The sequence below is a fragment of the Manis pentadactyla genome, chromosome 9 (genome assembly GCF_030020395.1).
Source record: "Manis pentadactyla isolate mManPen7 chromosome 9, mManPen7.hap1, whole genome shotgun sequence".
In the NCBI taxonomy this organism is placed as follows: Eukaryota; Metazoa; Chordata; class Mammalia; order Pholidota; family Manidae; genus Manis; species Manis pentadactyla.
In genome coordinates, this window is record NC_080027.1 from 46,074,002 (window position 1) to 46,146,090 (window position 72,089).

At 40.9% G+C, this 72,089-nt stretch overlaps 4 protein-coding genes and 1 pseudogene across 4 annotated transcripts; 4 read left to right on the plus strand and 1 right to left on the minus strand.

The window, feature by feature from the left end:
* The first annotated feature begins 7,267 nt into the window (after positions 1–7,267).
* LOC130684737 (olfactory receptor 56B4-like) lies at positions 7,268–8,233 on the plus strand. The gene has a single exon (XM_057506638.1). The coding sequence runs from the start codon at positions 7,268–7,270 to the stop codon at positions 8,231–8,233; it is 966 nt and encodes a 321-aa protein (XP_057362621.1).
* A 24,455-nt stretch (positions 8,234–32,688) lies between these two features.
* LOC118933024 (olfactory receptor 56B4-like) lies at positions 32,689–33,654 on the plus strand. Its single transcript, XM_036926995.2, has one exon. The coding sequence runs from the start codon at positions 32,689–32,691 to the stop codon at positions 33,652–33,654; it is 966 nt and encodes a 321-aa protein (XP_036782890.2).
* A 13,528-nt stretch (positions 33,655–47,182) lies between these two features.
* Positions 47,183–48,068, plus strand: LOC118933130 (olfactory receptor 688-like). Its single transcript, XM_036927105.1, is given in 2 exon segments — positions 47,183–47,983; positions 47,985–48,068. Coding segments are annotated over 2 exon segments (885 nt in total).
* Positions 48,069–57,351: 9,283 nt separating this feature from the next.
* LOC118933129 (olfactory receptor 688-like) lies at positions 57,352–58,332 on the plus strand. The gene has a single exon (XM_036927104.2). It carries the CDS (start codon positions 57,352–57,354, stop codon positions 58,330–58,332), a length of 981 nt encoding a protein of 326 aa, XP_036782999.2.
* Positions 58,333–68,534: 10,202 nt separating this feature from the next.
* Positions 68,535–69,354, minus strand: LOC118933110 (olfactory receptor 52B2-like; annotated as a pseudogene).
* Positions 69,355–72,089: the final 2,735 nt, after the last annotated feature.

The window sequence follows — 72,089 nt, forward strand, 5'->3', positions numbered from 1 at the left end:
ACTGCATTAACCAGTCACCCTATTTCAAGGGCCGTCTGGCACCCTTGGCAATATACCATTCCACCCAAGCACTATGGTGGCTGCTCTTTCTATACACTCAATCTGCTTTATCTACTGAAGGGTCAGTTACTTGGGCTCACATCCAAACTAGGGTATCAACTTCCTCATTGCCACAGGATGTCAGCACCTTATGAGTAGTATGGGGAAGGCAGTGAGGACTGCCTCAGGGTCTTGCAAGCAATCCAAATGTCATTCCATGTATTCTGACCCCACAAGGGCTTATTCATGATCTTCCATCCTTTGGCTTCCCAGTATCCAAGCCATAGGGTGACTCCCTTTAGAACAGCCCAACACGCAGTGCAAAGGGTTAATGGCCAGGGCTCATGAGTGCTCACCAACCAAACTGCTCCAAGTTCAGCCCACTGGCTGCTGCAGTTTGTTCTTCCTTCATTCAGATGGTGTGAGTGATGGGCTGCATAGCAACTGCACTCCATGTGCATAGACTGCCCCAACTAGATCCATCTGTATACCAGGCACCAGGGGGAATTTCCCCCATTCCCTTTCTACGGGCTGCAGAAACAGAGGTGGAAGTATTTGAGGAATCTACAGGGCCTGGTGGCATCCACATTTCGAGGGACAGTGGACTGGCAGGCAGGGTATTGCTCTGCTGCAAACAGGCATGCCACTTAATGAATATGGGAGCCTGTGCTATGGCAGAGGTGGGTTAGTAGAACATTGTCTAAACCCACCCCTTGATAGAAAGGGAGGGTCTTACCATGTATATGCTCCTCTGGGTTTGGCTCCACCTGTGTAAAAACGAGCTCTGTATATACTACCAGGAGCTATCACTCTATGGGGACATACCAGATTTTTGCCCCCTTCCAAAACTGGGATCAAATCATAGAAGTACTCTGTCCCTCTGTTGTCACTGACACAGTGTCCAACACATACCTTCTGGAGTCACAGGCACATCAATTCAAATGGTACCCCTGCTTGGGAGATGCCCGGAGCTTTAATCCCCTTCACTAGTATTTTAAAGGGCAGCTTGTGGCTCCAATCCCCACTTCCACAGGTGCTCTCTCTTCACCAAGTCCTATAAGGGAAGGCGGCACTGTGACATGTGGGGAATAAAATCAGGCCACCAACCTCCATACTGTACCGTCAAATGTCATTAGGGTTTTTGAACCCGTGAATGAAATGCCTTGCAACAATCTCTTTCAATAGAACCAAATCAATGAGTATCTTGCTGATATGCAGGCACTGAGGTACAGAGGAGTCTCAAGAATCTGCCTGGTAACTATTTCACAAGCAGGGAGGCCCTGTTTTCTACTGACTATAGCTCTTTTGCTTATAAAATCTTGGATTAAGATAAAATTATAGCCACTTTATTGTCAAATTTTCATTGTACCCTATTGAGTCTGAATGATATGGAGAAAGAGGTGCCTTCTAATCTGTAGGGATTTTAATTTTTCTTTATGATAGGACATGTAGAATGTGAGCCCAACATATAAGACTATCAGAAAACTAGGAATAGAAGCTTCCTTTGAAGATACAGTTCTCTGTGTCCCTACTACTCAAACAGGAAGATAATAGGATAAGATCTTTTTTATAAAGTCACTGTCTACCACAGTACCCTATCATTACAATTTCCTCAAGACATTATTTTACTCACCTTCGCTACTATGTGTTCTAACCTTTCCCAATGGCCTAATCCTTCCTCTTTCAGGATTTGTTCAATGATATTAATCTTCACTTTTCAATCTGCATTTGTTCTTTCAGATGATCATAACGTCTATATGCATACAAGTTTCAGTGTCTGCGTTCCAGCCTCATGAGTCAGCTATGGACCTTACAAGGAACATCCACATAAACCCACCATTTGATAAGAAAAAGAGAGTGAAGAAAAAATCAATGCATAAATTTACCTTCAAAAAAATTTTAAATGATGATATTTCGTTGGTGTCCTTCGGCCAAAATTCAATAGTGGATATCAACCAAGAAAATAATGTGGCTGAGAGGAGGATGTATGAGGTTGAACAAAAACACTGGGCACAACAAGCACTAAACAGAAAGAAAAAACATTCAGGATCCTGAAAATGGTTACCACTGAAGTTGAATTAGTAAGAGTTGACTAAAGTACTTGGACTCAATACCAGTATTTTTACTATATATTAATATATGTAATGGAGTATGGAGAGCATGGTGTTAGAAAAGCAAAGAAGAAAAAGATTCCAATGTAATATTTATTCAACATCTATTATCAGCCAACCACCCTGAGAGATACTAGAGTAAAATAATGAATAAAATAGGCACAGCCCCTGTTCTCTTTAAGCCATGGGCTTAAAGTAATGGGGAGAAGAGAAGCATAATGGCAGTTATAACTCCATCCAGTAATGGATAAAAAGGGAAGTACAAGGGGTTCTGGTAGTGCACAGGCATGGCATCTGAACACAAACTGGAAAATCAGGGAAGGCTTCTTAGGACAAGTGATACCTAGGTTGACATGAAAGAGAAGTTACCCAAATAAACATAAAGAAGATTTCATGAAAAAGTAAAACATCTCTGAAGGCCTAACGGCAAGAGTTTAAACAATATAGTTGCAGGACAAAGAGAAACACCTAAAACTTCCCGTTGGATACCAGAAAGGCTGGTGGACATGTGCATATACCACCCAGATCTTCCTTTAAGGAGGGACTTTGTCAGCAGGTAGGAGAGCAGGTGACCCCAGCTGTCACCTCTCAGGGACTCCCTCAGCTATAGTCGGCCCGAGGTCACACCTCCTATCCAGAGACAGTGTGAGCTGGGGATGTAACATCTGGGCCTTTGGGCCGCATGTGGACTGAACTCTGATGGGCACCATTCCCTCCAGAGCTCCGACGCGGTCGGCTGAGGTTTTTTCACACCTGCATCGCCATTTGACTTCCTCTTCTGCTCCATCTGTCCTCCTCCCTGCTTGTCCACAGGTTCTGATCCCTAGTTAACTGCTTGTACCCTAGACTGTCTCAGTGTCTTCTCCCACTGAATCTGACCTGCAGCATGAAAGTAACACATTTTGGTTTAGTAGGAGAATATAAGCATCAAAGTAGGATTAGAAGAGTATGAGAGGTAAGGAACTGGGAGCTCTATACTGACAGAAATGCCTCAGCAAGTTTTCAAAAGAGAGTAAAGAGAGGGAGAAGATTCAGGAGTCAGGTGAGGGAGGGAGGGCGGTGAGACCAGGATGTATACGGGCCCAAGTCCTAGCAGGAAACAGCAGACGGCATGTGCAGAAGGGGACATTGAAGGGAGTATAACGAAGGCACTATTCCAAAGAGGTGGGAAGAGTTAGAAAAAAAATACTAAAACAGGGGTGGTGAATAATGCCAAGGCTGGTAACATCAAAAGCCATTATCAGCCCACAGTCTGAGGCACAATGGGGGGAAACAGCATCCAGTATTCACAGAAGCCATAGGGAGAACCATGGGACAGGAGCAGTGGCCTTCAATAGGGGACACAGGCGCCGCCGAGCCACAGACCAGCAGGGGAGATTCAGGGGAATAAATCCTTCAACTTGTCTTCCCAGCTGCCCTCTGATCTCCTGCCAGAGCCTCCATTAGCCAAATGCACCCATATCCAGAGGCAACAGACATTAACCTCCATGGGGACAGAGTAGGGTGCAAACCAGATCTGGAGGGGTAAGCAAGAGGTATGCAGCAGAGGCGGCATCTGCATTTTATACATGTTTATGTACAGGGAAGATAACTCATGAAAGAAGCAGCAGTAAAAGATGAAGCACAGGGTACAGCTGCTCGAAAAAGGTCCCTGCAGAGGCTGAAGGGACCCGAAGGTGCTGGGGGAGGGGCAGGCCCTCACACGCACAGGAGGGTCACCTCTTCTGAAACCTTCATTGAGACAGAGGTGGCCAAGTAACAGTGCTTCCCAGGGGGCTGGGGGCTGAGTGTCTCTGTTCCCTGAGCTGAGCTTGACGTGCCTCTGAGATCACTGGGGGCCACTGGGTGCTGCAGTGAATAACCACCAAGCTTTGATGCACACAGAAAAACAGATCAAAGGGAGCCTCATGCTGGGCCCAGGGTCCAGCAGAGAAGGACCAGGGCATCTCCAGGCTCCAATATGCACAAGAGCCTTGGCCCCAGGGGAGAGAGGGGCATGTACTCTCAGCAACAAAGACATAAATAGGAGGTGTGGCCAAGAGAATAGAAGCAGCTACAGAAGGCAGTTCCATTTGGAGAAGAGCTCTTCAGAACCTCCTGGCAGGGAGCAGCCAGGGCGCAAAGGTGAGGGGAGGCGACCCTTCTCTCGCTCTGCTCCTGGCTCTCGGTTCTGGCTGCCCCGCCTCTCTTTCGCTGCCTCCTTGGCTTTCTCACTGGGCATTCTTAGCTTGATCCTCTGACTCTCGCCTTCTCTTCCCCTAAGATATTCTCCTGTACAAAGGCCTGGGGTCTGGAGGACAAGTAAGAAAAGTGCGACCAAGCTCTCCTCCGGACACGTCAGACAGTAGAAACCCCAACCTACTGGAGAGCAGAGCAGCCAAAAGCTGCCTCCTGCAGCCAGACACCCGGGAGGCAAGCTGTCAGAGCTTAGGGAATGGTGAGAGCCCAGATCCACCATTTAAATTATGGACCCAAGACCCTGACAAGACCTAGTGGCTGAATTCACCCGTTTCTCATCGCTGAGAAAAAAATCAAGAACTAGAAATCAGTATCACCAAAATTAATAAAGACCATTTAGCAGAAAACCTTTCACTCTTTGTATTGTTTAGAAACTTACAGGCATTTTAATAAGATGCAGACCCAAAATAACACTCAAAGTTAAACTAATGTAGAAAAATATTTTTCTCCCAAATATTATATGCAAGTACTGAAAAATTATTAGCTTTGGAAAGCAGTAGATAAAACAGTTGTATTTTGGGAAGTGTTTTTTAAAAAAGTAATAATCAGGAGGTTTCTTAGATAACAATAGCCAACTAGGAAATACACAGAGGCAAAAAGGTAGTAAGAATGGAAAAAATTCCAAAAATACCTATTACAAAGGAAAAATATATTCGATTTCTGAAAGGAGAGAATCAATGGGATGATGACCTCAATTCTTCCATAATTAACTTGTTTTTAACACAAAAATCCAAAAATAAAAACCATTTTTTTATTTTAAAAATTTGAGTTTTTACTAAGAATCTCCCATACCATGTGGTAAATACATGAATTCTACTGGAACTGGTGCTAAAGACAGAAACTACTGTCCTGGCAGGCAGTGATCTTTGAATATATGTTGGAATTTAACATGACCAAAAAGGGCATTTCAGAATAATGAGGAGGGTAGGGATTAAATACTGTATGGTGCTAGAAGAATGATTTGACATTCAGTGGGGAGAACTTATTTTAGATATTTTCTCAATCCATGTGAAATTTCAAACTTACTTAAAATGTATTTTTGTAAGGAAAATGTTAATAAAATATTTATTAAAATACTGGATTTCACATGAAAATCTTTAAAGTCATAAAATAATATACAAACTACAGTGGTTATGATTACATAAAAGTTTAACTTTATGTATGTGTGTAGGTTACTTTTCTTAAGGGATCAATAGAATTTAATGGAAAATGAATTGGAAGAATTATTTCCACAAAATTCAACAGACCAGTAATATCCTTAAGATATAATGAAATCCATACAAATTAATATGATGCTGCTGTCAGACCCCATGCTGAGGACTTGCAAAACATTACTTCACTTAATTCTATGAGATAGGTTGGACATAAAGACAAATGAGAAAATCAATGAGTAATCACATAAACGGAAAATAAATCTTTGAAAATGTCCAAGTCCACACAACAATGAAATGAAAACTGAACCAAAATTGAAGTGTCAATTTTTACTTATCCTAGTAACAAAATTTTTAAATTAAAATTCCTAATTTAGGCATGGATGTGATGAAATAAGCACTCATGAACCAACTCTGGATGTGTAAAATACTACAATGTATCTAGGAAGCAATATTTCAGTATCATATCAAGGGTTAAAATGCCCATATTCTCATACAGGGCGAGAATAACTGCTTGGAAAGACAACTGGGCAGTATCAGTCAAAAATCTTTTTTTTTTTTTCATATCACCCAGCAATTCACTTCTTGGAAATTATCCTATGGATACACTTATACATATGCCTAAAGATATATATGAACAAGTACATTTAGTGCATCATTTTTTACAATAGCAAAATACTGGAAACAAATTGAGTATCTGTCAAAAGTTCTCATTAAATTATTGGATACCCATGTGGTAGAAAATCATCCACTTAGCAACCAGGCACATCTATTGAGTGCTCTGAAACAGTCTCCAAGAAAATCAACTTTAAAAAGAAAAGGAAAGGAAATAAAGGATAAGGGGTATGACTGATACGTTAATATTTGCTTCTGTCTTTTATGGGAAAAATACACATACATTTTTGTCCAAGCAAAAACTGTCTCTGGAAGGATTCCCATGAAAGTGGATCACTGGCTGCCTCTGGTGCAGTGAAGGGACTTGGGAGGCCCAAGCACAGGAGTCTTACCTTTTGTTGTTTATATTTTTCTTTTTTTTTGAATTTTTACCATGTGCATGTACAACCCTTGAAATGAAATACTACTAAAAATAAATTTTTAACATGCCTAGGTCCTTTGTATGTATCACTTTTGTGCCATTTTTTTAATTCTACTCAAAGGAAATAACCTGAGCAGTAAAATAACAGTGAACAAATTATGGAATAGCCAAATATAGAACTATAAAGCAGTTATTAAAATTAAGATTCCACATTGCTTTTAATGATAATGGAAAGTCATGGTTTTTTTATTCATCCATGTAATATTCACTGAGTGCCTATTTTATACCTTAGAATATGCAACTAAAGACAAAGACAAGATACAAAATTATCTCCATATGACGTAAACTGCTTAAATAGAAAACAGAACAATGCAAGTAAACTAAATAGTAATATTTGTTAGGGGTTATTGATAAGCATCTTGTTGACAGATTTAGACATGCTTATTAGACATACAAGTGGTGATGACAAATAGCTAGGGCAACTTTTCTGTCCAGAACTAATTTCAGCTTTTTTTATTGCTTCTCTGTGCAATATTTCCAGGAGACAACAAAAAGTTGAGGGTCCTTCATGAGAAAAAGAAACTGTATCATTGGCGGGAGTCTCCAATCAGGACCCTCAGGTGAACTTTTAAACACAACCTCCTTCCTAGTTCAGTTTGAGGGACAGACACTGAGAACAGGGTGCCTGTGCCATGGATTCCTCCACCAGTGTCAACAACAGTTCCAGCCTCCACATGTCCCAGTTCCTCCTGATGGGGCTCCCGGGCATTCACGAGTGGCAGCACTGGCTCTCCCTGCCCCTGGCCCTGCTCTACCTCTCAGCTCTTGGTGCCAATCTCCTCATCATGATCACCATCCAACATGAGGCCACACTGCATGTGCCTATGTACCATTTTCTGGGCATATTGGCAGTTGTGGACATTGGCCTGGCCACCACCATCATGCCCAAGATTCTGGCCATCTTCTGGCTCGATGCCAAGGCCATCAGCCTCCCTGAGTGTTTTGTTCAAATCTATGTCATCCACTTCTTTATTTGCATGGAGTCTGGTATCTTCCTCTGCATGGCAGTGGACAGATACATAGCCATCTGTCACGCACTTCAGTACCCCTCCATAGTCACTGAAGCTTTCGTGGTCAAGGCCACAGGATTCATGGTGCTCAGGAACGGCCTGCTTACTATCCCAGTGCCTGTACTTGCTGCCCAGCGACACTACTGCTCAAGGAACGAGATTGACCACTGCCTGTGCTCTAACTTGGGGGTTATCAGCCTGGCCTGTGATGACATCACTGTGAACAAATTTTACCAACTGATCTTAGCATGGATCCTGACTGGGAGTGATATGGCTCTGGTTTTTTCCTCCTATGCACTAATCCTTCACTCTGTGCTAAAGCTGAACTCACCAGAAGCAATCTCAAAGGCCCTGAGCACCTGTAGCTCCCACCTCATCCTCACCCTCTTCTTCTACACAGGTATCATCGTGCTGTCTGTTACACACCTTGCAGGGAAAAAGATTCCCCTAATCCCTGTGCTCCTCAATGTGCTGCACAATGTCATCCCCCCTGCCCTCAACCCCATGGTCTATGCGCTCAGGATGCACGAGCTCAGACTGGGCTTCCAGAGACTGCTTGGGCTCGGTGGAGATGTGCCCACCAAGTAACTCCAGCTTTACAATGCCATGAAGGCATTAGGTTAGTTCTCAGGAGACCTGGGCTGTAATCTGCCTTTATCCCTCACAAGGGAAAAAATGGCCAATAAAATCAGAAAATTGTCAGTCTCATTAATTAAAATATGCATATGAAAATGATGGTGAAATTTCCTATTACTATAAAATAAGTAGAAATAGACAACTGAAATGTTCCTGATCACTGAGGCCATCCCAAGATTGATAGTCTTATATACCTTTGGCAGGGTTGTAAATTGGCCCAAATATACCAAAGAGCAATGTCAAAAAATTCAACAAAATATTCACAAATGTTTAAACTTTTATTCAATAGTTATATTTTTAGAAAAACGTGCAAAAGAAATGGTCTAAATGTAACCAATTGTGTATTCATTAAAAAGTTCATTGTAATATTAATAGAAAATGAAGCCTTTAAAGGTAATCTTTATATGATTTCACTTTCACTTGTACATATTTATGTGTTCTTCATATGCAGTTTTCATAAGACAAATGTTTACTTAAAAGGGGTTGGAGAAAAGTTTCATTTTTGCACCAGAAAATCTCAACAAAAGTATTAATTAATTAATAGATAACAAATGATAAATACGTCCTGTAGGCCAGAAAACAGATTACATAGATAGATAGAGAGAGAGAGAGAGAGAGAGAGAGATGGATAGACTCACATACTGATATATATGTGTGTATGTGTGTGTGTGTACATATGTACTAACAAATACCCTGTGAGGCAGGTACAGTATTAATTCCCAATGTAAACTTAAGGGAACAAGAGCAATGAAGTTACAGAATTTGCTCCTGCCAGCACAGTGGTCAAGTGGGGAAGCAGATTCAACTCCTTGGAAGTCTGTTTGCATAACTTAGCACTATCTCTCTCTTAGTTTTGCTCTGTTAAAGAACTTCTGTATGATCTTGAGCAACTTATGAAACATCCCATGCTTCAATTCTTCAAGTTAAAAGTTCTAAGAATCATAACATTTTGCTGAGCTAAGTCACAGCATGCTGTGACAATCAAAAGAGATAATAAAGGAAACATGAAAAGAGAGATGATACACATGTGGAAAAAAGGCTCCAGTTATGTGGTGAAGTCTTCTAACTAGGACACAAAAAAAATGGTCCTATAAAAAGACCTAGAAAAGTAGTTCCAAATAACCTGTTAATTAAATCTGCGTGAAATCTTACCATTTGCACATCTAACAAAAATGCACACTTTTGAGTACAAGAATCCTGGTCCATGTTCATTTTGCACCTTCTCCTAGTCTAGTACAGAACTCTGAACATAATAGATGCTTAATAAATACTTTATTAATGATGCAGGCAGTCAGGGGCATAACAGGATATCCTGAATCCTACCAAAAATATCCAGGAATATGGTCTGAAGGATGACCTCAGGGAGTCTGCATATGAGTCCACCTTTAAGAACAGCCTCTTAGAAAACAGCACAGGGGCTGAAGCAACATCAGAAACCCTAAGCTCATCCCAGCAGGGAAGTGGATGCTGGACAGCACAGTAGACCTGCAGGAAGGTAGTCCATAATGACGGACAGGCCATCTTAAGAGCTAAGCTTGGAAATGTACCCAAGACCAGAGAATATAAACTTCCTCCAAATGAGCTACTTTTTCACCTTTCGAACCATGGCCACTGACTCAGATTGAAACAGTCCTCCAGGAACAGAGGCACTGGAGAGACAGTCACAAAAAAGGGCTTGAACTGAACCAACCTCCACTCTTTCTACCCTGAAGGAACTGGGAAGAGCAGTATCTACTACAGAGTTCTTCACGGTTTGAAAACACTTTCTCACAATGGATAAACTAATTTCATGCAATCTTCATAGGGGCCCTCTTCGTTAGGAAGCATACACTGTTAATCCTTTTTCACAAAGAAACAGGTACTCAGATTGAATGATTAAACAAGGCCATCCACTATAAATGGCAATGCTGAGCCACCCTCAAAGCTGCCTCCAAACTTTCATTCACACATATATTTACTTTTTTTATTCATTTGTTCAAAACATACAATGTGAGACTACATGTAGCAGCCCAGAAGGTAGACCACGCTCAACAACTGCTGTGCAGATGTGTGTCTCAGTTTGTCTGAAAATATGTGAACATGCAGCACCCAATCTCAGAAAAAATTCTGACACAACAGAGGGATTCGAGCAGTGAGTTATTCTCTCCACTCTACGTGGTGCCATGAGTACAAAAAGGAGTGTGTGTTCTGTTTCATCTTTATGAACAACTCCCCATTCTTATGTGTATATTAAACCATTTGCATTGTTTTATATGATTTTCTCACACATTATTTCCATATCCAGTTGATACCTTAATTTGGGCCTGTCATATCAAAATAGTATTAGTTGTATCTCTATTTAACATTAACTGAGGGGACTTATCCTTTAAGTAGGGGAATTAAATCCATCCACATTTATTGTAATTCCCATATTCACTTTCCTGTGTCAAGTTACAAATTTTTAATGAAATATTTTTTTTTCTACTTCTGACTTTTCCTGAATTGATCTCGTTCATAAGTATCCCCATACACCAATTTCTTTGAGTTGGAAGCTTTATTAAATATGTCTCTTTGGCAGGTTGTTGCATTAATAAGTTTATGAACACATTCGATCTTATATTTCTTTATTGTTAGTCCATAGTGTAATAGCTATTCGTCATTTTTTCCTCCTAATTCTAAGCTCAACATAACAACGTCAGCATTTTGGTGTCCCCATTACTCCCTATCAAACACCTCACAGGCTCTGGCCTATTACAAACATGACCACAACATGCTCATCCCTCAGGATCTTTGCAAGGTAACATTAAAAATTCCCCATCCAGAGGTTGGATAAAATTCCTCTCTCCCTTGAATCTGAGCTGAACTTTGAGATTCACTTACAATCAACAGAACGTGAAAGAAGCTCAGGCCAGGGGAACCCTGTTTCTCATGTAATGTTTCCCATGGATGCTCCCTCCAGGAGGCTCCCACCAAAAACCCAGCCACCATGGCAATAAGGAGTCCAAACCACATGAGGAGGCCATGGATGGCTCCTCTGGCCACCAGTCCCATCCAAACCCAGCTTTGAACTCATGCCATCACAGGAGCAGACATGTGAGCGAAGATGACCTCACTCAATTGATTCTAACCACTAGCTGTTTGATCATACCAGCTGTCTGCATCTTACAGCTGAGGCTCTGACAGTGTGAAGCAGACGTAAGCCATTGCCATGGCACCCTTCTTGAATTCCTGACCCACAGACTCTGTGAGAGTGATAACTTAGTTGATGTTTTATCCTCTGTTTTTAGGGTGGTTTGTATAAAGCACAGACAACTAGAGCATGGGATTTTGCCCTAGCATTTGGAATTTTGGTTCTGAGTCATTGGTGATTTTTTTTAAAACATGCCTTTTCTATTTCAAAAGTATTTAGAATTTTTAAACTCATGCTGAATTAGTTCCTACTAATATCCACTTACTTTTCTTTCTTTGTCATTCTAATGTGTACGTATCATATCTGTCATAATACCAACAAGTACTTCCCATACACTCAGGGAAGGATGTGCTTCAGGATTAAACATACATCTTTAATAAAAGTATTTAGAACTGTTAATATGCTCACAACCACATTATCAAAATACACTTCTACTTCTCCATGATGCTTTACCAAATTTACTGTTCACAGCAACTTCTTATGTATGCATTTCCCCCGTGTATCATTCTGTGCCCAATCAGGAGAGAGAAACCACACATAACTGAACACAAAAAGGTTAATATAAATAATTCTCAACTATAACAAGGAATTGGATACCAAGGGATTGGCTAGTCAGTAGAGAGCACTCTAGAGATCATAAGAGCAACAGGTACAAGGAGCAGCCCCTGCCACTAGAGATGACAGAGAGATGACACAGACCTGCCCCAGGAAGAGGCCCACACTGAGATGCCTCCTTGTTGGAGGCACAGGATGGTACACAGCACAGGAGAGAAGTTGCTGTGATACCAGAAGAAAGTGCTGGAAATCCAATTTCCAGTGTGCCAGGGAAAGCTGTTCACAAGGCCCATGTTCGCTCTTGGCTCTGCCACAGAACCAGGCCAGGGAGAGGCTGAGGGGAGCTGCCGCCTGCTGGGTGCTGCTGGTGGCCCACTGGGCGGGAGCTGGTACTGGAGAAGCTGCAGTGCTACAGCAAAGCCTGCAGGCAAGCACATCAGAACAACAAGAAAACCGTTTCCAGGCACTCCACTGAGTGCAGAGTAGGGAACTGCAAAGGCCTGTCCCCTCCACATAGTAGCAAACAAACTGGCACAAAATGTCAGAATAAACTGTATGAGAATTCCGGAAAAGAGTCACAAAGACTCCTGCAACCAGGGAAACACCTAATTAAGAAAAAGGCAACAATCTCAGTAGGAGAGCTTTGTGGCATTTCAATCAACCCAGGCTTCATTCCTCCCTCCCAGGCCTGGCAACATCCTTGAAACCAGCCACCTGTGTTCCCTGTGTGAGTTGGTGGTGCTGGAGGGAGCAGAGCAGACTTTGCTCTCAAAGAATGGTGGGTTTTTTTTTTAACCTGTCTGGTGGCTCCGTGAAGGACAGGAACAGAGAGCTTGTCTTTATTTCACAGAACTGAGAACTCTCCCAGGACAGAGTAGAGGCTACCAAGGGAGATTTGCCAAAAATGTTTAAAGGAAAATGTGTGGGCCTCTGCTACCTCAGACAAGGAATGACATTTGTAACAAACAAAAGACACACAAAGAAGCTTGGGAGAAAGGCCGACAAGTGAGGTATCTTGGAGAAAAAGGGCTTTGAAATCCTCTCACAAACTCCTGGGAATCTAGAAGGCCACTAGCATGCCCAGGGCTGGGTGCATCATGAGGAAAGACCAAGAAAAAAGGTGGGATGATTCAAATTACTAAAATTAAGAATGAAAGTGGGAACATTACTACCAACCTCACAGATGAGAAAATTTCTAGAAACATGCCAACTAATAAAACTGAATCAAGGAAAAATAGAAAATCTACACAGACTTATAACAAGTAAAAAGATTAAATCAGTAAGCAAAAACTTCCACCAAAGAAAATCCCAGCCCCAAGTGACTTCACCAGTAAATGCTGTCACTATTTGTTTAAAGAATTAACGCTAGTCCTTGCCAAATTATTCCAAAAAATAGAGGAAGACAGAGTACTTTCTAACTCATTCTGCAGGAACAGAATTACCATGACACCAAAGCCAAAGACATCACAAGGAAAAAACTGCAGATAAACACCTGTATGAAAATATATGTCAAAATTCTCTGCAAAACACTAGCAAACGAAATGTAGCAAATTAAGAGGATTAAACACCATGACCAATTGGAATTTATCCCAGGAATTGCATGAGTGGTTCAACATACAAAAACAACCGATGTGATATATCATTGTGATCAATTAAAGAGAAAATTCATTCCTCATACTCATTTCAGTTAATGCACAAAGATTTGACAAAATCCCAAATCCTATCATGATTGAAACATGGAAAAAATAAGGAATAGAATTTCCTCAACCTGGTAAAGTATGTCTACAAAAAACCCACAGCTTACATCATACTTAATTGTGAAAGACTGAAAGATTTATCCCTATATCAGGAACAAGACAAGAAATGCCTGCTATGCCCGCTGTCACTTCTATTCAACACTGTACTGGAAGTTCTAGCACTTAGGCAATAAAAAGAAGTAAAAGGCATCCAGATTGTAAAGGAAGAAGTAAAACTCTATTTGCAAATGAGAAGACTGTATATGCAGAAAATGCTAAGGAATCCACAAAAGAACCATTACAGCTAATAATCAAATTCACAAGGTTGCAGGATACAAGGTGAACATACAAAACTAAGTTGCATTTTTCTATACACTAGCAATGAATAATCCCAAATTGGAATTAAGAAGTGTTTTCATTTATCATAGTATCAAAAAGAATAAAATACTTATGGATAAATTTAAACATGGAGCTGCAAGACTTGTATACTGACCACCAAAAAAAAAATTTTTTTTTGATAGAAATTAACAAAGACCTAAGTCAATAGGAAGACATCTGTGTGAAAAGTCCAGCTCCTGGCCCAAAACACGTGTGTGACTTTTTACCCTGAATCATAAGCAATTAAAAGGCTTTATCTGGCAGATCTTGTGGGGGAAAGCTGCCTCCTCACCCCAGATTTGGTGCACAGGCAGTGTGTACTGCAGCCTCTCGAGGGAGTTGCAGGCAGAGACTCAGGCCTCAGGGGCAGGCATGTTCTTACACACACCTGTGTCTCTAGCCAAGGCAGCTACATTCCAGAGCCTCTCTATCTGGGGTCTTTGGTAAAGGCCTTCCTCAGGAACCTTACTCAGTCCTTTTCCCCTCCTAGCCCCTTCTCTTCTCTCTTTCCCTTTTCTCAACAACCATAAACTACATAAAATAGGGGCCTTCTGTTCTGGGCTCCTGCAGCCCAGAATCTGTGCTGACCTACTTGAATCTGGATGGGTTTACTATTACATGGTGGTAAATGGACATGAGGGGATCAGCACCTTCTCCAGGTTTAGCCTCTTGCTTCTACAATGGAAGTCAGTGATTAAAGGCTTGACTATTATTTTCATGTTTGGCTTTTTAATTTATTCAACTACTACAACACCTGGAAGTTCAGCTCTCTCTCCACCTCATCTGAGCTCTTAACACTGTGCTCATGGATTGGAAGACTTAATATTTGTTCAGGTGACAGTATTTCCCAAACTGATCTACAGATTCAATGCAATCTCTATCAAAATAAAAATATCAACAGCCTGGTTTCCCCCCTAAATCTGCACCAAGTAAATCAGCAAACAGCTGCACACGCTTGTCGCGCAACACCATGCCCTGACGGTCTGTCTAACCCTTACAAGTCTTCCCTGAAGACCTTACATTTCTATTGCATTCTTCACGGCAGATAGGCTCAAATATGGACCGATTGTGCCTGCCTCTTGCCAGCCCTGCTCTAGGGGCCTGCACCCGACCTTCAGAGTGCTGTGAGCCCTCCCGCCCCCTGAAAGATCCATTGCAAGGGCCCCACAGCCCACCCACTGTGCTTAGGGCCATTGCCTAAGAATAAGCAAATAAATACATCTGAGCAAATAAAAAAATATATATATATCAACAGTCTCTTTTGCAGAAATAGACAAGCTGATCCTAAAATTCATAAGGAATTATAAAGGACCCTGAGTAGCCAAAACAATCGTAAAAAAGAAAAAAATGTTGGAGAACTTACACTTCCTTATTTAAAAATTTACTACAAAGCTACAGTAATAAAAATAGTGCAGTGCTGATGAAAATATAGATATAGAGATCTAAGGACTAGAATTGAGAGACCACAAATAAACCCATATGTCTATGATCAATTGATTTTTGACAAGGGTGCTAAGATCATTCAATGAGGATAGAATAGTTTTTTCAACAAGTGGCACAAAGACCACTGAATACTCCCTGAAAAAACAAAAAAGAATCAGGTAGTGGACGGTTGGGTGAAATAGGTGAAGGAGATAAAGAGCTATACTTCAAATTATGAAATAAATTAATCATAAGAATGGAAGTACAACATAGAGAATATAACCAATAATATTGCAATTTCTTGCAATGGTAACAGAAGGCAAATACACTTACAGTTAAAAGCATTATGTAATGTATATAATTATCGAGTCACTGTGTTGTACACCTGAAACAAATATAACATTGTATATCAACTATATTCCAATTGAAAAATTGAAAAAAAAAGAGAAAAGTCAGGGTATGACAGGGAAATGTGTTCATAGTTCAGGTGCAAAAAATATATAAATTAAGTTAAAAGATTTGGATGCTCCATATGTTTCTATAACAGGATTTTGCCAAAAAACTGACTCTTTCATATGACAAAGAAAAAAAGAGAAAAAATGTAAGCATTGAAGGAGAAAGCACCCCATCTCCCAGTCTACATGCAAGGCAGGAGCCCAACTTCTAAGGGTGCCAATTAGCAAACACAGACGGCCTAATCAGACAACAACATATCCAATCTCAGGAATAACTCGATGTGTTTGACACATCACATTGATCAGCCTTCCACTAAAGTCCTCCAGTCCTGTTCCACTAAGCTCACCTCAGGGCTTAAATGCCTTCTACTGACACCTTACCCCAGCCCAGACTCATCTTATGTTTTAGCAGAATAGGGTATCCCGACTTGGTCTGTGCTCTCTTACCCCCTGCAGCAACAGTATTGGAATAAAATCAACTTCCATTTTCTCATCCTGCCCAGGGCAGTTTTTCTCTAACACCAGATACAACCAGCCGTTTGAGCAAAGACAACATGAAAGAGTTGCATTAAAGTCAGTAAGCCAACTCACATCTAAAAGGATAGAATAAACTCAATAAAATCAATCACAGAACTCCTCTCAAGGTAACCTTCTTTATGCCAGTTCTCTACTGCAGAATTCCAGTTCTTAGTCCCTTGCCTTGGAGGTGGTGACAGCCCGGTCACTAGCTCTAGGTAACTGCACTATCACTTAGGATCTCTTCCTGACTACAGCCTTATACATAGTTTCTTTGTAAGTAAACCTTTCTCATATTATGCTAATTTGAAAAATAAATGTTGGCAAGGATATGGAGAAAGGAGAACCCACATGCCTGGTAGCGGGACAAAAACGGTTCAGCCACAATGAAAAAGAGTACAATGGATCCTCAAAAAATTAAAAATAGAACAACCATATGATTCAGGAATCCACTTCTAGAAAATACCTGAAAGAACAAAAACACTAATTCAAAAAGATACATGCATTGCCGTGATCACTGCAGCACTATTTACAGTAGCCAAGACACAGAAATAACTTAAGTGGTCAATGATGGATGAGTGCATAAGGAAGATATGGTGTATATATAAGCAATGGAATATTACTCAGCCATAAAAAAAGAATTCAATCTTTCTGTTCGGGACAACAGGGATAGAACTTGAGCATTATCCGAAGGGAAATAAGTCTGACAGAGAAAGATAAATACCATATGATCTCACTTACATGCGGAATTAAAAAAAAACCCATCTCATTGATAACAGAACAAATTGATGGTTGTCCCAGGTGGGGTAGAAAATGAGCAAAATGGGTGAAGGGGTCAAAAAGGTCCACATTTACACTTACAAAAGAAGTCATGGAGATGTAATGTATAGCATGGTGACTATAATTAATAATACTATATTGCATACTTGAAAGTTGCTGAAAGTAACTCTTAAAAGTCCATATTACAGGAAAAAAATTTTTTTATAAACCGTATGGTGATGAATGTTACCTAGATTTGTTGTGGTCATCATTTCACATTATATACAGATGTCTAATCATTATGTTGTATGTTGGAAAATTATATAATGTTACATGTCAATTATACTTCAATTAAAAAATTATTTTAGTTATTCTAATTTGAATAGGCCATCTGTTGCCTCTTGGAACTCTTGTCTACTACAGTGCTCATTCAATTAGATTTTAGATGGTCATAAAGGAAAAAGGTGAGGAAGTGAAGGTAATACACCAAATGACTCTTACAACATGCTGGGTCAGTCAGAGGCGGACCCTGAGGACACAGGGGAGCAAAGGGGAAGTGCCACGGAAAGATCTGGGTAGAAGTTTGTGCAGTGGAGATGCTATCTGAAGTTGGCAGTCCTTGGACGCTGCATACATTGAGGTGCATGATACAGGACAGAGGAAGACTGTTACAGACACGGGAAGGGGCTACACTCGGTTCTGCTCTATGACCAGAGATATATTACAAAACAATTGAGCACAACTGAATCTCACATTTCCCTTTGTGCAATTTTGTCCACTAGAAGCACTGCATGAATGCAGAAAACTGCGTCAAACAGAAAATGAGCTGCATAGGAATATACAAAACACACACACTCCAAATATCTACCAGCTACCCTCTTCCACTTCACAGCCTTCTGGCTGATTTCAGATAAATCTCCTTCTACCACTTCACAAGCTCTCACAAGCAGCCCTTCTGCCAACTTCCACAAGCAAATTCCATGCATTTTACAAAGTGTTACACTCATGGTAGTATTTGTCTTTCTCTTAAGCAAAACTGCTCCTGTTCATCGTAGTTTACTATCTTTTTTATGTGTCACTAGTGGAGTTGAGTACTGTGTTCCTAACTCCATTTGTCATAAATCCTGTGGTTTTTCACATGGCATATTGCCTAACACAGTGATTTAAGAACTCATGCGTCCCGTTATAAAAGACCTGATTCACTTGCCACAGTGAGCGGGGAGGAAACCAAGCCCAGACAGAAAGGAGGACACACCTCCTTCCAACAGTTACTTCCCCGGCAGAGCTGTCCATCGGGTGGGCTCCCCGGGGACTAGGTTTGAGCAGGACTGCTCCCGGAGGGGCCGACCCAAGCCTCCAAACTCACTGGAGCCCTTCCGGCTGCAGGGAGACAACCACCGGCCCCGGGGGAGCTGGATGAGACACAGGGGTCACGGGATGGGCCCCGGGTGGGTCACACCAGGACCCAGTTATTTCATGGCTGTGATTTATAACCAAAACCCCCAGAGTGGTAGGGACAGGGATAGAAGTGCTGTGAGCAACAGAGGGCCAAGCACAGGCAGTCCCAGCCCAATGAGGGGCAGCAGCCCAGGTGGAAGCCCCAGCTTGAGGGCACCTCATGGCCACTCTGCACGAGCAAGTACACAGCCATGTCAGCGACACTGGCAGGGGAGGCAGAGGCAGCCCACCTGCACAGGAGTCCATCCTGGTCTGTGAATCAGGCTCACAGCCCTTGCATTTCTCAACTTGCCTATCTTTTCTTCCTTCAGGCTCTTCCCTGAGCAGGGGATAGAGCTGAGTGGAGGTGAGGCCGGGGAGGTGAGGCTAGACACTGGTGTGGCCAGGTTGGAAGCGATGGGGTTCTCCAGCCAGAGGACCATTCACAGGAGACCTCTGGGCTCTCATAGCATCAGGCACACAGGAGGCTCACAGGAAAAATGTGATGAGTTTTAAGATCTGTGGTGACTCCTCGTGTTGTCTCTGTGACTTTCCAAACCTCCTGGAATCTGAAATAACTTTGGGTACTGGGGTCAGTGGCTACAAAGCTGGATCACAGGGAAACCAGCATCAGATCTCATGTTAAGGTGTTACTGGGTGTAACTGAAAGGTGGAGGACAGGATTTGAAAGTGACCTGAAATTCAAATCTGTATCTATCTGCTTGATCTAGATATTTGCCCTGTTCTGTGCTCAGGGAGGTTGATCTCTAGGACCCACTTCAGTTGGGTTCCCTGACCAGACCCTTCAGACTGGGACTTATGCCACCTGCTACCCTGGTTCTCAAGCCTTGGGACTAAGACTGAATTATACCACCACCTTGCCTGGTTCTCTAGCTTGCAGACAGCAGATTGTGGGACTCACCAGCCTCCGTAACTGCATGGGGCAATTCCCACGGTACATCTCTCTCTGTCTCTAGCTCTGTATTCACCTGTCTACATCCTACTGGTTCTCTTTCTCTGGAGAACTTAGCCTATTACAATATAGTCCCCCTAAGGGGAAAACTTGAGAAAGGAGACATTCTTAGTTGGTAATTAACAGGAAAACACAGAAGAGGAAGGAAGGAGACAGGGCAGGAAGTGGAGGAGGCAGAGGACGAGGAGGGGGACTGGGAGGGGAAGAGGACAGGAAGGGAAGGGGGGAAGGGAAGACTTTCTTTGAGAATGGGAAGATTCTCTTGAGAATTTCTAATCACAAGTCCACACTTAGGATGTCTGCAGGCTGGTACTCTTACAACTTGCGCCCTAAAATCTCATAGGTAAATCGTTGGTGTTATTGTCTTCAAACTGTAACATTCCTTTCTTATCATTTTAGTATCTATTAGGGTCTGCATGGTAACATCTTCAATCATACTGATCCTTGGGTTTCTCTTTCTATGATAGTCTTACTAGGGCTGTACTGATTTTATTATTCTTTCTAAACAACCAATTGTGTCCTTTTGTTGATGTTTTCTATAACTTCTGTTTTCAATTTTATCAGTTCCATTATTGTTTATTAATTCTTACTCTTCTTTACCTGGACTTAATTTTTTCTTCTTTTTCTAAATTCCTATATTGTCAACTTAGATACTTAATTTAAAATCTTTTTTTCTAATTTAAACAATAAAAAGTATAAATTGCTCTCTAATTTCTCATTAGCTCTATCCCACAACTTCTGCTATGTCGTTAACATCAATTCGAAATATTTTCGAACTTTCTCTGTGATGCTTATTAAGCCATAGATTATTTAGATATGCGCTATTTATTTCTAAGACTTTTGAGTTTTTCATGCTATCTTATAGATATTGTTTTCCAGTTCAATTTTGTTCGCTAAGAAAATGTATGTCAGGTTTTCTCCTTTTGAACTTTATCGAGACATAATTTATGATGCAACACACACAAAAATGCGCTGCCCTCCTTCCCCCGTGCCATTTTCCAGCCCCGTCTAGTACTATCAGCCTTACTCAAAAGAATATGAAACAAGCCTGCATGCTGCTTATTAGGAAAGAACCTTAATTCCACCTCCTCTGCTTCTACATAGGGAGGATTTTTTTTCCCCTCACCACAAGGAAGGAATAGTGAGAGTGAACAATTCTACTCTCTCCTTTTCCACTTCTCTGCTCCATTGCCTGCTTTTCCATTCGGGAAGAAGGATCACTAATACACTTGGACAGAGATCACTGGGAGCAGTGGATGGAGTTAATGCATCCCAATGTAGGAAATAAGTTCTAAGCTGCTCATTTCACTGCCTGCCCCAAGGGTCTGTAAGGACAGCACTGGACTCTTGCGCATTGTGTTCGAGTATCATATACTCACCGGTGTGAGAACCTTATTATCGGCTTCCCAGGGAGAAACCTGGAGGCCAGCCACTCTCTTTTGCATTTCATATTCTACTGGGGCTCTGTTTATGGGGATTCTGCAATGTCCCTTGCAGGTAGCAGGGTGATTATACCCAGAGCCTAATTTTCATGTCAAATCTCCCCATATTAAGGTGGGAAGAAGGAGTAGAAAGGAGATGTAAGGCCTAAAATCAAGGGAATAAAATGGAAGAACTCCTCTCTGTCTGCTGGTCCCCTTCTCTCGTGTGGCCATGACCCAGCACGTGGCCCTTGCACACGGGAGTGTGTGGTTCTGACCCTCCTCACTTGGATCACTCTTCACTTCCTTGTGAACCATCTCAACTACTAAGAGCACAAAGCAGATAAAGCGTGAAGAATCTGCTTTTCTTATCTCAACAGCACTTCTAAGATTCTTTCTCTCAAAGAGGCGCCCTGTCCCTGTCTCCTGACGAGCATCTGATTCTAGGATGGGAGATCTGTCCTCCAAATCCAAACAGAACATCACACTGCAAATTACTAAGCAGGACCAAGGGGCACTCACTGCAGAGCATCAGGTTTGTGCACTCATCCTGTATCACAAATAGTTCCTGAGGATGTCAGCTGTGCTGGGGAGTAAGTCAGACAGTGGCTACCGAGAAGAAAACAGAACACAGACACCTGTCCACCTGGAGCCTCTGGTCTTGCATGGAAGATATAACCAACACAAGTAATATCACAAAATTAAATTGAAATTGTAGTAATTCTGATAAAAGATGTTGGACTGAAAACATGATTTACTTCTTTTCTCTCCAAACGTTCCCCTTTAATGGCTAAAGAAATAGGAAGATAACTCAATAACAAAACTAGAATATGGGGAAGTTCACAGGGATTGGTTCATATATTGTGACAAATTTCTGGACTTCTTAAATTAAACTGGATTGGATTGACAGAAAAACAAGAATGAAGAAATGTGTAAATGAATGTAGGTAAGTATGTATAGAGGGTACAATTATCAGTCAGGGAAAGAGAAACTGGAGAAGCTAAAACTTGATGCCAAGAGGGGAAACTGTCTTATTTAGAGACCCAGGGAATACTCCAAGCTTCCTATCAATTGAAACGATAACGGAAATTCAAAGCTACCCTTCATGAACTGATGATTTGTTCCTGTATAGCCAGAGCAGGCAGGTCAGCTTAGCCTCCTGGACACACAAAGTAACAAGGAAATGAGCTCCCTGTAAGGATGAAGGGGAAGCCTCTGCATCTCCACACCCATCATCGCAGAGGGGCCAGATAGAGAGAATCAGTCAGTCCGCAGGTAGGGCCTATGTAGAAGTAGGCAAAACATATAGAAAGGCGGCTCACAGAAAAGCAAATTATACTGTAGCATCTCGGTTCCAGGCCTAAAAGCCTCTCTGTTTTAGCAAAAGAAGACGGAGCTTGGTGCACATTTTCATTTTCCTCTTGATAGGCTGAAGGGAATTCTGCTTCTTAGCAAATCCCTGCACAGTGGCCTGCAGAGTCCTACAATCAGGGTACAGGAGTGTGACCTTCACAGCCCCTGAGGAAATCCCACACCTCCTACCCAAACCGATGAGTTCTCATTCCTTAACAGACAGCTAAGAAGCAACACATATTTGGAGAAAAGTAGCAAGAAAAGGAAGTACCAAGATTAACAGGGAGAAAAACAAAGCCATTGCAGAAAAGATTGAAGAGAGGAAATAACATTTACAAATATGTAATAATATTTTTTAATGTTCTTTTTAATGCATCTTTGGGTGGTACAAAACTATAAAAAGACAAAAATAATCAGCAGAAAAGAGAACTTAAATCCAAAATGCCAGTGCTAACAATTAGCTGAATGGCTGTACAGTTTATAGATTTAAATATTTTGATAATATTGATAGATGTCTAGCGTGTACAAGCAAGATAAAACGAGAAGGCACAAATGAACTGCTGGTATGATATATGGATACACTACAGAAGCAGCAGAAAATAAGTACTTTCCTGATAGCTGAATGGCTAAATTTGAATGAAAATAATATAAGGAAATTTAAATTAAAGAAAGAATGGAAATATTTTCAAAGGAAATTCTAAAATTCATACCTTAGGCATGTTATATATCCAACATAGCAAAATTCCCTCCATTGGGAAGTAAGTAAAGGGCGATAAGAAATCCTAGAACCAGAAGAATCCAGGATACAGATTTAGGTGCCTCCATACGTGGTTCCCTATGACTCACCCTGTGGGCTTCAAAAAGGCACAGCTTTATAAATAACATCCTGTTGTACCAGGACTAAAAGGATATTTTTGCCTGCTTGAGAGGAAGTAATTCTCTCACACCCAATCCCTCCCGTGCCTGTGTTCCTACACCATGAAAGGTCCACATAGACCTCTGATGGTGTATACATCACCAGCACTGGTGGTATTTCCAATTTGCCCTAACCATATCAGCACCACTCACTTCCACCCCAGACGGCCTATCAGATGATCCAGATCTGCGATGGTTGGGGGAAAGCTAATTCAGTGACAGAGCCTGTGCGATCTCTCTTCCATGGACCTACCATTAGCCATTACTCACCAAAGAGCTGCCCTTGATGTCCTACAGTGGGATGAGAAGTTAAGCTACTAGTCAGGCCCCTAGGGACAGAGTTTTAATGAGCACCTTTTCAGGCACTGCCTGCAGGGATCAAAAGTCAGCCAGTGGTCATGTCCTCTAGGTGACCTCCTCCAACACTCCAGCCCATATGACTGGATCTTGACAGTCTTGCATGCCCCCCGTCTTTTGCAATGTGCCCAAAGCACTCAGTGATGGGTTTCACTAGCACAGAGGTGCCTCATTTGGTAGCTACCAAGCTCCAACAGATATATATTGCTCCACAGCAATAGTATAGGCATGTGCCTATACTATACTGTATTAAGAATATACAAATTAAGAGAATGATTCCCAAAACAAATAATATTTTTTTTCTGCCAAGACCCCCTTGATGTGAACCACTGATTTATCAAGTCCCCAAGGCTGGGGGTTGGATCACTCAGGGTGTTCACCTGTGTCTTCCTGAGACTTAATAAAGATGTTATATTAGCAGACTCAGCAGGTGTGAACACAAAACATTTTGTGGGGATAATGGCCCAGGTGCCTCCTTGTGAGGCAGTAATAATGCCCAAGGCCATTCTATGTTGGAGGACAACTTTTCTTATTAGACACATTTCAGTGTTCAATAAAGAGGATTTACTGGCTGTCATTTAATGCTTGATGGGTGAATTTAGTGAGGGCTTCTGTGTATGCTAGGATGTTCTCAAGGCCAATGGATGGAACAAAGATTGCAACCAAATGGTTGTACTAGCAGAGAACAGAATGTGTCCTCCTGGCCTTGAGGTTGGCAGCTTTAGGAACGTCACCTGGTCATGCATACCATACATGTTGGCTAGGGCAGGCAGCACTGTCAGGCATAATGAGGGTGGGATATGACAGACCAAGACCACCATCTTCTCCCCTCTCTCGGTGGGATACATACTTTACAGGTACAATGTGTTTCCATAGGTCCAGCATACAGCAGTACAACAGGATCCCAGTGCAGACTGCGAAGTTCCCCTTACCCAAGGGTGCAAAGTAACTCACCCATCCCGGTAGGGCATCCCATTGCAAAGTCCCATAGGTAATACCTTTCCCAGGCATGTTGGGGCTTGGTGTTCTCAGCATCACAGTACGTTGATCCATGGTGAAAAGTCAGGGCAATGGCCATTTCCTGTGATTTCCATACCCTTATGGTATTGACTGGTCTTGGCAGGGGTCCCCAGGCTGGCATATGGGGCAAGAGCACCTACTGCTTGATCATTCAAATATATTAAAGACTGAGATTGTACTTGAGTTCACATAGCCAAGGTGAATTTATCTACTAGTTATTTAATATGCTGTTTTGATAGTCCATTCCTCCTTCCTACCAATCCTGCTGCATGCAGGTTATAGGGTAGATGGAACCTCCATTCAATGTCATGTTCTTGTGCTCAGTCTTGCATATCATGACCTGTGAAATGAAATCAGCTACTCTAATCCCCTACTGGTGGGAGCCTGGTTTGCATGGCAGCAAGGGAAAGCTTGGGTTAAGCAAGATACAATGTCCACATGAACCAAGGCACATGAACCACAGAACCCACGTTCTGAGGGAGGGGGCCAAGGAATCAATTACCAAAGCCTCACTGATTGGAAACAGCACCGGCTGCTCTCAGACTCCTTTGGCAATAGCCTTGGATGTTATTTGGAACACATAGCACATGCTGTTACTGCATTAACCAGTCACCCTATTTCAAGGGCCGTCTGGCACCCTTGGCAATATACCATTCCACCCAAGCACTATGGTGGCTGCTCTTTCTATACACTCAATCTGCTTTATCTACTGAAGGGTCAGTTACTTGGGCTCATACCCAAACTAAGGTATCAGCTTCCTCATTGCCACAGGATGTCAGCACCTTATAAGCAGTATGGGGAAGGCAGTGAGGACTGCCTCAGGCTCCTGCAAAAAAATCCAAATGTCATTCCATGTATTCTGACCCCACAAGGGCTTATTCATGATCATCCATCCTTTGGCTTCCCAGGGCCCAAGTCATAGGGTGAATCCCTTTAGAACAGCCCAATACTCACTGTCCACCATAGTACCCTATCATTAAAATTTCCTCAAGGCATTATTTTACTCACCCTCTCTACTATGTGTTCTTAGCTTTCCCAAGTTAAAGGCCACGGCTCATGTGTACTCATCAAAAAATTGCTACAGGTTCAGCCCACTGGCTGCTGCAGTTTGTTCTTGCTTCCATCAGATGGTGTGAGTGATGGGCTGCCTAGCAACTGCACTCCACGTGGATAGACTGCCCCAACTAGATCCATCTGTATACCAGGCACCAGGAGGATTTTGCCCCATTCCCTTTCTACAGGCTGCAGAAACAGAGGTGGAAGTATTTGGGGAATCTACAGGGCATGGTGGCATCCACATTTCGAGAGACAGTGGACTGACAGGCAGGGTATTGCTCTGCTGCAAACAGGCAAGGCACTTAATGAAAATGGGAGCCTGCATCAAGGCAGAGGTGGTTCAGTAGAACACTGTCTAAACCCAACCCTTGATAGGAAGGGAGGGTCTTACCATGTATATGCTCTTCTGGGTTAGGCTCTATCTGTGTAGAGAGGAGCTCTGTATATACTGCCAGGAGCTATTACTCTATGGGGACATACCAGATTTTTGCCCCCTTCCAAAACTGGGACCAAAATCATAGAAGTACTCTGTCCCTCTGTTGTCACTGCCACAGTGTCCAACACATACCTACTGGTGTCACAGGCACATCAATTCAAATGGTACCCCTGCTTGGGAGACGCCCAGAGCTTTAATCCCCTTCACTAGTATTTTAAAGGACAACTTGTGGCTCCAATCCCCACTCCCACAGGTGCTCTCTCTTCACCAAGTCCTATAAGGGATGGAGGCACTGTGACACGTGGGGAATAAAATCCCGCCACCAAGTTAAATATTGTAGCATCAGAAGAAAGTCAGTAGGGTTTTTGAACCCGTGAATGAAATGCCTTGCAATAATCTCTTTCGATAGTACTAAATCAATGAGTATCTTGCTGATGTGCAGGCACTAGCATACAGAGGAGTCTCAAGAATCTGCCTGATAACTATTTCACAAGCAGGGAGGCCCTGTTTTCTACTGACTATAGCTCTTTTGCTAATAAGATCTTGGATCAAGACACATGGCCATAAAATTATAGCCAGTTTATTTTCAAATTTTCTTTGTACCCTATTGAGTCTGAATGATATAGAGAAAGAGGTGCCTTTTAATCTTAGGGATTTTAATTTTTCTTTATGATAGGACATGTAGAATGTGAGCCCAACATATAAGACTATCAGAAAACTAGGAATAGAAGATTCCTTTGAAGATATAGTTCTCTGTTTCCCTACTACTCAAACAGGAAGATAATAGGATAAGATCTTTTTTTTAAAGTCACTGTCCACCATAGTACCCTATCATTACAATTTCCTCAAGACACTATTTTACTCACCTTCACTACTATGTGTTCTTAGCTTTCACAATGGCCTAATCTTTCCTCTTTCAGGATTTGTTCTCTGATATTAATCTTCGCCTTTCAATCTGGATTTGTTGTTCAGATGATCTTAACATCTACATGCATACACGTTTTAATGCCTGTGTTCTAGCCTCATGAATCAACTGTGGGCCTTACAAGGAATACCCACATAAACCCACCATATGAAAAGAAAAAGAGAGTGAAGAACAAATCAATACATAAACTTACCTTCAAAAAATTTTTTAATGATGATATTTGGTTGCTGTCCTCTGGCCAAAATTCATTAGTGGATATCACCCAAGAAAATAATGTGGCTGAGAGGAGGTTGTACAAGGTCGAACAAAGGACACTGGGCAGAACAAGCATTAAACAGAGAGAAAAAACATTCAGGATCCTGAAAATGGGTAGCACTGAAGTTGAATTAGTAAGAGTTGACTAACATAGTTGGACTCAATACCAATATTTTTACTATATATTAATATATGTTATGGAGTATGGAGAGCATGGTGTTAGAACAGCAAAGAAGAAAAAGATTCCAATGTAATATTTATTCAACATCTATTATCAGCCAACCACCCTGAGAGATACTAGAGTAAAATAATGAATAAAATAGGCACAGCCCCTGTTCTCTTTAAGCCATGGGCTTAAAGTAATGGGGAGAAGAGAAGCATAATGGCAGTTATAACTCCATCCAGTAATGGATAAAAAGGGAAGTACAAGGGGTTCTGGTAGTGCACAGGCATGGCATCTGAACACAAACTGGAAAATCAGGGAAGGCTTCTTAGGACAAGTGATACCTAGGTTGACATGAAAGAGAAGTTACCCAAATAAACATAAAGAAGATTTCATGAAAAAGTAAAACATCTCTGAAGGCCTAAAGGCAAGAGTTAAAACAATATAGTTGCAGGATAAAGAGAAACACCTAAAACTTCCTGTTGGATAACAGAAAGGCTGGTGGACATGTGCATATACCACCCAGATCTTCCTTTGAGGAGGGACTTTGTCAGCAGGTAGGAGAGCAGGTGACCCCAGCTGTCACCTCTCAGGGACTCCCTCAGCTATAGTCGGCCCGAGGTCACACCTCCTATCCAGAGACAGTGTGAGCTGGGGATGTAACATCTGGGCCTTTGGGCCACGTGTGGACTGAACTCTGATGGGCACCATTCCCTCCAGAGCTCCGACGCGGTCGGCTGAGGTTTTCTCACACCCGCATCGCCATTTGACTTCCTCTTCTGCTCCATCTGTCCTCCTCCCTGCTTGTCCACAGGTTCTGATCCCTAGTTAACTGCTTGTACCCTAGACTGTCTCAGTGTCTTCTCCCACTGAATCTGACCTGCAGCATGAAAGTAACACATTTTGGTTTAGTAGGAGAATATAAGTCTCAAAGTAGGTTTAGAAGAGTATGAGAGGTAAGGAACTGGGAGCTCTATACTGAGAGAAATGCCTCAGCAAGTTTGCAAAAGAGAGTAAAGAGAGGGAGAAGATTCAGGAGTCGGGTGAGGGAGGGAGGGCGGTGAGACCAGGATGTATACGGGCCCAAGTCCTAGCAGGAAACAGCAGACGGCATGTGCAGAAGGGGACATTGAAGGGAGTATAATGAAGGCACTATTCCAAAGAGGTGGGAAGAGTTAGAAAAAAAATACTAAAAGACGGGTGGTGAATAACACCAAGGCAGGTAACATCAAAAGCCATTATCAGCCCACACTTGCAATGGGGGGAAACAGCGACCAGTATTCACAGAAGCCATAGGGAGAACCATGGGACAGGAGCAGTGGCCTTCAACAGGGGATACAGGCGCCACCAAGCCACAGACCAGCAGGGGAGATTCAGGGGAATAAATCCTTCAACTTGTCTTCCCAGCTGCCCTCTGATCTCCTGCCAGAGCCTCCATTAGCCAAATGCACCCATATCCAGAGGCAACAGACATTAACCTCCATGGGGACTGAGTAGGGTGCAAAGCAGATCTGGAGGGGTAAGCAGGAGGTACGCAGCAGAGACGGCGTCTGCATTTTATACATGTTTATGTACAGGGAAGATAACTCATGAAAGAAGCAGCAGTAAAAGATGAAACACAGGGTACAGCTGCTCGAAAAAGGTCCCTGCAGAGGCTGAAGGGACCCGAAGGTGCTGGGGGAGGGGCAGGCCCTCACACGCACAGGAGGGTCACCTCTTCTGAAACCTTCATTGAGACAGAGGTGACCAAGTAACAGTGCTTCCCAGGGGGCTGGGGGCTGAGTGTCTCTGTTCCCTGAGCTGAGCTTGACGTGCCTCTGAGATCACTGGGGGCCACTGGGTGCTGCAGTGAATAACCACCAAGCCTTGATGCACACAGAAAAACAGATCAAAGGGAGCCTCATGCTGGGCCCAGGGTCCAGCAGAGAAGGTCCAGGGCATCTCCAGGCTCCAATATGCACAAGAGCCTTGGCCCCAGGGGAGAGAGGGGCATGTACTCTCAGCAACAAAGACATAAATAGGCGGTGTGGCCAAGAGAATAGAAGCAGCTACAGAAGGCAGTTCCGTTTGGAGAAGAGCTCTTCAGAACCTCCTGGCAGGGAGCAGCCAGGGCGCAAAGGTGAGGGGAGGCGACCCTTCTCTCGCTCTGCTCCTGGCTCTCGGTTCTGGCTGCCCCGCCTCTCTTTCGCTGCCTCCTTGGCTTTCTCACTGGGCATTCTTAGCTTGATCCTCTGACTCTCGCCTTCTCTTCCCCTAAGATATTCTCCTGTACAAAGGCCTGGGGTCTGGAGGATAAGTAAGAAAAGTGCGACCAAGCTCTCCTCCGGACACGTCAGACAGTAGAAACCCCAACCTACTGGAGAGCAGAGCAGCCAAAAGCTGCCTCCTGCAGCCAGACACCCGGGAGGCAAGCTGTCAGAGCTTAGGGAATGGTGAGAGCCCAGATCCACCATTTAAATTATGGACCCAAGACCCTGACAAGACCTAGTGGCTGAATTCACCCGTTTCTCATCGCTGAGAAAAAAATCAAGAACTAGAAATCAGTATCACCAAAATTAATAAAGACCATTTAGCAGAAAACCTTTCACTCTTTGTATTGTTTAGAAACTTACAGGCATTTTAATAAGATGCAGACCCAAAATAACACTCAAAGTTAAACTAATGTAGAAAAATATTTTTCTCCCAAATATTATATGCAAGTACTGAAAAATTATTAGCTTTGGAAAGCAGTAGATAAAACAGTTGTATTTTGGGAAGTGTTTTTTAAAAAAGTAATAATCAGGAGGTTTCTTAGATAACAATAGCCAACTAGGAAATACACAGAGGCGAAAAGGTAGTAAGAATGGAAAAAATTCCAAAAATACCTATTACAAAGGAAAAATATATTCGATTTCTGAAAGGAAAGAATCAATGGGATAATGACCTCAATTCTTCCATAATTAACTTGTTTTTAACACAAAAATCCAAAAATAAAAACCATTTTTTTATTTTAAAAATTTGAGTTTTTACTAAGAATCTCCCATACAATGTGGTAAATACATGAATTCTACTGGAACTGGTGCTAAAGACAGAAACTACTGTCCTGGCAGGCAGTGATCTTTGAATATATGTTGGAATTTAACATGACCAAAAAGGGCATTTCAGAATAATGAGGAGGGTAGGGATTAAATACTGCATGGTGCTAGAAGAATGATTTGACATTCAGTGGGGAGAACTTATTTTAGATATTTTCTCAATCCATGTGAAATTTCAAACTTACTTAAAATAAATTTTTGTAAGGAAAATGTTAATAAAATATTTATTAAAATACAGAATTTCACATGAAAATCTTTGAAGTCATAAAATAATATACAAAGTACAACGGTTATGACTACATAAAAGTTTAAGTGTATGTATATGTGTAGATTACTTTTATTAAGGGATCAATAGAATTTAATGGAAAATGAATTGGAAGAATTATTTCCACAAAATTCAACAGACAGGTAACATCCTTAAGATATAATGAAATCCATACAAATTAATATGATGCTGCTGTCAGACTCTATGCTGCGGACTTGCAAAACATTACCTCATTTAATACTATGAGATACTTTGGACATAAAGACAAATGAGAAAATTAAAGCGTAAACACATAAATGGAAAATAAATCTTTGAAAATGTCTAAGTTCACTCAACAATGAAGTGAAAACTGAACCGAAACTGAAGTATCAATTTTTACTTCTTCTATTAACAAAAAATTGTAAATTAAAATTCCTAATTTAGGCATGGATGTGATGAAATAACTACTCATGAACCAACTCTGGGTGTGTAAAGTACTACAATGTATCTAGGAAGCAACATTTCAGTATCATATCAAGGGCATTTAAAATGCCCATATTCTCATACAGGGCGAGAATAACTGCTTGGAAAGACAACTGGGCAGTATCAGTCAAAAATCTTTTTTTTTTTTTCATATCACCCAGCAATTCACTTCTTGGAAATTATCCTACGGATACATTTAAACATATGCCTAAAGATATATATGAACAAGTACATTTAGTGCATCATTTTCTACAATAACAAAATACTGGAAGGAAATTGAGTATTTGTCAAAAGTTCTCATTAAATTGTCGGATATCCATGTGGTAGAAAATCACCCACTTAGTAACCAGGCACATCTATTGAGTGCTCTGGAACAGTCTCCAAGAAAATCAAGTTTAAAAAGAAAAGAAAAGGAAATAAAGGATAATAAATAAACTTTGATATTTGCTTCTGTCTTTATGGGGAAAATACACATACATTTTTGTCCAAGCAAAAACTGTCTCTGGAAGGATTCCCATGAAAGTGGATCACTGGCTGCCTCTGGTGAAACGAAGGGACTTCGGAGGCCCAAGCACAGGAGTCTTACTTTCCATTGTTTATATTTTTCTTTTTTTTTTTTGAATTTTTACCATGTGCATGTACAACCCTTGAAATGAAATACTACTAAAAATAAAATTTTAACATGGCTAAGTCCTTTGTATGTATCACTTTTGTGCCATTTTTTATTTCTACTCAAAGGAAATAAACTGAGCAGTAAAATAACAGTGAACAAATTATGGAATAGCCAAATATAGAACTATAAAGCAGTTATTAAAATTAAGATTCCACATTGCTTTTAATGATAATGGAAAGTCATGATTTTTTTATTCATCCATGTAATATTCACTGAGTGCCTATTTTATACCTTAGAACATGCTACTAAAGACAAAGACGAGATACAAAATTATCTCCATATAATGACGTAAACTGCTTAAATAGAAAACAGAACAATGCAAGTAAACTAAATAGTAATATTTGTTAGTGGTAAGATTCTTGTTGACAGACTTAGACATGCTTATTAGACATACAAGTGGTGATGACAAATAGCTAGGGCAACTTTTCTGTCCAGAACTAATTTCAGCTTTTTTTATTGCTTCTCTGTGCAATATTTCCAGGAGACAACAAAAAGTTGAGGGTCCTTCATGAGAAAAAGAAACTGTATCGTTGGCGGGAGTCTCCAATCAGGACCCTCAGGTGAACTTTTAAACACAACCTCCTTCCTAGTTCAGTTTGAGGGACAGACACTGAGAACAGGGTGCCTGTGCCATGGATTCCTCCACCAGTGTCAACAACAGTTCCAGCCTCCACATGTCCCAGTTCCTCCTGATGGGGCTCCCGGGCATTCACGAGTGGCAGCACTGGCTCTCCCTGCCCCTGGCTCTGCTCTACCTCTCAGCTCTTGGTGCCAATCTCCTCATCATGATCACCATCCAACATGAGGCCACACTGCATGTGCCTATGTACCATTTTCTGGGCATATTGGCAGTTGTGGACATTGGCCTGGCCACCACCATCATGCCCAAGATTCTGGCCATCTTCTGGCTTGATGCCAAGGCCATCAGCCTCCCTGAGTGTTTTGCTCAGATCTATGCCATCCACTTCTTCTTTTGCATGGAGTCTGGTATCTTCCTCTGCATGGCAGTGGACAGATACATAGCCATCTGTCACCCACTTCGGTATTCCTCCATAGTCACTGAAGCTTTCATGGTCAAGGCCACAGGATTCATGGTGCTCAGAAATGGCCTGCTTACTATCCCAGTGCCTGTACTTGCTGCCCAGCGACACTACTGCTCCAGGAACGAGATTGACCACTGCCTGTGCTCTAACTTGGGGGTTATCAGCCTGGCCTGTGATGACATCACTGTGAACAAATTTTACCAACTGATCTTAGCATGGACCATGACTGGGAGTGATATGGCTCTGGTTTTTTCCTCCTATGCACTAATCCTTCACTCTGTGCTGAAGCTGAACTCACCAGAAGCAATCTCAAAGGCCCTGAGCACCTGTAGCTCCCACCTCATCCTCACCCTCTTCTTCTACACAGGTATCATCGTGCTGTCTGTTACACACCTTGCAGGGAAAAAGATTCCCCTAATCCCTGTGCTCCTCAATGTGCTGCACAATGTCATCCCCCCTGCCCTCAACCCCATGGTCTATGCGCTCAGGATGCACGAGCTCAGACTGGGCTTCCAGAGACTGCTTGGGCTCGGTGGAGATGTGCCCACCAAGTAACTCCAGCTTTACAACGCCATGAAGGCATTAGGTTAGTTCTCAGGAGACCTGGGCTGTAATCTGCCTTTATTCCTCACAAGGGAAAAAATGGCCAATAAAATCATAAAATTGTCAGTCTCATTAACCAACATATGCATACAAAAATGTCAGTGAAATTTCCTATTACTATAAAATAAGTAGGAATAGACAAATGAAATGTTCCTGACCATTGATGCCATCCCAAGATTGATACTCTTATACAATGTTGGTCGGGTTGTAAATTGGCCCAAATATGCCAAAGAGCAATGTGACAAAATTCATCAAAATATTCACAGATGTTTAAACTTTTATCCAATAATTCTGTTTTTAGAAACATATACAAATAGTCTAAATGTAAGCAATTGTGTATTCATTAAAAAGTGCACTGTAATATTACTATTAATAGAAAATGAAGCCTTTAAAAATAATGTTTACTTTAATTCACTCTAACTTGTACATATTTATGTGTTCTTCACATGTAATTTTCATAAGAAAAAGAAAAAATAAATGTTTATTTAAAAGGGGCAGTGAAAAGTTTCATTTTGGCACCAGAAAATCTCAGTAATAGTATTAACTAATAGATAACAAATGTTAAATACTTTTTATAGGCCAGAAAACAGACAGATAGATAGAAAGAAAGAAAGATACATAGATAGATAGATAGATAGATAGATAGATAGATAGATAGATAGATAGATAGACAGATAGATAGACTCACCTACCGATATATATGTGTGTGTGTGTGTGTGTGTGGGTGTGGGTGTGTGTGTGTGTGTAAATAACCTGTGCAGCAGGTATAGTATTAATTCCCAATTTACACCTAAGAGATCGAGGGCACTGAAGTTACAGAATTTGCTCCTGCCAGCACAGTGGTCAAGTGGGGAAGCAGATTCAACTCCTTGGAAGTCTGTTTGCATAACTTAGCACTATCTCTCTCTTAGTCTTACTCTGTTAAAGAATTTCTGTATGATTTTGAGCAACTTATGAAACATACTATGCTTTAATTCTTCAAGTTAAACGTTGTAAGAATCACAACATTTTGCTGAGCTAAGTCACAGCACGCTGTGACAATCAAAAGAGATAATAAAGGAAACATGCTAAGAGAGATGATATACACATGGAAAAAAGGCTCTAGTTATGTGGTGTAGTCTTCTTCCTAGGACACGAAGAAAATGGTCCTAGAAAATGACCTAGAAAAGTAGTTACAAATGACCTATTTATTAAATCTGCATGAAATCTTACCATTTGCACATCTAACAAAAATGCACACTTTTGAGGACAAGAAGCCTGGTCCACATTCATTTTGCACCTTCTCTGAGTCTAGTACAGAACTCTGAACATAATAGATGCTTAATAAATACTTTATTCATGATGCAGGCAGTCAGGGGGCATAACAGGATATCCTGAATCCTAGCAAAAATATCCAGGAATATGGTCTGAAGGACGACCTCAGGGAGTCTGCATATGAGTCCACCTTTAAGAACAGCCTCTTAGAAAACAGCACAGGGGCTGAAGCAACATCAGAAACCCTAAGCTCATCCCAGCAGGGAAGTGGATGCTGGACAGCACAGTAGACCTGCAGGAAGGTAGTCCATAATGACGGACAGGCCATCTTAAGAGCTAAGCTTGGAAATGTACCCAAGACCAGAGAATATAAACTTCCTCCAAATGAGCTACTTTTTCACCTTTCGAACCATGGCCACTGACTCAGATTGAAACAGTCCTCCAGGAACAGAGGCACTGGGGAGACAGTCACAAAAAAGGGCTTGAACTGAACCAACCTCCACTCTTTCTACCCTGAAGGAACTGGGAAGAGCAGTATCTACTACAGAGTTCTTCACGGATTGCAAAACACTTTCTCACAATGGATAAACTAATTTCACACAATCTTCACAGGAGCCCTCTTCATTAGGAAGCACACACTGTTAATCCTTTTTCACAAAGAAAAAGGTACTCAGATTGAATGATTAGACAAGGCCATCCACTGTAAATGGCAATACTGAGCCACCCTCAAAGCTGCCTCCAAACTTTCATTCACACATGTATTTACTTTTTTTATTCATTTGTTCAAAACACACAATGTGAGACTACATGTAGCAGCCCAGAAGGTAGACCATGCTCAACAACTGCTGTGCAGATGTGCGTCTCAGTTTGTCTGAAAATATGTGAACATCTAGCACCCAATCTCAGAAAAAATTCTGACACAACAGAGGGATTCGAGCAGTGAGTTATTCTCTCCACTTTACGTGGTGCCATGAGTACAAAAAGGAGTGTGTGCTCTGTTTGATCTTTATGAACAACTTCCCATTCTCATGTGTATATTTACCCATTTGCTTTGTTTTATATGATTTTCTCTAGCATTATTTCCATATCCAGTTGATACCTTAATTTGGGCCTGTCTTATCAAAACAGTATTAGCTGTATCTCAATTTAACATAAACTGAGGGGACTTGTCCTTTAAGTAGGGGGATTCAATCCATCCACATTTATGGTAATGCCCATATTCACTTTCCCATGTCAAGTTATTAATTTATAATGAAATCTTTTTTTTCCTACTTCTGACTTTTCCTGAATTGATCTCTTTCATAAATGTCCCCATACACCCATTTCTTTGAGCTGGAAGCTTTATTAAATATGGCCCTTTGGCAGGTTGTTGCATTAATAAGTTTATGAACCCATTCAATCTTATATTTCTTTACTGTTAGTCCACAGTGTAATAGCTATTCATTATATACTCCTCCTAATTCTAAGCTCAAATTAAGAACGTCAGCAATTCAGTGTCCCCATTACTCCCTATCAAACACCTCACAGGCTCTGGCCTATTACAAACATGACCACAACATGCTCATCCCTCAGGATCTTTGCAAGGTAACATTAAAAATCCCCCATCCAGAGGTTAAAATTCCTCTCTCCCTTGAATCTGAGCTGACCTTTGAGATTCACTTACAACCAACAGAACGTGGCAGAAGCTCAGGCCAGGGGAACCCTGTTTCTCATGTAATGTTTCCCATGGATGCTCCCTCCAGGAGGCTCCCACCAAAAACCCAGCCACCATGGCAATAAGGAGCCCAAACCACATGAGGAGGCCACGGATGGCTGCTCTGGCCACCAGTCCCATCCAAACCCAGCTTTGAACTCATGCCATCACAGGAGCAGACATGTGAGCGAAGATGACCTCACTCAATTGATTCTAACCACTAGCTGTTTGATCACACCAGCTGTCTGCATCTTATAGCTGAGGCTCCAACAGTGTGAAGCAGACGTAAGCCATCGCCATGGCACCCTTCTTGAATTCCTGACCCACAGACTCTGTGAGAGTGAAAACATAGTTGATGTTTTATCCTCTGTTTTTAGGGTGGTTTGTATAAAGCACAGATAACTAGAACATTGGACTTTACTCTTATCATTTGGAATTTTGGTTCTGAGTCATTGGTGATTTTTTTTAAAGCATGCCTTTTCTATTTCAAAAGTATTTAGAATTTTTAAACTCATGCTGAATTAGTTCCTACTAATATCCACTTACTTTTCTTTCTTTGTCATTCTAATGTGTACGTATCATATCTGTCATAATACCAACAAGTATTTCCCATACAGTCAGGGAAGAATGTGTTTCAAGATTAAATATACATCTTTAAATAAAAATATTTGGAACTTTTAGTATTGCTCACAACCACATTATCAAAATACACTTCTACTTCTCCATGATGCTTTACCAAATTTACTGTTCACAGCAACGTCTTATGTACGCATTTCCCCTGTGTATCATTCTGTGCCCAATCAGGAGAGAGAAACCACACATAACTGAACACAAAAAGGTTAATATAAATAATTCTCAACTATAACAAGGAAACTGGATACCAAGGGATTGGCTAGTCAGTAGAGAGCACTCTAGAGATCATAAGAGCAACAGGTACAAGGAGCAGCCCCTGCCACTAGAGATGACAGAGAGATGACACAGACCTGCCCCAGGAAGAGGCCCACACTGAGATGCCTCCTTGTTGGAGGCACAGGATGGTACACAGCACAGGAGAGAAGTTGCTGTGATACCAGAAGAAAGTGCTGGAAATCCAATTTCCAGTGTGCCAGGGAAAGCTGTTCACAAGGCCCATGTTCGCTCTTGGCTCTGCCACAGAACCAGGCCAGGGAGAGGCTGAGGGGAGCTGCCGCCTGCTGGGTGCTGCTGGTGGCCCACTGGGCGGGAGCTGGTACTGGAGAAGCTGCAGTGCTACAGCAAAGCCTGCAGGCAAGCACATCAGAACAACAAGAAAACCGTTTCCAGGCACTCCACTGAAATGCAGAGTAGGGAACTGCAAAGGCCTGTCCCCTCCACATAGTAGCAAACAAACTGGCACAAAATGTCAGAATAAACTGTATGAGAATTCCGGAAAAGAGTCACAAAGACTCCTGCAACCAGGGAAACACCTAATTAAGAAAAAGGCAACAATCTCAGTAGGAGAGCTTTGTGGCACTTCAATCAACCCAGGCTTCATCCCTCCCTCCCAGGCCTGGCAACATCCTTGAAACCAGCCACCTGTGTTCCCTGTGTGAGTTGGTGGTGCTGGAGGGAGCAGAGCAGACTTTGCTCTCAAAGAATGGTGGGTTTTTTTTTTAACCTGTCTGGTGGCTCCGTGAAGGACAGGAACAGAGAGCTTGTCTTTATTTCATAGAACTGAGAACTCTCCCAGGACAGAGTAGAGGCTACCAAGGGGGATTTGCCAAAAATGTTTAAAGGAAAATGTGTGGGCCTCTGCTACCTCAGACAAGGAATGACATTTGTAACAAACAAAAGACACACAAAGAAGCTTGGGAGAAAGGCCGACAAGTGAGGTATCTTGGAGAAAAAGGGCTTTGAAATCCTCTCACAAACTCCTGGGAATCTAGAAGGCCACTAGCATGCCCAGGGCTGGGTGCATCATGAGGAAAGACCAAGAAAAAAGGTGGGATGATTCAAATTACTAAAATTAAGAATGAAAGTGGGAACATTACTACCAACCTCACAGATGAGAAAATTTCTAGAAACATGCCAACTAATAAAACTGAATCAAGGAAAAATAGAAAATCTACACAGACTTATAACAAGTAAAAAGATTAAATCAGTAAGCAAAAACTTCCACCAAAGAAAATCCCAGCCCCAAGTGACTTCACCAGTAAATGCTGTCACTATTCATTTAAAGAATTAACGCTAGTCCTTGCCAAATTATTCCAAAAAATAGAGGAAGACAGAGTACTTTCTAACTCATTCTGCAGGAACAGAATTACCATGACACCAAAGCCAAAGACATCACAAGGAAAAAACTGCAGATAAACACCTGTATGAAAATATATGTCAAAATTCTCTGCAAAACACTAGCAAACGAAATGTAGCAAATTAAGAGGATTAAACACCATGACCAATTGGAATTTATCCCAGGAATTGCATGAGTGGTTCAACATACAAAAACAACCGATGTGATATATCATTGTGATCAATTAAAGAGAAAATTCCTCATACTCATTTCAGTTAATGCACAAAAAGCATTTGACAAAATCCCAAATCCTATCATGATTGAAAGATGGAAAAAATAAGGAATAGAATTTCCTCAACCTGGTAAAGTATGTCTACAAAAATACCCACAGCTTACATCATACTTAATTGTGAAAGACTGAAAGATTTATCCCTATATCAGGAACAAGACAAGAAATGCCTGCTATGCCCGCTGTCACTTCTATTCAACACTGTACTGGAAGTTCTAGCACTTAGGCAATAAAAAGAAGTAAAAGGCATCCAGATTGTAAAGGAAGAAGTAAAACTCTATTTGCAAATGAGAAGACTGTATATGCAGAAAATGCTAAGGAATCCACAAAAGAACCATTACAGCTAATAATCAAATTCACAAGGTTGCAGGATACAAGGTGAACATACAAAACTAAGTTGCATTTTTCTATACACTAGCAATGAATAATCCCAAATTGGAATTAAGAAGTGTTTTCATTTATCATAGTATCAAAAAGAATAAAATACTTATGGATAAATTTAAACATGGAGCTGCAAGACTTGTATACTGACCACCAAAAAAAAAAATTTTTTTTTGATAGAAATTAACAAAGACCTAAGTCAATAGGAAGACATCTGTGTGAAAAGTCCAGCTCCTGGCCCAAAACACGTGTGTGACTTTTTACCCTGAATCATAAGCAATTAAAAGGCTTTATCTGGCAGATCTTGTGGGGGAAAGCTGCCTCCTCACCCCAGATTTGGTGCACAGGCAGTGTGTACTGCAGCCTCTCGAGGGAGTTGCAGGCAGAGACTCAGGCCTCGGGGGCAGGCATGTTCTTACACACACCTGTGTCTCTAGCCAAGGCAGCTACGTTCCAGAGCCTCTCTATCTGGGGTCTTTGGTAAAGGCCTTCCTCAGGAACCTTACTCAGTCCTTTTCCCCTCCTAGCCCCTTCTCTTCTCTCTTTCCCTTTTCTCAACAACCATAAACTACATAAAATAGGGGCCTTCTGTTCTGGGCTCCTGCAGCCCAGAATCTGTGCTGACCTACTTGAATCTGGATGGGTTTACTATTACATGGTGGTAAATGGACATGAGGGGATCAGCACCTTCTCCAGGTTTAGCCTCTTGCTTCTACAATGGAAGTTAGTGATTAAAGCCTTCACTGTTATTTTCATGTTTGGCTTTTTAATTTATTCAACTACTACAACACCTGGAAGTTCAGCTCTCTCTCTCCAGCTCATTTGAGCTCTTAATACTGTGCTCATGGATTGGAAGACTTAATATTTGTTCAGATGACAGTATCATTGATTGGAAGACTCAATATTTGTTCAGATGACAGTATTTCCCAAACTGATCTACAAATTCAGTGCAATCTCTGTCATAATAAAATATCAACAGCCTGTTTTGCAGAAATAGACAAGCTGATCTTAAAATTCCTAAGGAAGTATAAGGGACCCTAAGTAGCCAAAACAATCTTAAAAAAAAAAAAAACTGTTGGAGAACTTACACTTCCTTATTTCAAAATTTACTACAAAGCTACATAACAAAACAGTGCAGTGCTGACACGAGTATAGATACATAGATCAATGAACTAGAATTGAGAGTTCAAAAATAAACCCATATGTCTATGATCAGTTGATTTTTGACAAGGGTGCTAAGATCATTCAATTAGGATAGAATAATTTTTTCAACAAGTGGTGCCAGGACAACTGAATATTCACATGAAAAAAAATTAATGAAACTGGATCCCTTCCTCATACGATATATAGAATTTAAATCAAGAAGGGTTATAGACCTAAATATAATTACTAAAACTATAAACCTCTAAGGAGAAAGTACAGTAGTAAACCTTTGTGACCTTGGTTCATAAAGGCAAAGTCTTCTTAGATATGATACCAAAAGCATACAAGACAAAAGGAAAAAAGTTAAATTTGACTATGCCAAATTTAAAAATGTTTGCACTTCCAAAGATATTATCAAAAAAGAAAAAAGTCAACCCACAGAGTGGAAGAAAATCTCTTCATGTCATATGTATGATAAGCAATTTGATCTAGAATATATACAGAGAGTGCTTACTAGGCAATGTTACTAAAAAGACAACCCAATCAAATAAAAAAGCCAAACTTAAGAAAACTTCAGACATTTTTTCAAAAAAGACATGCATATGCTCAATAAGCACACTGAAAGATGCTCAGCGTAACTGGTCATCAGGACAATACAGATCAAAACCACAAAGGGATACCAGCTCACACCCACTATGCAGGCTATAATCAAAAACACAGTAAGTGTTAAAGATATGGAGAAAGTAAAATGTTCACACTCTGCTGGTGGGAATGTAAACTGGTACAGCTGTTTTATAAAACAGCGTGGCAGCTCCTCAGGTGATTAAGCAAGAATTACCATATAACCCAAGAATTCCACTCTTAATTACATACCCGGAGAACTGAAAACATATGTCCACACAAAAATTGATACATAAACGTCCATAACATCATTATTCATAATAGCCAAAAGATAAAAACAATCCATATATGCATCAACTGATGAGAAGACTCATACTGTATGATTCCATCTATAAAAACTGTTCAAAATAGGCAAATCCAAAAGGACAGAAAGCAAATAAGTGATTGCCATTGGCTAAAGGAACGGGAAGATGGGGAAGGACTGTTTAAGAGGTACAGAGTTGCTTTTGAGGACGATAAAAATTTATATAATGAGAAGTGATAGTTGCACAGCATCATGAATGGAATAGAAAACCACTAAATTAAACACTTTAAAGCAGTTAAAATGCTGACTTTTATGCTATTTGAACTTTTACCTCAACTTAAAAATAAACAAAACTTTCTTTTTGCAATGTCTCTCCAGTGCCCTCTACTGACAAAGTTTAGAATCATTCCAGCTGACATGGGCCCAGACTGATTTTCACAGAGCAAACAATAGTTTAAAACTTAGTCACAATAAATTGATTACCAGCATAGTTCATACCTTTGACTACACAGCCACCATATGCACCCTTTTACACACATTTGAACTCCCATAAAACAATAAAACTCGGTACCTCTATGTTAAAAGACAACCTCATACAAAGGAAAGAATTCTCACCATCTTCCCCAAAGTAACAAGATGAAAAGTCTCAAGAATCATTTTGTGCATTGCTAGATATATTACATACACCTCGAAATCAGTCAGTTTCATCAAATATTCTGTTACCTAAGACTAAATTCTAAAGTTAATTTCCAATAACTTGTATATAAAATTAAAATAAGAAAAAAAAAGGTTAGCATATAGAAATAAAACCTTGCATATAAAAAGTAAATAGAAAATATTCAAAGCTTCTACAGTTCCAATTTCTGTAATTGCTCACAAGGTCATAACTGATATGACCATATTTTCCCAACTCTGTCAAAACTTAGCAGACTAACCAAAACTTTCATTCCTAAAGGGTCTGAATTCTCAGTCATCCTGCCCTATTTTGGTTGGTATACATTTCCATTTCCCTTTCCTGTTGGACACAGAGGTACTAAGAGGCACCTCGGAGGATACCCTGGGTTCCCAACATAGTCTACTTGTCTCCATTGTATAGAAGCAACCTAATTTCCCCTGCATAATTGGGATTATAACTCCAGATAATAAATTAATCCCCTTTTAAAATTTGATTCGGTGACATAAGGCAATAAAATGGGTCCTTTACTATGAGGATACATAAACAGAGGGTCCAAGTTAAAATATTTTGTTTTAATCCCCTGATGATATTTGAAGCATTTGCTACCATTACCAGATATGCAAATCAAAATCCAGAATATGTTCCTGTCCCAGTCAGTAGCTAGCAATAACCTCCTGGGCCAATGCAATCCACTTGTTAGCTACATGTTAGACTGAACTGTACTGGACTTAAGTATCTGGTTGTCCCTGGTGACAAACAGAACAATTTTGAGCTTCACAGGGAGTCAATGGATTAGACTGATTGATTGATTGATTTGTCTATTGCCCATCACAGCATCTAGAATAATCTTGTGACCACTCATGTCTGGTACCCAAGAAGACTCCTCCAGGAAGCAGACTGGAGCATCCACTTGTTCATTCTAGTCCACTTCTGAATTCAGACAGTGGCATTTCTGGTGACCATCAATACGGCCCTCTTTAAATTCTCCTTTTCCGAGTTTACAATATTCCATTATGTGGTACACCATACTGAGATTCCTTTTATTATTCAATCATCTAAGGTCTATTTCAGACCATACCGCCAATTGATTGTCTGTGTTAAAAAAAAATAGATTAAATTCCATTCCATTTTATTGTCATTATCATTTAGTTCTTCTAATACTGAGAAACCCAGTGGCCAGATTTCCTATGGGGAAACTGATTGTGAAAACTATCACAGAGGACACTCTTCCCCAAAGCAGACTAAATTCTAGTAAGGAAGGTGATCTGAGGCATTTATAGATTATATGAGATACCTCATGATTTCAGCTGTAGAGAACAAGTCTGTGAAATGCTTGCCAGCATTCTTCCTTTGGAAATCCACACCATTTCTCTTTACAGAAAATTTCAGTATCTTGAACAACACTTCATTATTCCCAAATCCTTCTGGGTTGTGACTTCACATTTTTATCAATATATAAACTTGTTAACCAAAATTAAGACTGTAAATAATTACTGTTCAACCAGAACTGCCTACTTCCCTTACCATCTCTTTTAAAGTCAGGATGCAAATTTCCCTAATGTTCTGTCAGATCTGTGACTTTTCCTTTGGCTATAGCTTGACAATAATTTTTGATGCAATGCTATCTTAATTTCAGCAAGCAGCACTTCACTTTGCATCATATTACAAAACCCGAACAACTTAATATTCTGTATAACAAAACTGTTGAAACATTAGGTATCTTTGGTTGTGACAAAAAGTATGTGTCACATATTGATCAAAATATGTATTCTATCTCCATGTACTATTATTAACAGGACTTCAATTTTTTTTTTTTACTTCTGAAATCAGCTTTTTAAAAAACTCCCATTTACCTCTTTGTTACTTAAAGAGTGCTGCCAGGGATTCTAATAGTCAAAAATTACTAGAAACACAACAACATTGGGAAAAAAAGGGTAAAAAGTCACTGCATTCGGACACTACCATGACACTTTACCCTCTAAACTACTCTCCTACTAAATTTCCTCAATATTCATCTATTTGACAACTAGTCATCAAATACCTACCAAGTGTCAGGAACGAGTCCAGGGGCAGGGGACAGAGCAGTGAAGAAATGACAAAAAGCACAATTTCAGGGAGCTTACACTTCAGTGTGAGAGAAAGAAAAGAAAAAAAATTAATGACTTCATAATAGGGCATGTGGTGATTTAAAACACGGAGATAAATAAAGCAGAGTCAGGGAGAGTCACGTATCTAAAGTGATAGAGTCGGGGAGTGCTATTTTAGATAGCATCTCTCACTAAGGAGCATTGGGTCTGAATACAAGTTCAGTTCACTCTTTTATTCTACTTTGATTAATACAAAAAATACAGTATTGTGAAAGACAAGAGAGGCAAGTGGTCCTAGGAAAAGGAACTGATTAACACAGACAAATATTGGAGAGGGTTCAGATAATATTAAGTTCTAAAAAATACCCACTATTTTTGTCATTAGCAAAAGCAATTTCTACATGATGTTGAGATAGAAAGTAAACGGCAGGGAGATAAGAAGTATACAGGAGATGAGGACAGAGAAACGCCGTAAGGCGAAGCCCGGAATGTTCGTGAAGCAGGAAATAGACGGGGGCAATCTCTGGCAAGGATACGGAGTGAAGATGTATTTGGGGATAGGGAAACTTCAAAACCCTCCTGTAATGGGAGGCACTGTTCATCTGGCAAGGGTGAAATAATCCCTGAAGATCGTAGAGTGTGGAAAAGTTGTCCACCTGTTGGGCTGCCCTGGGACTAGGGTAGATCTACTCCCAGACATTAAGTGGTTTCCCCGAGAGCACTTGGGTTCTATTCCCACTGCAATGTGAAAAAGACCCTGAGGATGCTTGGAATAGAGTAGGCTGGGCCTAGAGAGCAGCATACCAAGATCAGGCATCTCAGGGATTTAATTTCCACAAAACTCCAGACTCCAGGGCTGGCAGGAAAAGTCACAGATCTACTGAGTGACACAAGGCTGAACACCGGCAGCTAAAGCCAGGAGCGTAGGAGCAGCTGCAGAAGGCACTGCCGCCTGAAAGCCTCTTCCAAGTCCCGCCTGCAGTAGTAAGTAAACCATCCAACGATCTGTACCCTGAGAGATGAGGAGGTAGATGTGTTCCATGTTCCCATAATTTTGTCTTGATCTCTGGATTTGATTATATGCCTTAACTTTGGCTTCCCTGGTTGACTTCTCTTGTTTGATTCTTCACCTTCAATGCCTCCCTCTTCCCAGCTCTTTACTTTCTTAGGGACTAACGCCTGTGATCAGAAAATAGGACAGAAATGAGGCTGACTTCTAAGATTGTCAGTGAATAAATGAGAAGCCAAGGGGTCTGGAATAATAAAGCATATCCAAGATTCCCAGAACCAAGCGCAACTTCAAACAAAAGACGACTGTATTACATCGGATAAAAAAAAAGACATACAACTTTTTTTTAAAGGCATCATAGTTCATGTAGAATCTATGAAAGCACAGGATGAAGAATTCTACTTCCATGAAACTTCATCTGCATAAAAATATTGCAAATAAAAATGCTGAAAATTATTCTGAAATGTTAAATTCCTTGGTTGCTGGGATTTCTGTCTATAGTTAGTTATTTTTCTTGACTGATTTTCCTTTCTAAAAGTGCTGTTGTTTTATTTTTCTTATTTGTATTTATCAATTGTATGAGTATTATATGTTTATAATAATGAATGGCATGGTCATTCATTCTTCAGAGAGATGAGGGATGGAGCCTTGCTCTTACACTTAATACTATCAAATGAAGCAAAGGCAGAGAATTGGAAAGGAAATACACCTAAATATTTGAAAAGACAGGATATTATTCACAGATAAAGGTAACAAAAATAATTCTCAGATATTGAAGGATTCCAAAAACATAATTCCTTTGTGTACTTTTTGATACAAAACTTTGAAAGTATTCTACAATTCAAGAATGAACAAAATTGAGAATGTAAAAACAAGGAGGACCAAGTGTTAAAGGACCAAGAATGAGTCGTGAATTTATTTAAATGAAAAAGTTTAAATGTGTGCAATAAAATGCCTGCTGTATTTCCAGGCTATCCATCCAAAAACCTGGAAGTGGTTGAAAGTTTATTTGTAGTTTTCTCTTCTTATATCTTCTATTAATAAAATTGATGATTTAAAAATACAGCTTTAAGTATTTATTTAACAGTACTTTCATGATGAGAGAAACAAATACTCCTCCGAAAGGTTACTGACTCTTTGGCTTTGATTTGATGGAAAGAATGCTGGCTTTAAAAGCAAAAGATTAAAATTATGCTAAACCTTTCTCACTTATGTGTTTTCACTATGTGATTCTTACCTAGACAATCATTTGACCTTTCTGTCCTCATGTGTGAATAACAACACCTGGTTGGTGAAGATTAAATGGTTTTTTCCAGAAAACTTGATCAACCATAGGCACTGTTTATAAGAGAAGCTTTGTGAGGGTTCTCCCTGTGACCACTTCATCTCTTTCTGAAGATTCCCAAGACAGAGAAAAATGTCTCTGCCCTCTAACTGTACCTCCTAAAAATTCGGGATCTTTATTATGTGCACGTCTTCTGTTTTGGGTCTGCATACCCCACATATAAAATATTTACCCAGATTTTCAAGAAAACAAATCCACTAAATCTTCACTATTATTTTGCTAAGATCTTTATCTTAGACTCTATTTTGGCTCTCCTGTTGTTCCTTGCTGGGTTTCAGATGGGTAGAGAATACATCATTTTAAAAGGACTGAATTATTATGAGTCAATCTTACACCTCTAACACAAATTTTGACCCTCAGCTGAGCTAATTACAGACTATTCTTCTTTCCTCTTGTATTGCAGGTAGATGCTGAGAAGATATCACATGCTATGGACACCTCCCTGAACATGACCAACAGCTCAAGGCTTCAAGTGTCTGAGTTCCTCCTGCTGGGATTCCCCAGCATTCATAAATGGCAGCACTGGCTCTCCCTGCCCCTGGCTCTGCTCTACCTCTCAGCACTTGGTGCCAATCTCCTCATCCTGATAACCATCCAACACAAGCCTACCTTACACCAGCCCATGTTTCAGCTCCTTGGCATCTTGGCTGTAGTAGACATTGGACTGGCCACCACTGTCATGCCCAAGATCCTGGCCATTCTCTGCTTTAAAGACAAAGCCATCAGCCTCCCTGAGTGCTTTGCTCAGATCTATGCCATCCACTCTTTTATGTGCATGGAGTCGGGCATTTTCCTCTGCATGGCTGTGGACAGATATGTAGCCATTTGCTATCCCCTTCAGTACCCCTCCATAGTCACGGAGGCTTTTGTGGTTAAAGTCACATTGTCTATGCTGCTCAGAAATGGCCTGCTGACAATCCCAGTGCCTGTCCTGGCTGCCCAGCGACACTACTGCTCCAGGAATGAGATTGACCACTGCCTGTGCTCTAACTTGGGGGTCACTAGTCTGGCCTGTGATGACATCACTGTTAACAGATTTTATCAGCTGGTCTTGGCTTGGTTTGTGTTTGGGAGTGACATGGGTCTGGTCTTTGCTTCCTATGCTTTGATTATTCGTTCCGTGCTGAGGCTGAACTCTGCTGAAGCAACATCTAAGGCCCTGAGTACCTGCAGCTCCCATCTCATCCTTATTCTCTTTTTCTACACAGCCATTATTGTAGTATCTGTCACCCATCTGGCAGGAAGGAGGTTTCCCTTCATCCCTGTTCTCCTCAATGTGCTCCACAGTGTCATCCCCCCAGCCCTTAACCCCATAGTGTATGCACTTAGGACCCAGGAGCTGAGAGTGGGCTTCCAGAGGGTGCTCAGTTTGGGTGAGAATGTGTCCAGGAATTGAGCTAACTTTAAATGACAGGACTTTATAAGTGATAGTGTAGAAAAACAACAGGCTTTGGAGCCCAACCGTCATGGGTTAAAAGTCCACATCTCCCAACAGCTAGGAATATCAATTCAAATTCACTTATTTTGTACATACTATGTGCAAGACACTGGCCTAAACGTTTAACAAATACTCATATAATTGCCCTAACAACCCTATGAAGCAAGTACTATTGTTATTTATACATTTTTTCAGATGAGGCAAGAAAGTTGAGAAACTTGCTCAAGGTCAAATGGGAAGGAAGTTGCAGAGCGCGATTAGACCCCAGGCAGCCAGGCTCCAGAGCTGCTGCTCTTCACTTTTTCCTCTATTCAACCTCATTACTAATTTTTGACAATGTAAACTACAATGACAGTAAGTAGGAATGATACCTAGCTAAGTGAGGTTATATGTATCACTCCTCTGTCAAGAAATTCCATTTAAAATCTGGCATGGTTTTCCTATCTAATGGTAAATACAGATTTTTATCCTCCGCCAGTCACTCTAGGACTTTCTTAGTTATATGTCAACAATCTGATGTGAATTATTTTGTTACTTTACAAACGCTTTGCTTATTCAAGTTAATTTGCATTAAACAGTATGAGGAATGTTTCAAACACTATTTTTTTAACATTCAACATTACTTGAACTTCTCTAATGAATTTTAAAGTTCCACTGAGGTCCTATGGTTCACTGTCAGTAAAAAGGACACCAAAGTTCTCTAGACTTTCACATAGATGAAATAATATAAATTTGGAAACAGGGAGAAAAGAAAGTTGGTATAAAAAAATTTTTTTATTTCAATGGCAGAGTATAGATCAGCAAGAGTGAACTGCTGGCTCCAGGATGGCATGCGGGTAAGTCTGGAGAACTCTCCTGACAAATCACATGGCATTATGGCAACTTTGGGAAGAAAAGCCTAAAGTGGGACCAGTAAACAAGGAAGCCCAAAATTAAGAACCATTAAAACTCAAAGAGTTGAATCATCTTTCCTTTGACAAAGCAAGAACTTTGTTGTATCTATCAAAAGGCAGAACTGGACCATGTGTTTTCAACTGTTTTTCACAGAGATCCCAAGTACACAGACAGATGCATTGACAGCTAACAAGCAGTAGTGCACGAACAGATGGGTCCAGTTGCCTGCTTCTCTTTCCACATGGTGCTTGGACTGAGTCCCCGAAATCCCTTCACACTGCAGGGAGAAAAAATAAGTCCCAAATGAAAGATACAGGGATTTCTCTAATCTGGCCATTGGAGAGACTGGATTTCCACTTCTACGAATGGCTGACAGGATAATTCGGACAAAGGCTCCCAGGGAGAACAAGTAGAAATGAAGGACAAACATCTTTAAGTGGGAATAGGGAAACTGGAAAGCCAACAAACTAATAAAAATTATGTGGCTAAGACCTGAGTGTAAAAGACTCACAGACACTTCCTTTTGACTCCAACATATATAGAGAGCTTAGAAATTGTCATTCCTATCCTTACATCAAGGAAAATTAACAACTTTTCTTGGACCTGTCAGAGAACTGAGGCCACAGGGCTGCCTTACACCCTGGAGTTAAAGAAATACCCACTTCCCCTCGGTGGGATGTGGCTCTAATAATGGATTTGCCCTGGAGAGGACACCTCCATTATGGAGAATGCTCTGGTCTTATATCACAATATTAACTATTCTCCTTCCCCTGTCAGACACAGTGCACTTTGGATCATGACTGCGAGAACCTACTAGATATTAAACGGGGGCCTCCCTGAAACTGACATCCCAAGTGTTTTTCATTCGCATGCTAGTCCACACTCATCCTCCAGGAAATGTCAAAATTACCTTTGAAGTCTTCTCACCAACTCGTGGCTCCAGCAGTTTCCGTTCCAAGTACCAGATTCTCTGGATTCACCTGTCTCCCCGTAATTTGGGGTGGCATATGCCCTGAAATGTCAATTTTCTGATGGGTCCAAGAGAAGTCATTAAGTTTCTTTTCTCCAGCTTTTTGTGTTGTAAGGACAGGAGTGATGATTCAAAGTGCTTTGCATGTCAGAAGTGCTAGAACCGGACTATAACTAATCAGACAACAACATATCCAATCTCAGGAATAACTCAATGTGTTTGACACATCACATTGATCAGCGTTCCACTAAAGTCCCCCAGTCCTGTTCCACTAAGCTCACCTCGGGGCTTAAATGCCTTCTACCTGACACCTTACCCCAGCCCATCCCCATCTTATGTTTTAGCAGAACAGGGTATCCAGGCTTGGTCTGTGCTCTCTTACCCCCTGCAGCAACAGTATTGGAATAAAATCAACTTCCATTTGCTTACCCTGCCCAGGGCAGTTTTTTTCTAACACCAGATACAACCAGCCGTTTGAGCAAAGTCAACATAAAAGAGTTGCATTAAAGTCAGTAAGCCAACTCACATCTAAAAGGATAGAATAAACTCAATAAAATCAATCACAAAACTCCTCTCAAGGTAACCTTCTTTATGCCAGTTCTCTACTGCAGAATTCCAGTGCTTAGTCCCTCACCTTGGAGGTGGTGACAGCCCGGTCACTAGCTCTAGGTAACTGCACTATCAGTTAGGATCTCTTCCTGACTACAGCCTTATACATAGTTTCTCTGTAAGTAAACCTTTCTCATATTATGCTAATTTGAAAAATAAATGTTGGCAAGGATATGGAGAAAGGAGAACCCTCATGCCTGGTAGTGGGAACAAAAATGGTTCAGCCACAATTAAAAAGAGTACAATGGTTCCTCAAAAAATTAAAAATAGAACAACCATATGGTTCAGGAATCCACTTCTAGAAAATTATCTGAAAGAACAAAAACACTAATTCACAAAAAAACATGGATTGCCATGATCATTGCAGCATTATTTATAGTAGCCAAGACACAGAAATAACATAAGCGGTCAATGATGGATGAGTGCATAAAGCAGATATGGTATATATAAGCAATGGAATATTACTCAGCCATAAAGAAAAAGAATTCAATCTTTCCATTTGGGACAACAGGGATGGAACTTGGGGGCATTATCCTAAGTGAAACAAATCTGACAGAGAAAGATAAATACCATATGATCTCACTTACATGCAGAATTTTTTAAAAAAACATAGCTCATTGATAACAGAACAAATTGATGGTTGTCCCAGGTGGGGTAGAGAATGAGCAAAATGGGTGAAAGGGTCAAAAAGGTCCACATTTCCAGTTATAAAATAAGTCATGGAGATATAATGTATAGCATGGTGACTATACTTAATAATACTGTGTTGCATATTTGAAAGTTGCTAAAAGTAACTCTTACAAGTCCATATTACATGAAAAAAGCTTTTTATAAAATGTACGGTGATGGATGTTACCTAGATTTGTTGTGGTCATCATTTCATGTTATATACAGATGTCAAATCATTATGTTGTTATCCTTAATTTTGATCATTTAGAGGGTGTCAGATGTTCAGCTATGGAAGTACATTTTTCTGATAATATTCCTTTCTCTTAAAAAAAAAAAAGCAGTTCCTGTGTGGTGATCTCCAATAAGTTCTTCACAATGGTATGAAGGTCATATCAAAGTGTGGGCAAAGGGTTTGTTTGTGTTTATACAGAGGATCAAAGCCTAATTTGGCTACCCAGAAAACGAATTAAGATATGATATGAAGAAGAACTTCCAACATCAACATCCTCTGGAAGAGTCATTCCAGAAGATGATCATCAAAAAACTTCAACAAAGATCCTGGCGCTATTGCAGTTGTAGCTGCATTCATCCCACTGGTTCCTGGACTTGCCATTGGAATGAAGAAGGAGATATCTAAGCTGGCCTGTGCATACAGTAAAACAACAAATTTGACTGGATCTATACTGTTGGAACTCAACCAAGAATTAGGAGAAGTGCAAGTTGCAGTGCTCCAAAATCGTGCAACTTTAGACTATCTACTGTTAAAAGAACATATGGGATGTGAACAGTTCCCAGGAATGTGTTGTTTTAATTTGTCTGATTTTTCTCAAACTATTCAAATTCAGTTAGACAATATCCATCATATCACTGATAAGTTTTCACAAATGCCTAGGGTGCCTAACTGGTTTTCTTGGTTTCACTGGATATGGCTGGTAATTAATTGTAGGTCTGCTTTTGTTATGTAGCTGTATTCCTATTATGTTAATGTGTATATGCAATTTAATTAGTAGTTTAAAATCTATACATGCTTATGTTACTCTACAAGAAGATATGTGAAAGAAATAATCAATCTTCCCATGTTTTCTTCCGTCTGCTACTTCTATAGCTTTTCTTCTTTCCTAATTACAACCCTGAAGTAGAATTCATGCCTCATATAGAAATTACCAAGTACCATAATTCTTCCAAGTGGTAAAGATACCTCAAGACAAATGCTGGGCAAAGAAGCCACAGGGCATAAATATGCAAAGAAGTAAAAAGCTAACCTTTTCAAAGAATATTTCTTCTCTCTCACTTACCAACTTTACATTTCCCTGTATGGCCCCGGAAGATGACTGGTTAGCCAGAGACGAGTAAGATTCCTCAAGGGAGGAACAACCTAAGACAGGCACAGTCGCAGGGGGGCCATCAGGTGAGAAATTGGGGATCAACAGAGGTGAGGCTTAGAACCTCACCCCCCCTGTTTTGAGAGAAATCTTCTGCATCCGTGGATGTTTTGTTGCCCTTGTCTAGCTTGGATTAATACTTAGTCTATAGGCACACACCGGATCATCTACATTTACCCTCTTACAACACTAAACTATGTTTTCTACCTTTATCTTGCATCTACCTACCACTTCAGCATTTTATTAAAAATAATAATAATAATAATAAGGGAGAAATGTGGGATTCATATACAAATCAAGTATAAAAATCAAACAAATAATCATATTTGACCTTATTGTTTATAGTTCATGATGCGTGATCAAAACTGAAAGTTTCTGTGATGACTGTCCTTGCACTGTTCACCATGTAAGAACTTATTCACTATGTAAGAACTTGTTCACCATGTAAGAACCTGTTCATTATGCTTCAGAAGATTGGAGACTGTTGAGAATTAGGCTTGGGGTTGATTAATGATTGTGCATTGAGTCCCCTATACAGAATTTTATTGTTGTTAACAACCATTTGATCAATAAATATGAGAGATGCCCTCTCAAAAAAAAAAATCAACTACATTTCTATATATTAATAATGAACAACAGAAATTAATATTTTAGTTACAATAATATTACAATAACATTAATCTATAAAATTCTTAGGAACAATTTAATAAAGTATGTACAAACCCTGTTCACTGAAAACTACAATTTGTTACTGAAAGAAATAAAAGACTTAAATAAGCTGAAAAAAAAATCATTATGTTGTACATCAGAATATTATATAATGTTACATGTCAATTATACTTCAATTAAAAATTTTTTTAGTTATTCTAATTTGAATGGGCCATCTGTTGCCTCTTGGAACTCTTGTCTACTACAGTGCTCATTCAATTAGGCAGCATGGAAGTCATAGCAAGAGCAGTTTCAGTGTAATGACAGGACAGATTTTAGATGGTCATAAAGGAGAAAGGTGAGGAAATGAAGGTAATACACCAAATGACTCTTACAACATGCTGAGTCAGTCAGAGGCGGACCCTGAGGACACAGGGGAGCCAAGGGGAAGTGCCACGGAAAGATCTGGGTAGAAGTTTGTGCAGTGGAGATGCTATCTGAAGTTGGCAGTCCTTGGACGCTGCATACATTGAGGTGCATGATACAGGACAGAGGAAGACTGTTACAGACACGGGAAGGGGCTACACTCGGTTCTGCTCTATGACCAGAGACATATTACAAAACAACTGAATTTCACATTTGCCTTTGTGCAATGTCGTCCACTAGAAGCACTGCATGAATGCAGAAAACTGCATCAAACAGAAAATGAGCTGCACAGGAATATACAAAACACACACACTCCAAATATCTACCAGCTACCCTCTTCCACTTCACAGCCTTCTGGCTGATTTCAGATAAATCTCCTTCTCCCACTTCACAAGCTCTCACAAGCAGCCCTTCTGCCACCTTCCACAAGCAAATTCCATGCCTTTTACAAAGTGTTACACTCATGGTAGTATTTGTCTTTCTCTTAAGTAAAACTGCTCCTGTTTATCTTAGTTTACTATCTTTTTTATGTGTCACTAGTGGAGTTGAGTACTGTGTTCCTAACTCCATTTGTCATAAATCCTGTGGTTTTTCACATGGCGTATTGCCTAGCACAGTGATTTAAGAACTCATGCGTCCCGTTATAAAAGACCTGATTCACTTGCCACAGTGAGCGGGGAGGAAACCAAGCCCAGAAAGAGGGGGACACACCTCCTTCCAACAGTTACTTCCCCGGCAGAGCTGTCCATCGGGTGGGCTCCCCGGGGACTAGGTTTGAGCAGGACTGCTCCCGGAGGGGCTGACCCAAGCCTCCAAACTCACTGGGGCCCTTCCTGCTGCAGGGAGACAACCACCGGCCCCGGGGGAGTTGGATGAGACACAGGGGTCATGGGATGGGCCCCGGGTAGGTCAGAACAGGACTCAGTTATTTCATGGCTGTGATTTATAACCAAAACCCCCAGAGTGGTAGGGACAGGGATAGAAGTGCTGTGAGCAACAGAGGGCCAAGCACAGGCAGTCCCAGCCCAATGAGGGGCAGCAGCCCAGGAGGAAGCCCCAGTTTGAGGGCACCTCATGGCCACTCTGCACGAGTAAGTACACAGCCATGTCAGCGACACTGGCGGGGGAGGCGGAGGCAGTCCACCTGCACAGGAGTCCATCCTGGTCTGTGAATCAGGCTCACAACCCTTGCATTTCTCAACTTGCCCGTCTTTACCTTCCATCAGGCTCTTCGCCTGACCAGGGGTTAGAGCTGAGTGGAGGCGAGGCCAGGGAGGTGAGGCTGGACTCTGGTGTGGCCGCATTAGAGATGATGGGGTTCTCCAGCCAGAGGACTGTTCACAGGAGACCTCTGGGCTCTCACAGCATCAGGCACACAGGAGGCTCTCAGTAAAGATGTGGTGAGTAAATGACCAAGTTAAGTGAATCCTGAATAAGTTATAAAGCAAAGATTCCTAAATTAAAAGGATTTTAGAATCATGAAGCTCAATTCTTTCATGATTTGGAACTGTTAGAGTATTTAAAATACATTGTTGATATGTCGTATTTGTAAAACACAAAAGCTAATACTATTCTCAATGTAAAATTGAATATAATTTTATTAAATCAACCAAAAGAGGAAAACAAGATTGGCTGTTATCACTATTGTTTTACATTTTCATTAAAATAAAATGAGGTACAGTATCTAGAAAAGAGAGCTCCAAAACTTATTTTTATAGCATTAATGAGGTCTTACTAGAAAAATCAAAAAGAAAAAAATCAACTATAAAATTTTTATAATTGGCAGTAGAACATAAAGTGAATCCAAATCAAGACAATAGAAACCAGGTGTCTATTGAGTAGCAACAATTAATTAGAACATATACTCTAGAAAAAAATCCACTAACAAAACTTCAAATTTACTAAGAAAGAAAAAAAAGGAATAAGAAATGTTGAGACCTAAAAATGCCCTTTAGTGACAGATGTAAAACAAAATTTAAGTAAGATATGCATCAAATTGCTCAGTAAGAAGAAATTTTTTAAGATGTTAATTTTTACAAGGTAATTTTCATGTTTCATAGGATCCCAATTAAATTTGCATGTTTTGGAAACCAACAAAAGAATTTAAGATGTCCCTGACAGTCTAAACATTGAAAAGAGCTTCAAAATTTTAATGTAAAATATTAAGTAGGAAAAAGAGCTATGTGTGTTAAATCTCATAGACCTAAAAATGTTTTACTCACTATTGTACTCTCTTCACAGTGCACAGATAGGAAAATGGAGCAGAATAAATTAGACCCAGAACACATAAGAACTTACTATATACCTCAACAGACAATGAGGGAAGAAAATAAAACTACTGTTTTACTATTTGAAGAAAAACAAAATAATATAAATATATTATTTAAACAACAGACCAAAATCTAAGATGAGTTATATTTTTGCAATGAACTATTAAAAATAGTAGAGAAAAAAAGTAATGCTAAATGAATAGTAATAAGTTCTGAATTGAAGCTGATTTTCTAATTTATTCAAGACATATTGCCCATTTTCCCTTTTCTGATAAAATAACTTGAAAATGTTTTATAGCTATGCAAGACTTGAATCAAAATAAAGATCTCACAAATGGGGAGGTACTATCATAAAAAGGTGTATGGTGAGCACTGATTTCACTTAAGTAGAAATATATAAATTTGTAAATGTTAAAATATCTACAGCAATTATAGTAATTAAATCTAGTACCTGTTAAAATTCTTTCAAGAAATAAGTAGGAAATCATGTATTTTTTAAATAATGCCGTTGGGAAAGTTCTTACCAAAATTTAGAAGTGCCAAGAAAGTTACTGCTAGTTTAATCATCTTACATGTTTCAGTATTAAAAATCAAATTGAAAATATTGGTTTTAATATGTTTTGAATTTAATTTTTGTAATCAGAAGGGGGGAAAGGTTATAACTCAACCATTTATATTAAGCCATCAGCAGTAGTTTAACAAAAAATAAAGAGCAACTAAATTAAAAATACTAAGATTTTAGCCCCATCTCATTTATCATTTAAAACTCTAATCTTGGACAAATCATTTAACTTCTATGAACCTCAATTTCCTCAAATTTGAAAAAGGCCTTTCAAAGGTGTTTTTGTGAAAACATCTAAAACCTATCCAAAACAAACCATCATGATAATTCTATTTTGACATCTTGTTCTTCCCCAGAAGACTTCCAAGGAGGAATATATCTATTCTGTCCTTGATATTTACCTCCTGAGAAATCACATTTTTGATCATGACTGTGTCTTCTGCTTTGTGTCCATGTCCTCTGGCTCCATTGAATGACATGAAACCAGTAACTGACTCCCGTCTGACCCTGTTTTTTCTGTAATCTTCCTTTTGGGACCTTTGGCCATCTCAGTTGTTCTTTGCTAAACATTTTCCAGAGACAAAGAAGACATGGGGAATATCACCATCAAAGAGACTATGAGTGACTCTTACATTTTTAAATTAAATCTGAATCTCACTGATTAACCAATCACAATGTAACCAAGCTTCTTTCTTGTTTCCCTTTACCTACAGACAGACACACTAAGGATTATGAAGCTCCAAGATATGGAAAGCTCCCAGAGTGCAACCAACAGCTCAAGACTTCAAGTGTCTAAGTTCCTCCTCCTGGGGCTCCCAGGCATTCATGAGTGGCAGCACTGGCTCTCCCTGCCCCTGGCTCTGCTCTACCTCTTAGCTCTTGGTGCCAATCTCCTCATCGTGATTACCATTCACCATGAGCTTAACCTGCACCAGCCCATGTATCAGTTTCTTAGTATCCTGGCTGGAGTGGACATTGGCTTGGCTACTACTATCATGCCCAAGATTCTGGCAATCTTCTGGTTTGACGCCAAAGCCATCAGCCTCCCTGAGTGCTTTGCCCAAATCTATGCTGTTCACTGTTTTATTAGCATGGAGTCGGGCATCTTCCTCTGCATGGCTGTGGATAGATATGTAGCCATCTGCCACCCACTTCAATACTCCTCCATAGTTACTGATGGTTTTGTGGTCAAATCCATAGTATTCATGGTGCTCAGGAATGTCCTGTTGACCATCCCAGTGCCTATACTGGCTTCCCAGAGACACTACTGCTCCAACAATGAAATTGAACACTGCATGTGCTCTAATCCAGGGGTCACCGGTCTGGCCTGTGATGACACCACCATTAATAGGTTTTATCAGCTGGCCTTGGCCTGGGTCATTGGCGGAAGTGACATGGCTCTAGTCTTTGTCTCCTATGTTCTGATCTTTCGCTCTGTGCTGAGACTGAACTCTGCTGAGGCAATAGTCAAGGCTCTGAGCACCTGCAGTTCCCATCTCATTCTCATCTTCTTTTTCTACACAACCATTATTGTAGTGTCTATCGCTCACTTGGCAGGAAAAGCAGTTCCAATCTTCCCTGTTCTTCTTAATGTGCTTAACATTGTCATCCCCCCAGCCCTTAACCCCATGGTGTATGCTCTCAGGGCCCAGGAACTCAGAATCGGCTTCCAGAGGGTGCTTGGGTTAGATGGGAACGTGTCTCAGAAGTGACACAACTTAAAGATTGAGATATGTGAGACTGCAAACGAGCACAGGTTTTGAGACCCAACAGACCCAAGTTGTAATCCAATTTCCTTCTGTCATTAGGAAATATAATTTGTTTGCTAACATGTGAAAAAAAATTCATGCTCTCTTGAAATAAAAATATTTCAAATTAAAACAAATATGAGAAGTAGTTCCTAAGAGTAATTGTTTTTAATGAGGGAAATTTACATTGAACAGTTGCAAAAGCCTGGGAATTACTCAAGTATCCATCAACAGATGATTGGATAAATAAATACAGTGTTTCTATATATCGGAATATAATTCATCAATAAAAAGGAATGAAGTACTGAAACATGCTACAACATAGACAGACCTTTAAAACATTATGCTAATTGAAAGAAACCAGACATAAAAGGTCATATATTGTACAATTCCATTTATTTGAAATATGCATGATAAATCCACACAGATAGAGGTACACTAGTGTTTGTCAGGGGCTGGGGATGCTGCGCAGGGGGAATAGCAATGATTGCCAATGGGTAACTGATTTCTTTCTGTGGTGATGAAAATGTTCTGGAATTAGAGAATGGTGATACTTTTATATATGAATATACTAAAAACCATTGAATTAAAACTTTAAAAGCATACATTTATAGTATGTGAATTGTTATTTTTTTTAATGTTGCCAGATGCTTGTCTAACAGTGAAGGCAGCCGATTTTCAGAACTATGAAGTGATCAGCAGAGTGGTCTAATACAAGGCAAGACACAGAGGCTGAAACCCCACAGTAGAGCCACAAGTGATATAGCCCTTAAACGGGGATGGATGAGCTTAAGAGCTGTGTGTAGAGACCTACATCAGGTTAGGCTAAGTCTCCCACCAGTGATCAGCAATTTCAGACTGCAAAGTGTAGGGGAAGGAGGAAGACAATCAGATTAACCCAGTAACTTCCATATTCCCATAAATTGCATAAGAACAATAGTAACACCCTATACAGAGTACTTAGCAGCTTAAAAGTTGCCCCCAACACAATCTCATTTAACCTTCACAAAACCCTGTTATTTAAATATGCTTCTTGGCATTCAGAAATCCTGAGAATCAGGCTAATTCAATGACTACATTAGTGAGAATACTTCAATTTTTCAGTTACTTAACACAATAAAATATTATTTGCTATTCACACAGAAAAAGTAAAAATGATGTTGCAGATTGAATGATTCTACTGATGGCTCTCCAAGTTTCTTTTCCCAGCTTTGTGAAGATATGGTTGACATGTAACATTGCATAAGTTTAAGGTGTACAACGGGTGGATCTGACATGCTTATATATTCCAAAATGACTACCACCATAACGTTACCTGACACCTCCATCATGTCACATAATTATTTCTTTTTTTGTGGTGGGAACATATAAGATCTACTTTCTTAGCAACTTTCAAGTATACAGTATAGCATTTCTAGCTATAACCTCCATGCTATGCTGTGGGTAAAATTGCAATATTTACAGAATCTCTTGCCTGGCTTTAGTTCATCTGCATATCAATAGGTGTTTCCAAAGGGTGGAGAGAATTAGGGCATCTACATATCAATAGGTAATTACAAGGGCTTACTAGGATGTATCTGGACTGGAGAGGTTGGGTGGAGCTCTCTTCTGCTGCAGCCCAGTCAAGAGAGAGAGATGGGACCACTGCTTGTAAGAAATAAAAGGGTTTCTTAACTTCATATCTCCCTTTGACTAATTTCAGTTTTAGAGGTATTTTGCACCAGGATTTTCCCCCTAGAGTTACATCTGGGGTAGTCGGCAGGATCTCTGAACCCAAATCTGTCTACATGGGTGCGACCCTTGGGCAGGCTGCCTCTAAGGATGGTGGAGAGGCCCCAGTGGCTGCAGTGGTAGAGAGTGCAGCTTCATTTGGGAACCCCCTATATGAGGGGCTTCCAATTTGGGAGTCCCTAGTGGAGAATTGATCTAGAGTAAAGCGTCTCCTAGAGGGGAGGGGTGTTCCCTAGAACTGGGGAAGAGTGGAGACACCGGAAGCTGCAGATTTAGTCCTCCGTCAGATAGAAAAGTGCTCAGAGGCCCTTGGCTGTGCAGCCGCTGGCATTGTAGTATCTTTTTTCGTGGAGATAGTGGAAAGTGTTATGGAGGAGAGAGAGAGGGTTACTGAGGAGAGAGAGAGACTTCAGCAGGAGAGAGACACACACTCAGCACCGCTTGGAGGAGCTGGGTGATGACCTATGGGATGCCCTTAAGGAAAAGAGACAGTTATTGAGAGGATGGGTCACCCTCCTGGAAAATTCCTTAGCAGCAGCAAGGGGGAGACAGCAGGAGAGTCTGCTTTGCAGAAAGTCGTGGGGGACGGGGAGGAAAGAGCAGTACCTTCAGCTGGAGAGATGGTAGACGAGGTGTCAGGAGAGGATGAGGGAGTGGGGCCGAGGGCCAATCAGCTGCCAAGGCCATCACCCGAGGCACCAGCCTCTCCCGTATTAAAGGCCCACCCAGTTGTAATGAAGAAGGTAAAAACACAACAACCGCGGGTTCCTGAGGGGAAGGAGCCACCCCCTCCCCAGGTTGTGAAGCACTCTGTGCTCCACCCCTATACCCAGGATGAGCTGGTGGACATGAGCATCCAGTATAGGCAGAAGCCATCAGAGCCTCTGCCTACATGGCTTTTACATCTCTGGGATATGGGGGTGAAAAACATTGTTATGTCAGGTTCTGAAATGAGTACACTGGCATCCCTGATGGCTCACCCTTCTCTCTGGCAGTGGTTGCAAAGTGCCTGTCACACCTAATGGAATCAAACCCTCCTAGAATGGCTGACAGCTGCCATCAGGGTAGTTTGGCCTAATCAGGGTGATTTACCACATTTACCCAGTAGTTGGAAAATGTATGCAGAGCTCCAACCGGTACTGCGAGAATTGGGTATGAAAAATATCATATATAATATGGACCCCCAGGGCCCCAATGAGGAGGTATTCATTGTAGGAATGAGAAATCTGCTGCTTCATACAGCTCCCCCATCTCCCTTTTGGTCCTTCGTGACTAATCCTGCCCCCCCGATAGGGCAGCCCATAAGAGAAGCTACTCGTACTTCAGCAGATCTGGAGGAGGTTGAAACAATAAGGGCACAGAAGGAAGTACAGGCTACAACTGAAAGGAGAGGTGCAAAAGGCCCCATGAAGGTCTCAAGGACCCAGATGTGGGTTGATTTGATAAAAACCGGGATAGTGAAAGAAAAACTTGATGGACAGCTCAAGAGGATCTTATTAGAACTGTGGCAACAACTAAAGCCAGAGCAGCAGTTCAAGCCACTGAGGTCCAGGACACAGAAGCTGGAGGCAAAGCCCCATGTCCAGCCTGTGTACCTGCAAGACTTCCTGGGGGACAGTACTCAGGCTCCACCTGGGTCCTCACCCCCACAAGACAACAACTGGGTATCACAGTTCGACTGAGGGAAGGGTCAAGGCCCCCACCTTGGGGGATGTGGTGGGGACCACAGGCCACATGTAGAATTAGCAATTTCTTGGTCTGCTGTGAATATACAACGTGTCCTGGTGCTGGTTGACACAGGAGCTGAGTGTTCTTTGATTCATGGCCACCCGGAATGTTTTCCCAGGACCCCTGCTGTGATAGATGGCTATGGGGGTAAGGCAATTAGAGTGAAGAAAGCCCAAAGAGATTTAGACATGGGGGATAGGACATTTACCCTCAAAGGAGTATACTGTGTACATTTCTCCTATCCCTGAATATATTTTGGGGGTAGATATCCTGCAGGGCCTGTGGTTACAGATCACTGCAGGTGAGTTCAGAATGAGGGTACGTATGGTAAAGGCACTTCTGAGGGGACATGCTAAGCACCTACCTGTAGCTCTACCTGTACCCTGGTGGGTGACAAATACTAAGCAGTATAAATTGCCAGGGGGGCATAGGGAACTGGAGAAACTCTACAGGAGTTGGAGAAGGTGGGAATCATAAAGCCCATTCATTGTCCTTTTAATTCCCCAGTGTGGCCAGTGAAAGAGCCAGACGGCTCCTGGCATATGACCGTGGACTACAGGGAATTGAATAAAGTCACACCCCTTGGTGTGCTGCTGTCCCCTCTATAGCAACCATTCTGGATACCCTCAGCCATGAGCTGGGCATGTACCATTATGTAGTAGACCTTGCTAATGCTTTCTTCTCTATTGACATAGCACAGGAAAGCCAGGAACAGTTTGCCTTCATGTGGGAAGACCAGCAGTGGACATTCACTGTCCTTCCACAGGGATATCTCCACATTGCCAACATTTGTCATGGACTTATAGCCCAGGACTTGGCCACATGGAAGAAACTGCAAACTGTGCAGTTGTATCACTCCTCAGATATTATGCTCATGTCTAATTCTCTTTCAGATTCAGAAGGGGCAGTTCCTAGACTGCTGCAATATCTACAGGAGAAAGGATGGGCTGTGAACAGCACCAAGGTTCAGGGAACTGGTTTGCCTGTAAAATTCTTGGGGGTTGTCTGGTCGGGTAAAACTTAAGTTATTCCTGAAGCAGTTACAGACAAGGTCCAGCCTTTCCCCACCCCTTCCACTGTGGCAATATTACAAGAGGTTTTGGGTCTTTGGGGCTACTGGAGAGTATTCATTCCGCACTTGGCACAAATTCTGAAGCCCTTCTACCAGTTGGTATGAAAGGGCATCAGGTGGGACTGGGATGAGACATGTGCATGTGCTTTTACTGCTGCAAAGTGAGCAGTCAAGGCCATACAGACCTTGAGTGTAATGGACTCATGAAGGTCCTGTGAGCTAGATGCTCATGTAAGCAAAGATGGTTATGGATGGGGTCTTTGGCAGTGGCTTGAATGGACACGCCAACCTATTAGATTCTGGTCACAACTATGGCAAGAAAAGGAGGTCTCATACACCTTGATAGAGAAGCAACTGGCTGCTGTGTACCTCACCTCACTGGCTACAAAGCCCATCACTGGAACAGCTCTGACCAAGGTAATAACCACCTATCCCATTGTGGAGTGGGTGCAAGACTGGACCCAAAGGCCATGCAGTGGTGTGGAACAGACACCTACACTGGCTAAATAGGTGCATATTTACAGCAGTGTATTGCCCTCTCTACTAGCCCCTTAAGTGGAGAATCCCAATGCTTACTGCGGCCAGTGACCTATACCAGTGGAAAGCAGGAAGAACTTTCTTTTGAGCCATTGGTAGCCGATAGTCCTTATCAGGAGGGAAAACCCAATATACCTGAAGATGCTTGGTATACAGAAGGCTCCTGTCGTGGGCAGCCCCCAAAGTGGAGGGCTATGGCTTTCTATCATAAGACTGAGACAATATGGATGGAGGGTGGAGAGGGGAAGAGCAGTCAATGGGCTGAGTTGTGGGCAGTATGGCTCGTGATCACCCAGGAGCCTTTTCCCCCATAGTTGTCTGCACTGACACCTGGGCCGTCTATTGGGGCTTGACCCTGTGGCTACTGACACGGCATCATGCCAACTGAATGGTTGGTCACCAGCCCCTTTTGGGGCAAGAGTTGTGGCAATACCTATGGGCCTCTGGTCAGACTAAGACTGTCACTGTATATCATGTCACTGGCCATTTGCCTTTGGCATCCCCAGGGAATGATGAAGCAGACACATTGGCCCAGGTGTGCTGGCTAGAAGGAAAGTCTGCCTCTGATGTAGCTCAATGATTATGTCAGCATTTGTTGCACATGGAGCAAAAGACAATGTGGGCCGTAGCCCATTGGTGAAGCTTGCCGTTGACCCTTGAAGAAGTCAGCAGAGTCTTGTGTGCTCTAAGGGGGACTTACAGCAGGTACCGCAGCAACATGGGACAACAGTAAAGGGGCCAATACCCCTTGCCAGGTGGCAGATAGACTATATTGGGCCTCTGCCCATATCAGAAGGACATCAGTATGCCATGACTTATGTGGATAAAGCTACTGGCCTATTGGTTGTTTTTCCTGCATGTTGCATAGATCAGCAAACCACCAAGAGGGGCCTAGAGCATCTCTTTGCAGCCTATGGCTGGCCGCAGGTGATTGAGAGTGATCAAGGCACCCACTTTATGGACATGAGTTATAAGGATGAATGCAGCAAATAGGAATAAAATGAAAGTTTCATGAACCATATAACCCTACTGGAGCAAGAATGATAGAGTAGTACAACGGTTTGTTGAAATCTGGCCTGAAGTTGGACACCAATAGTCTACAGGGCTGGTCAGTTTGCTTATGGACAGTGCTATGGCGTTTGAATGAGAAGCCCCAAAAAGGAGCCTTGAGCCCTGTGGATATGCTAACACACATTGCTGCCTCTCCTATACAACTATATGTGCAATCCAAAGAAGAGTTATTGAAGCCATAATATGGCCAGCAAGGCAACATTCTGCTGCCAGCTCCTACTGCATTAAACTCTGGAAACACTGTTGAGTGGACATGGCCCTGGACGTTTTGACACATGGACCAGCAATGGTTGGCCCTTCTGGCACCCTGGTGAAAAGGCCTGGAAGCTGGCTTCATGTATATTCCTGGAGTAACAGCAGAGTGGCCCCCAAAGATCACAGTAGTGTACCCAAAACATCCAGGAGGTAAGAGGATCTTACGGGGAAGTTTTGTTTTATCTTCATGGCCAGTGCATGTACCTCCTATAGACCTATATATTGACCCATCTGTAACTCTCACAGGGAGGAGGGTGAAAGTCTGGTCTACTAGACCAGGACAAGATCCCATTCCTGCCACTGTCCTATCACAGGACCACTCTCTAGCATGTATCCTACCTGATGGACAAGATTTGTGTATGCTGATGTCATTAAAACATATATCTTATCACCCTTAAGGTTATTTTCTTCTACAGTCCTCGTGGCCTGGATGCTCCCCCTGGCTGCAGCTGCCACATGATAATTGCTCTGAACTCCCTACCTGTTCAGCTACTGGCTGCCTGTGGAATGAGTGAGCTATGAACTTAATCTGCCTAGGACTTTGAACCCAGCTGAAGCCTCCAGTTTGAGGATTATTAGCTGTTACTAATTTTGTGTTATTAGCCTAGTTACAATGCTCCATTTTTCTCACACAGGGGCCATTGCAGAAGGTGGAGAATGTGTAGATTGTGAGGCGAGATTTCTAGAGGGGTGGGCTGTGGGTAAAATTGCAGTATTTCCAGAATCTCTTGCCTGGCTTTGGGGCACCTTTATATCAATAAGTGTTTCCAAGGGTTGGAGACAATTAGGCCATCTACATAACGATAGGTTACAAGGGCTTGCGAGGACCGGAGAGGTTGGCTGGAGCTCTCTTCTGCTGCAGTCGGGTCAAGAGAGAGACAGGATCACTGCTTGTAAGAAATAAAAGGCTTTCTTAACTTTATTTCTTCCTTCAACTAATTTTGGTTTTAGAGGTATTTTGCCCCAGGATTTTCCCCCTGTAGTTACATAAGCATTAGACCCCCCAGAACCTATTTGTCTTAAAACTGAAAGTTTGTACCTTTGACCAACATCTCTCCATTTCCCCCAACCCTCAGCCCCTGGTAATCACCACTCTACTCTCTGTTTCTAGGAGTTAAGCTTTCTTAGATTCCCCATGTAAGTGAAATCATTCAGTACTTGTCTTTCTCTCTCTGATAATATTATTTCTAACACTTCACCCTTCTGCCTCCCTCTTTCACTTATAAGGAGCCCTTGTGATTACATTGGCCCCACCTACATAATCCAGAATAATGTCTGCTAATTAGCAGCTTCAATTCCCCTTTGCCATGTATTTCTAACATACTCACAGACCCTAGGAATGAGGACATAGATGTCTCTGTGGAGATGGGAGCATGGCTCTATTTACCACAGAGGATTAAAAAAAAAAAACACAGAGCCTTGAAGAGATGAAAAGATAAGCTGCTTCTAAACTCCAAATAGTAATAAATGGCTTTTAAAACTTCAAGCTAAATCTCACTATAAAATTTCTCAGTTAATTAAAGTGCCTAAAGATAAAAATCATATTATGTGTGTGCTGCCCAGTAAACATCTCAGATAGATAAAGCAACTGAGGGCAAAGTTCAAAAAAAGGTGGTATACCTTCCCACTATAGCACCATAGGCCCAAATGAGACTCCATTCAGTTCAGAGAAATGTACATGAAAGTGATATAGAGAAAAATAAAGAAAATTTGGGATTCTGTCCTTAAAAGATTTGGAAGCATGTTTACTGGCAAATAACTGGGAACAAATAACTGAAAAGCATAGTAGGTTTTTAATCAACATATATTACCAAAGAAACCAAGAGTTCAGCTAAGGAAACCTTTGAGAATTCAAGAGTTAACATAGCTCTTAGGACCCAACCTTTCAACAGCAGGAAATAGACTGAGAAAACTGTACTGTCCCCAAGAAGGACATACTCCCCAATGTCCATTTTAGATATGGCCTGAGAAGTTAATGGGAAAGAAAGAAGCTTCCATGGGTCATAGAGAGAAATGGACCAGAGAGTTTCTGCTAGAGAGTCTAATCAAGAAACTTCTCTCAAACCCAGGGCATGGAGCTTCCCAGTGTCTGCCCAATGGGGATTTCAAAATTGTTGCAAATTCATGACTATCATGTATCTTACATGCATCCTCTTTCCTTTGGGAGAAGTTAATGTTGATTAATGTCCCTGTTACACTATTATATATTTAGTAAGTGGGGAGGAAGTGAGCAGATAAATTTCCTTTTAATTCATAGGTTAGACCAAGAAGACCCCCAACCAAATCTGATAGAGAAGTCCTTATATATAACCTGAAGATCCTACACTTTGACCCCAGTGAAGTGTCCAATGGGACATTGGAGTCTTTCCAGTGGAGAGGATTTGAGTGTGTTCTGTACATGAGAAGAAGAAAACAAAGAAACATTAGGTGACCAAAGCACAGACAATTAGTACTCATAGCAAGTCCATGAACTCTTCTACATTTCCCACCTTCCCTTGGGAAGTTGGGAAGCTGAGTTATGGCCTAAAGCAACATACTCATCATTGAAAATGTGAGCAAAAGTGATAAATCACTTCAAGACCAAGGCAATTGATCAATCAATAAGTGGGTACCACACCCTTCCCTCTCTTTCCCTGCTTTGGCAACACCAAAAAATATATGCTGATATGACAACTATCACAAGATGGAGGGATCCAGATTTCCTGAGTCACTAAATGGAAAAGAGAGCCTGTTGACTCACACTACACTATAAATGAGAGAGCAATTTTGTTTTGCTAATTCACTAATGCACTAATTCACTTTGCTAATGCAGACATGTTTATTTTGACATGCCTACCAAACGTAACTGGAGATGATAAGAAACAGTTGAATATATGAATACGGATCTCAAAGGAAAAGTCTAGGATGGAGATATCAATCTGGAAGTCATCCTAATTTAGAAATGGAATTTAAAGCCATACAACTATCTCTAATTTCGGGAAAGAAGTACAGATAGAGAAGAGGACATAGAATCATAGAATATTAGCTTAATTCATCTTTTTAACATCTGCATATTTGTATGATACATTTTCTATTATTAGTGTGACCCCCATAGCCTGTTCATGTGTCCAGCTCAATCAGCTGAGAGCAACGTCTGTGTCTGTGTTACTCAACCATGAGTAAAGAGATTTCTTCAATACAATAATGGTGAGAATTCCTTACATATAAAATATAATTAACTTTAGTATTTTTCAACAGCTTAATGTTTTTTTTAAAGCACTCCTTTATATTCATTACTTAATTAGACTTGTGCAGCAAACTTGTGGTTATGATGGTAATGGTGTTGGAGGTGCTAATGGTCATCATACAGTCTTGAGAGGAAAGCAGAAGGCAGAGGAGCCTCTGGAAATACTGGAAACCTAATACACATCAAATCTAAAATGTCTTCCTCAGACAAAAAAACTCAGAGTTAGAATCATAGCTAACACTGAGAACCCACTAAGTGCTGAACAATGTACCAGTTTACAGATTTAATTTAATCCTTACCAAACCCTTAGAGCACAGGTATTGAGCATTAGTTCCATTTTACAGTAAAGATAAATTTTCAAAAGGTGGGAAACTGCCCATGGCCAAAAATCAGAAAGTAAGGAGCCAAGATTTGAATCCAGATGCATTTTATTCCAAAGCCTATTTGCTTTCCGCTGCAACACACTGTAACTAAACTTGGGAACTTGGTTGGTATGTTCTTTTTTCTGCAGTTTGTAAGAAAATTATGAAGGAACCATGAGCTTTCTCAGGACTTCCCCACAATAGGTAGCATGTGAAACATACTGTCCCTGATTTGCTTGGTTTTTGCTCCATAGATGATGGGATTAAGCATGGGGGGAATTAACACATAGAGATTTGCCAGAAGGATGTGGACATGGTGGGGGATATTCTTGCCAAAGCGATGCGTCAGGAAAGTAAAAAAGGATGGGATGAAAAAGAGGAGAATGACTCCAATGTGGGAACCACAGGTATTGAGAGCTTTATGCCGGGCATCCTGGGAAGGTAGTCTAAACACAGCTTGGAGGATTAAAGTGTAGGAAACGCCAATAAGTACAACATCTACCAAAACTGACACCATTGGCACTGAGAAACCATACCAGATATTGACAGAGATGTCAGCACAGGCCAATCTGGCCACCCCAATGTGTTCACAAGATGGCTGGGTATCTCAAGGGAGTGCATATGGCCACAAAGCGGTCAAATGCCATGGCCAGCAGGATTCCTGACTCAGCCACAAAGGCAACATGGATGAAAAACATCTGAGTGATGCAGGCATCAAAAGCAATCTCCCCAGCATGGAACCAGAAGATGGCCAGGGCCTTGGGAACAGTGGTGGTGGACAGCAGGATGTCAGTGCCAGCCAGCATGGAGAGGAAGACATACATAGGTTCGTGGAGGGCGCGTTCACTGAGAACAACAAGGATGAGGGCTCCATTTCCCAAGACTGCAGTGATGTACATGAGGCAGAAGGGGATGGAAAGCCAGGTGTGGTAGTTCTCCAGTCCTGGGATGCCCAGCAGGATGAACACAGTAGGGTGGAAGGTAGTGAGGTTAGCACCAAACATGCCTGCTTTGGGAGTCTTTCTATGAAGACTACAGAAAGTGGGCAGAATCAACAAGTTTCACTAAAAGTGGAACATCAGATACATTAGATAATGGAATCAATCTCTTGCACTTTAACTTAGTGTTATGTTTTCACTTCCTACATTATCACTGCAAACATAAATATACATAAAGCTTCCTGATCACAATGCAGCAGTGTTTAGAATCCACACACAAATCCTGATTCTCACTTACATGCTCCTACTCAGACTTCGGTCATCCTTCCGTTCTGTTGCAAGAACATCCTAACTCATCTGGTCTCCTCATCTCTCTGCTTACCATCCTCAACCCCTCCAGATCCATCCGCTATGCTGCAGCCTTGGTGGTATGCTCAATACAAACAAAAATCTTCTTGTGTTTTCTCTTACAACCTTCATATAATGATTTATTGATTACAGGATTCAAGCTAAACTTCTCAGCATGCAAAGCCCTCCACAACCGTGCTGTCACTCTCCTCTCCAGCTTTAATCCCCTTTAGGCATTCCGACAAAGCTACACTGGACTACAATCCATCCTCCACAGAAAACCCAAGTTTTTCAACCTTCATAACTTTTCTCAAGGTTTTCTCTTAATCTGGACCATACTTCTCCATGTTTAGAGTTGGTTAAACCTACTGAACTTCCAAATTCAGAATCTAAATATTTATCTTCTGGGAAGCCTTCCCCAGGTTCAAATTCTGGGCATCCAACTTTCTGACAAAAAATTGACAAATATTGACAAAAGGCAAGTTTTTCACATCTCAGTTATTTAGCCTGATCTGTGAAAATGAACTATTCCTGCTTAACCATGCAAGGATTAAATTAAATACTTCCCTTAAACTACCTCATATAGTGCCTGGCATAAAAACACTGAATAAAGGCTACTTGTTATTCAGAGGATCAAGTTACTAGAAAGCCCAAAAATTAGTGTAAGTATATTTGGCACTTCAAATGTGATAAAGTAGCATTTCAGTGTAGTGGGAAAAGAAAGCCTATTCAACTAATGGCACTGGGATATTGGATGATGCTATTTTTTAAAAGAATAAAATTAATTCTCACCTCATTCAGTAAACAAATAGAAATTCCAGATAAATTAAAGATGTATATTAAAAAATAAAACCACAAAAATATTAAAAACTAAAGTGAAGATCTTAAGAGAAAATGTAGAAAAAAATGTTTTGGGGGTTGGAAAGATCTTCCTGAGTAAGGTAAGAATATTGTATTTTATAGACAGTAATAATTGAATAATGTAATTACACAGAAGCATAGACAAGAAAAAAAATGAAAATTCTAGGAGAAAAAAATACAGAACATATCATAGACAAAAGGTTAATACCCTTAAATACCAAAAACTGGTAAAAAGTTAATGAGAAAAATTGGAAATATGCAAAGAATCAAAATAGGCAATCCACACTACAAGAAAAATAAATGCCCAAAATATATATGAATAGATGCTCAAATTTTAAAGAAATGAAAATTAGTGTCATATTGAAATATCATACTTTTCCTACCAGTTGGAAAATAAGGAAAACAATTATCTCCCAGAGCTGGTGGCACAGCATGAGAACAGAGAGCTGTAACTGTAAGGATATTTATTCACTGCTATATTGTCTCTATAGTAAGGGAAATTATTACAACTTCCACATCCATCAATAGGGCAATAAATAAATTATGGTACATATATCACAATGGGACATTTTGTTTCCTTTTTTAAAAAAGGAATATCAGCCATATCCTAGAGTTAAGTGAAATAGCAAATTGAAGATTAAAATGTGTAATTCTTTTTTCTCTCTACGTATCAGTTAGGACACCTTACATTATAAGCAGCAGACGTCCAAACCCATTTTGGCTTGAGTACAAGGGGAAATGTCTTTGCTCCTGAAACTGCAAAGGATGTTTCTACCATCAAGTTTATGTAGACTCAAGACATCATCAGGGGCTGCCTTTCTTTGCAACCCTACTCTGCCCTCCAGGTATCGATATCCCAGGGCCTGGACTAAAGTGAAAGGGAGGAAGCATTCAACCTTGGGTGTAAAATGTAAGTGGGCACCAAAAACTCAGTAAACAAGACAAATAATATTTTAATAAATACTTTTAAAGTCAAAATTAATGCAAAGTATCCACAATGTACAAAGTATCAAAATTTTAAACAAAGATAGGCTTGACTGTGCTCTACTGAGCCATGTAGAAGCCTAAGACAGAAGGTAAAATGATATGTGTTTTTAATGGCAAATTTTTCCCTAATTTTGAAAATATTACTTATGAGTCTTTTTGCATAAATATTATGTTTAAACTTAAACAAATGTGAGTTTTAATACACCTTCATTTGAGTGTTTCAGTATTTCTTTAAGCCACTTTAATTCTGGGAAAAAATCAGCCCTACTCCCAGCCCTACACAGTAAAAATGTCTACAGCAGTTCAACTATCAGGATGTACACACTGGATAGTGGGTACTTACACTACATTATCCAGAGGAATCAAGAGCGCATCTGAATCAACAGTTTATTAAGTTTATTCCAGGAAACCCTAGAAGTCCCAGGATCCAAACACATATTCTTTTCCCAGAAACTTACCACAGTTCAAGAGAAAGTTCTTCCCCAACTTGTGATAGAAGCTGCCAGATGCAGACTCTGGAGTGAAATAGGACAGTATTTGTACCTCATCTCAAGGAATCCCTTGAGTGAGGGATGAGCTTCTACCCTAGTGGGTCTTTATGGAGC

Coding starts and splice junctions, on each gene's coding strand:
- LOC130684737 (XM_057506638.1), top strand. CDS start 7,268: ATGGATTCCTCCACCAGTGTCAACAACAGTTCCAGCCTCCACATGTCC.
- LOC118933024 (XM_036926995.2), top strand. CDS start 32,689: ATGGATTCCTCCACCAGTGTCAACAACAGTTCCAGCCTCCACATGTCC.
- LOC118933129 (XM_036927104.2), top strand. CDS start 57,352: ATGAAGCTCCAAGATATGGAAAGCTCCCAGAGTGCAACCAACAGCTCA.